The following is a 72,089-nucleotide window of genomic DNA, read 5'->3' on the forward strand; positions in this document are numbered from 1 at the left end:
GACCTCGTCCCCTACAAATTTAATTCTTAATATGATCCCTATTATATGATGCTTTGAACAATTTGTCAGAACATTGTCAAGTACCAGAATAAAAAGCCTGAGCACACTGCAATGGAGCCTAACCCAGTTCGCTTTGTTTTATCGCAGAGAGAAAGACAACAATAAGCAACCTCTTGAGGAATAATTACCCCCTTAGCAACTCCGCTTCCCCGCACCCATGTCCAATCCCCCGCAGGCCCGTAGCCGCCCCCCCCCAACCCCGGGCCAAACCTTATTGAATCACAGCTGAAATTGACAGTGGAAGACAGTTGAATGGGAAGTCACTGCTGAATTGTTGAATTCACTAACTAATTGAAAACAATAAATGGATTTGTAGTGTACACTGGAATGTCTTTCTGCAGAAGACGAGGCGCTGCGGGGAATTTCATCCATAACATGGTGAAAACTCCCTGCAGTTTGACTCATGCTGACCTAGACTGTGACATTAAGCACTTCTCTGTCAACATCATATAGTACATACAAGGTGAAAATGAAAATGAAAATGATCTGTTTGTGCAGTAAATTTGTATACCACTTCAGAATTGGCCTATTATTAATACCGGTATTAGTGAAGTAAAATCCTGTGATTTCCAATAACAATCACTTGGTCAATATTTAAATGTCACATTTTTCCATTTTCACTTTAAACATCACTTTCACTCTGCTTCTCATTGCCTGAGAATGAGAGAATAAGGAAAAGATGTATACAACTCCTGATAGTCCTCCTAGTAGCAGATTGGCACATACTGGCCCAACTAGTAATGAAGCCAGCATTACTAATACTAACAGTATAACGAACATCGAGAAAGCATCTTTTTAATCTCATAGATCTGCAGCTGTAACGAAAAAACAAACAGACAGCAGCTTGGATACACTTTCTTTATTTCTGTTAGTAGGGTTTTACCGGCACAACAACTATTATGGAGCTATAAATCATCATCAGAATAAACACCTTGACAGGATTGTTAACCAATACCTACAAAGGCTGCCAATGTGTCACAATAAAATGTAGTGTCAATAAAGAGTTGCATTCAAAAGCACCTTGATTACAATTGCTTCTTTGTGATTGTAATTAGGAGATGTCAAATGATAAAGTTAAATTTCCAATGACCCAAGTAACCCTTCAATGGAATCTTGATCATGTATGTGTTCATTTTACACAATAGGAAACTTTTGTGCTCTTCACAAGATACAGTACACTTTTGTATATGACTGTACTGGTGTAAGCGCTGCCTTCAGTCTGTAAAAATAGAACTAAAAATGAAAAATAACATTTGATTATTTTCCATTTACTGTTCCAGCGCTTGTTGATACTGTATCCAGAATAACACAGTATATGTCACAACTGCAGTGTATGAGCAACAGTGTGAATAAACAGTGAATATCAAAAGCAGATGTATGTACAGGAAAATATTAATCCAGGTTCAATTTAGAAAAAGTCAAACAATGTGTAGATCCATTGTGGTAACTACGGTGAACGTGCATTCGTGGAGTTGACTTTCCTACCGAGCGCCTCTCCAGACGGGGTTGACTGATGTGTTCCATAATGTCTGAGCAGCAGAATACACTCCACTGTCCCGCTGAGTTTATGTCACAGCTTCTCCAAGTCCAAGCTGCTGGCGCTGGATCCTGAGAGTGAGATTGTCAGTGATGGAGCTCAAGCTGTTCGCAGCCATGCCAGGAGCAAACATCTGCTGCAGGGGATGCTGGTCCACAGTCCAAACCAGGATTTAGTATGATCCTAGAAACATAATACAGAAACTAATTATTGACTGAGGCCAAAAACCACTTGAAGCCTGAACATTGACACGTTTCTCATACCCATACTAAAGAAAATTAGAGGTTTTAATCTTTTATCGCAACATTTCCTTTTAAAGGTTACAAGTAAGTGTTTAGTGAAATTACTTAAAACAACCAGAGATTCATAAAACACCCAGAATTGATCAACACAAAGTTCATCTCCGCTGATGCCTTTAGCAGATTTGGCTGCTTTCACAAACTTTCCACACAAAAAGGGCTTGAGGAGTCAAACTGGCATAAAGATGTTGCAGATGAACCAACCAGAGCCTCATGCACACAGCTGAAATTATCACATTATGAGTGGTGGCAAAATCTAGGCCGAGTGTTTTGCTTCCAGTAGTGTGGATACGAACCACTGAGCCTCCTCACGGTGCAGCTGGAACTAGCTATTTTTCAGTCTAATACCAGACTAAAGATGCCAAACCTAGTAATGCTTCAGGCCCCAAAAAATTCCTGATTTGAAAGAAATGTCTGATTTCAATGATTAAAGAAATAAAAATATCACTTTAATTGAGAATATGAGTGTGTGGACAGTTGAGGAAGGAGATGAGAACATTGTTTTATATCTGAAACAACAGTTGGATGAATATGTTGCACATCTGCTTTTTTCCCTAACAACTTCAGAGCCCTCTGAGGTGAGGTAATGCAGGTAGGTGGTTTTTTGACAATCTGTGCTCTGCTTTACCTGTGCTTGTGCATACAACCTCTCATAAAATGACATTACGTTGTCTGCCCCCACGCAACATCCACTAAGCCAATGTGGCGGGACCGGCCCTGCCTGTTCTTTGCCCGGGGAAGGAACAACATGTCAGAGGATAAGTAGTCATCCATCAGTATTTCTAATCTTCTTTCTGCCTGTCTGCACCTCTGAGCTGGTTTACCTGCGAGAAGTCACGTTCCACCAGCGTACAGGATGTGGCCTCACACGGTACTCTTTCTTCATCTTCACCTCCTACATCATCATCTCGTCTCCAGCTTGCTTACTATTGCTTTATTGTTAACACTTCACAGCTTCACCACTCAACAATCATCCTTTCACTTGATTTTCTCTATCGCTCCTTTTGCCCTCTATTCTGGTTTTTCCCTTCCCACGTTTCTCTCCTATGCCTCACCTTGGAGCAGAGCCAGTAGAGCAGCATCAGCATACAGAACCAGGTCCCAACCTGCCTCTGAGTCTCAGCCTGCCCGTGTACGCCTATCTATGCCTCGGGCCTGCGACTGAGGCTGGCCCCTATCACACTCCCTCATCAGCACATCTACAGTACCTGTCTGCTGGCACACTGCCATCCACACACACACAGTTCCCCTTCATTTACCCAGAGAACCTGGTAGAAGGAGAGAATCAAAAGATAATGTGAGCCTAAAATCTAGAGAAAAAGACTACTCATGTTGGGGTCAAGCATGTTTGACCTCCATTGAGAACACCCACAGCTACCCTGAGAGGCGCACGTATACAGTACCACTCATTCAGCCTGCTGGCTGCCCCGCACAAGCCCATCAACAGGTTTCTTTGAAGGCCACCGACTCTGTGGTGGGCCATCAAAGCATATCTTCATTCAATTCCACTGAAAGGATCTGAGGCTCCTGAGAGACGCCGTGTTTGAAGTGATATCTCTGTGCCACTGCATTCTTTACTCTGCTGTCATGACTTCAGTTACACAATAAAAAAAAAAGCAAGAACATTGGCATAAAGTCAGTGCCACCACCCTGATTGTGTCTCACATGTATGTGAACTACTGCTATTCTGTTTGATTAGTGGATGTACCATACTCTGGTTGTTTATAGCAACTGTCAGTTCATAATACGGCTGCACTGTGTGTGATCACATATTCCACTGAATGAAGATCAAACAAACATCAACAAAAAAGACAGAGTCATCTCTACCTGTTGAATCTCATGAGATCATGTTTCCATTACTCAGCCTCTTCTGGGTGCTCACCTGAGATCATCTGAAAAAGATAAAGGATGGGGGGGAAATTAAATGATTCAAAGAGGAGCTCATTCAAGAGTAAACGTACAAGTCGACAAAAACTGAGGAATCAGATGTAATTTAGTCCAGCTCTGTCCAGACTTGCATTATTGCATATAAATATTACATACAAATATTGATTTTTCTACAGTACAATGAGAGAGCAATCAGTTCCTTCCTCTGTTTTCACAGGTTTGATGAGGTTACAGTGCGGTGATTTCCAACCTTGGAGTCGCAAAATAAATTTGAGGAATCATGACATGATTAACAGGATAGGAAAATGAAAAAAAGAAAAATGCTAGACAAAATTGCATCAATTTTTTCTGACATTCTTCTAATTCCACTGGATAATTTTACCTCTCCGTGCCTCTAAACATTAGTCAAATAAAACAGCAGGAAAATCATTCATATGCAATGCATATGCAACCAGTGATGATGGGCCACATGTACACAGTTCTTCAGTTCATTGGGACATAATTCAAGAAGGCTACTGGTATAGGACCAGCTGTTGGCATGTAGACATACTTTAGGTTCTAAGGCAAAATTAAATTTTTTTTAGATCAAAAATTATAATTATTTTTTAAACTCTTGGTCAACCAAACCTGGTTTTATAATGACCATATGACTCAAGACCTTCTCCAGTATCTTCCAGAACATTTAAAAAGCCAAACCTGGAGTAGAGACATAGATCACCCCCGCTCTGTTTTATGTAAATATAAGGTTTCAGTGGAGCTCTGCAGTAGCTGGCAGTTCAGGAGAAGGGAGGCAGTCAAATTGGCTTTCCATTGTATATTTTAAATTACGTGTTATTCTGGTTTTATTATATAAGGTTAACAGGTTCAGGTAGATATTGGATCAAGAAACGTCTCTTGATCACAGGTTTCTTCACACAGGCGTGTTTACGACCAAAGTTGTGCTCTCTGGACCGATGAGAGCTCTGGTCCCTCTTCATCCATTCACAGGACAAAGGTGCTCTCTGCTTCTGAGTTTCACCGTCCCAGACCTGTTACCTTGGCAACAAATGCACTGTTTCCGAGTGACACAAAGCCTGAACTTAAGAACCTCCTTTCAGGTTGAAGGCTCCAAGAGTTGAGGGGAAAACAGCAATAACAGGACGGCGGGGAGAGAAACTGAATACCCGCAAATTGCTTCCCAGAGTTTCTGGAGGACATGGTAAAATGATTCTTTCTTTCCTCTCCCTTCTAAAATACCTTTCCCTGGCACCAGGCACCATAGGTAGTTGTGTGCTGGTCCCATTTCTTTTATATCCCTTCTTAAATTTCAGATTTTTTTCTAGCTATCATACTGAGCTAAGTGAGTTATCATGTAGACCAGCAGGCTGGAGCAGCATGTGACTAGGCTAAACCTGCAGATGAGGTAATGTTCAGAGGGTTGGCGAGCCAGGAGAAGGGTTGGTCAGGTCTTGATTAGCTTGGGGGTAGGGGCTCTCTCTATTGGACACCTCTTTGTGTGGTGAGATTACTACCTTATGAAATACTGCCCCTGCTGACACGCCTGATGGGATCAGAGCTTCCTGCCTGCTGCATTGCGTTGCTTATGAGCTCTCCACATACTGGAGAGAAACACACACACAAAACCAAACACACACATTATAACCCTTTCAAACATGGCATGAACACTGGCAGATCATACACACAACTTGCAAGTTCCGTGCATGCTTATGTGTATAACAAGCATGCACATGGACACATCAACAAGCAGACACATGGCTGCAAACGTCACCTCCTAGGGCCTCCTCTCTTCCACTTGTGTATGTGATGACCACAACTGATGACCCCCAGATGGAAAACAACCTGCATTTATTAACGAGGCCAGATGACACACAAACACACGCTCACTTGCTTTTACTGTGGTCGTCTCCTCCGGCCACTCTCCAATGAAAATCACATGATGGACCACATCCAGCAGAGAATCTCCACCCCGAAAAAAACATCAACAAACAATGTTAAAAAAAACAGAGAGGATTCCGAGGCAAAGCTTTCAGGGGATTTGATCCGAGCAGTGCTCTAAAGAGGGCTGAGGCTATAGGATGATTTCAATTATTTGATATAATTTCTGATGGTCCATTAGTTCAAAATAAAGCTCTGATTATAAGGGATGTGTAAACAGAAAGTTGCAAACAAAACCTGCATCAGAGTCTAAAGCAGAGCAGTGCTTTTTTCCAGTTGTGTAATCGACTGTTAATTAGCAGTGGTCTTACTTTCATGTAACCTTTTCCCAAATAAATCTCGTCTAAAACCAAGAACAACTAAATAAATGCAGCATTCTGGTTTGTTCAACCGCATAGCAAACTTCCAACACCTTACTATTTCTACTGTTTAGGAGTCTGCATTAACAAACGCTCATATTTCTGCAGTGCACTTTGTGAAAGCAAATATATACTCGTAGGTGTATACACACACTCCTGCAAGCACACATGCATGCATCCACCCACACACACCAGTTAGGGACACTGGCACAACCTTGCGCCAGTGGTCCTTTAAACCAGTCATGTGAAACGACCCGTTTCATTTTTGCAAATCAGATTACATCTCCGAGTTGAGGTGTGCAAGTACACACACACACACTTTAAAGCTCAGGTCCCCCCCACACACACACACATACACACACACACACAGCTTAATCAGATTTTGTCCCACAAACCTTCTCGTCTTTGTGAATGTGCGCAAACTTCGAGTATCAGCCAGGCCCGGAAATACTGGCTCAAAATGCACATATACATTTAGAGGATAGAGTCAATGTACAGCTTGTATGGAATGTAGACTAAAAAAAAAAGAGTGTAGCTAAGGCCACAGATTCGCTCAAATAAGAACAAAACAAAACAATTTCTTTGTCAAGGAAAATCATAGAGAGCTGTGATAAGCCTCCTTTCAGCAGTGCTCAACTGCTGTTTGGCAGCTCTGCTGTGGAATGAGCACATGTGGAAACATGTTTATAGTGTGTTTGGCAGGAATGCAAATGATAGATGATTCGCAAATGATTCAAGTTCTATTCAGCTTACCAAGCACTGATGTGTTAAAGCAGGCAATTCACACTAGTTTCTTCTGCTTAAATTAGTGTCAAATTTCACTTACACACACACACACACACACACACATATATATATATATATATATACACATATATATATATATATATATATATATATATATATATATATATATACATATATATATATTTGTAATTATTCCATTCAGTGATTGCAGAAGAATAAGTACACGAATGGGTGCATAAACCCAGTAAGAATGATACAACATGGTGAGCATGCAAATATTTTCATAGTGTTTGCTTCTACAGTGCTGAACACTTTTGACGTCTCTGCACATTTCAGTTTTAGTGATCGGATATGCAACTATCGAGTTTTTTGCTTCGAGTCTTTCAATCCAAGTCACAATGTAAAAGAAGCTGGTTTGCTGGCTGCTGCAGGACTGGTCGGCTTAATTAAACCCAGACAGTTGGAGGAAGTACAAGTCTCTGTCCCTACAGGATCTACATTAAGTCTCCACTCTGCTAATCAGAAAGCCCTTCAACTATATCAGCATGTCCCTCTGGCCCAACTGACAACCAAAACTAATTTGTCTTTGCAACTTTTTAAGGAAACTAGAATTGCTTCTCTATTAAGCCTGGAAAATCAATCACTGCTGTTTCGATGTTCATCATAATAAGCAAAATCCTAAATAGATCAGCTGTGTAGCTCATTGTCTGTGCTCCTTTTGCCCTTGGTGCCATGGAGGTCAGAGGGTGGGAAGTTGTGGGTGGCAGGAAGCTGGAACAGTTGTGCCTACAATGAGGTGTCAGGACTCTGTCAGTCAGTCCAACTCAAGTTCAACTCAAGCTGGTTGATTCTCTCTTCACAGTGACATCTGAGAAGACCAGCGATGGAGACCGGCAGCGAGGGGAATGGAGGAGCAGGGGGGCCGCTCCCTGGGTTCGATTGCACTGGATGCTCAGATAAGACGACAGGAAAGGGCAGATGGGGCAGGGCAACAGGGGAAACTGGCTGGGGCTACTGTTACCTCAGGAAGAGCTCACTCATCCCTCAGATCACCTGCCACACCTGTGGAGGCCAGAATCTGATTCAGTCACGCAGTGCCACCAGCCAGGAGTTGGGAATTGGTCACCAGAGCCTCAGGAAATTGATACGGTAACTTCTAGAGCCGCTGTGTACAAGTAAATATTGTACTGACCAGATGTGTATTATTCTTATTTGTACGTCCATGTTTGTATGTTCTGGGTCAGATTTTGTGACAGTATAGCGATTTAATGCAACACTGGCAGCTGCAAGGTAAAATCCTATTTCTATGTATAGCTGCAGTGCCATGTGACAACAGCAATAACAAGACAAGCAGGTTTCAAGTCTTTGCAGGTTGATTTCAAACCTTAATAAAATTAGTTTGTAAATGAAATATCATATGGTTAGTCAGACAAAATGTGGGCTCTAGTAATATTGATAAATGTCATTATGTTTGACATGCTAAATAAGCGATCAATCATAAAAAAACAAAAGAAAACTGCTGCAGTAAGTAACCGGATATGGAAATGCTGTGATGTAACTCGAGAGACATATGGTCAGTCCTACAGCACACATTCCTAACAAAAACACACACAACACACACACACACACACACACACACACACACACACACACACACACACACACACCGGTAAAATAAACCACAATGTATCTTCATCTGGAGTGCATTTCCTGTCCTCTTGGTTGGCACATGTGGTATGGTTGCTGTTTGTAGCTCCCTCTCTGCACAGAAACAACTGTTTTACCACTAGAAACAAAACAGAACTGTAGGGACAAGGACCACAACCGTAGACTTCTGTTCTGGGTGTTGAAAATTTGAAGCAAATAGATGCACTCCCCACATCTGGAAAAATCCTACATGGTGTATTATGTTGACTTAGGGTATCGTTTTGACAAGCACAGTTCCCAGTTTTGCTTAATTCTCTCACCAAGAAGCAGAGGCGCAATCATCGGTATCATTCACTGACCTAAAAGTCACTTTTGGAAAGGAAAATTAAGAGAATAATAAATTTACACCAAGCAGCTCTTTAATAAGACAAATTAGACAGCTCAAAAATGTGTGTGTCAAATTTTACAAGGTGAGAAGTGAGGAGACATTTCTTCAGCAGCATCAGTGGTGATGAAACAAACAAAAACGTCACCAAATGATCTTCTATCACCTTTTTAAACCTGTGGAGGTACTAACCAGGAGGGGTCACAGGAGCTGTGAAATGTTAGTTTTAGAATGAAAGTAAACAGCCTCTCCCATGGTGGGCCTGTACCCTACACAGAGTAAGCACATGTTTCCCATTGTGGTTAAAAGGGAAGGGGATTAAAGTGTAGTGCAGCCGGAGCCACAGCCATACACCCCATGGTGGGATCACAGTACTCTCAGGTCTTTCAGTACTGCTGATGCAGCCCAGTTGGAAGTGGTTGGTGTGTAGGGAGAAGCTATGGCCAGATCTATCAGACGGACTAGTCAAGGTCCTCTAGAGCCCAAATATGAGGCCTTTCTTTGGGGCTGAGGAGGCAGGCATGTTACCATGTTGACAGAACTGCCTTACTGAGGCTGGCAGACACTCACACAAACACAGGCTCGGTAAGGATTATGAAGAGGTGTTGAAACCGAGCGGATTTTGCTTTTCAGGGGCCCAATACTGTCCCTATGAAAAAGAGATCACGTTCAAAACTCATATTATAAACAGAAACAAAAAGAGATTTAGACTGAAAACTAAAGCAGAAAAAAAAAATCTGTTTAATTGGTTTTGGCTGCCAAATGTGAGGTTTTCACCCCAGGGCCTCAGGGTCAAATAGGCCACATTTAGGTACCACAGGGGACAGTTAAAGCAGGAGACTGTGACTGTGCAGCCAATTAAAGGACACTTTAAAAAGGCCAATAGTGCAAGGGACATTGAGGAAGATATGCATAGTGGAGCATAACTGCACTTACCAAAAACTGCCAATTAACCAACACCCCATGAAGCTCAGCTGTGACTGCTTCAGCTGGACAGTTTCCATCTGCAGTGAGCAAAAACACCTTCTGTGCAGGGTAACAAAGGATGTAGAGGGAGGGTCACACCCTGTTTGAGGGTTTACTGAGCTTGATTCAATTCAAAAATTGGACCCAAGTCATTAAAGGACTTGACTGCTCTAAACCCTCACTGCCTAAATACTTGCTTTGAGACTTAAAAGCCAAAACATTCAATCTCAAGTTTTGACCTGATAAAAACTATTGGCCCTCTAGAAATGACTTGTTCTCAGCATTGTAAAACTATCACCATGGGTTGGAAATAAAATTGTTCAAATGCTGCACCTTTACAAATTGGTTATTGTGACTTGCCCTGGATGTGCCATACATGACTTGAAACTTATGTCAACTTTGCCCTAAATCATATCTTGTACACTTTGCTTCATCTGTGGGATGGGATTCTCACCCAGACAAGTTTAAGTCAAGTATTCAAAAAATTCTTAACCTCTTAGCCTCAAAGCCCACACACATAAAGATGGATAATTCGATGTCTATGTCATGAATGTGTATAGTCTTCCATGTATGTTTGTGGGAGGAATTGAGGAGCAGGGATTTTTTTGCAGGGCCTAAAGTTTTGTGCAAATTTGCAGGACTTTCTCACCCACAAAAACATTGTGGGAGAAAGAGTACGGCATGTAAATGTACTTGCTTGTGTTTTGAAAGTCGAAACAGATTTATGTAGTGTTAGGGATCAGCTCTTTAAAAGGTCACACTGAACAAGTTAGGTCTGCTCAGTAAACCCTGTTCCCTTTCTGATCCAGGTGACTCTCGGCCAATAGTTTCACAACACACGTAACACGTAAGCACCACTCTGACCACTTTCTCCTCCTTTATGACATCAGTAATTTCCGATTTCCAATGACGCCCCGCTGACATTCAGCAATTTTGATTAATTGGTTCCTATAGGGCTCTTTGTGTGTTTCAGTTTGAGAAAAATAAATGTCAAAACACTTTCTGGAGCCCTGATTTGGTAGATCCGAAAGCGCCTTCATCCACAAGTATGGCCACAGAGCAAGATGCCCTGGCATGGGATAAAATATCAGCCACAGTAACAGAGTTTTCCTATTGACACTGATCACAACTTTACATGGGATGGAGTTAGAGGGGATATCTGTCAAACTCCCTTGATTACAAACATCTTTCAGCGACACATGTGAAATGGCACACACACTCAAACACACATTCATGCATCTATGCACAGGCCTAGAAGCACGCCATTGCATGCACATGTGTGCGTACATGTTGTCCATGCACACATAGAAAAAATGCGCAAAACTCCTCATGTAAATGCCAGTGATGGCAAGAGTGGAAAAAGGTGGGATGAGGAACACATCAAGGCTAATCCGGCCAGGGATTAGGAGCTGCAAATATCACCAATGATAAACAAATGACTAACATTCCCAGTCTGTGTGGTTACAAGCCCCAGGGCTCCAGCTAGAACCCAGCAGGGTCTGGATCCAATCCATGCTGTTCATCAGCGCGAGTAGAAGCGGCCACTTGTGAAACCTCCATGACAAACACTCGGTGGACAAACCCAGAATGACGAACAGAGGAGTCCAACCAACCACTCCTCACACTTTGATTTACAGCTCAGACCTCAGAGTCCTCAGCTTGATATTCAGACCAAAATGGCCATTTTGTTACCACTACATTATTCACTATGACATTGCCTTCTTGTTAGCCATATTCTGTGGGGTGACTATTTAATTTTGCTGGTTCCAATCTCCAGTGACTGACACATATACAGCTACTCCTAGCGAAATTTCCAGTCAACACTGACGCTGAGTTAGCCAGCTTACAGTTAGCATAAATCAAGCAAGTTTGATGACATTATGTTACAGATCACATGTTGGGTTATGCAGAGGAAATGTGCTGGTTAAACAAGTGTCTTGTTTTAGGACAGATGCATAATAAAATCAAAGTTGTAGCCCTAGATTTATCTGTTTGCCTCAATATGTTTCAATTTGACAAAACTTGCTAATATTATCAACTTACGTTACAAAGCCGGGAAACAGATGACCAACACCAGACTTTTTTGTATCACCCAATAACATTTGATACGTGAGTGCCTGGACTCGTGCTACAAAGTCCTCGTGCTCAAGGGCAGAAGGAGTCAACACGAGAAAGAAAGCAGAGCAGTACACCTGTTTAGCATTATTGACAAAATATTGATTGATTGTCTAGGCGTCACCATGGATATTATTGCAGAGGAAAGATGGAGAGATAAAGTAATGGGCCATAAATTCCTTTAAGTAGTAACAGGGTTGGTTAATTAGCAGTGTGTGATGAAACTGAGATCAAAGGTAAAGCAGTGAAAGCAGGTTGTAATTTGGTCTGTGCAGTTTTCTGCTACCAGGAAATAGTGCCCAAGAGGAGAAAGGGCTTCCATTGGAAATGCAGACACAGCACATTTCCCTCCCTCACTTCTACTAGCTCTTTTGTCTTATGTGACATCAGATGAGATGCTCCAGTAAGTCCTAACTTGGGTGGATGTTTGAAGGCTTTATTCTCACTGTGTGTGTGTGTGTGTGTGTGTGTGTGTGTGTGTGTGCGTGTGTGCGTGCGTGCGTGCGTGCGTGCGTGCGTGTGTGCGTGCGTGCGTGTGTGTGTTTATGTGTGTGTGTGTGTGTGTGTTTATGTGGGTGTGCTGAGAAGTCGAAGTATGTCTTCCCTTTGCTCTAATCCACCTATTTTGTTTCGGTCCACTGTTCAGATTCAAGGTGGAAAAGTGCCGAGACCGCAACGTTTTGCCTTCTCAGTCAGTCTGGCCCACAATGCTTTACCTGCTGAGCCCAGAGATTCACCAAGCCTGAAGGACTCTGTTGCTTTAACCCTGTCCCCAAACACGTCCCTGGCCTGCACAAAAGCCATCTGGGGTGCGGCTGAGAGCTTTAGCAACAAAATAACTCTTTCAATCTGCACTCTGCATGGTTCTGACTGCAGGGCGCTGAGGTCGCCAATACCAAGAATCTCACTGGACCTCCTCCCCCTTCTGCTCCACCCGTCTAATCCTGGCCTACATGACTGACTCCAAGTGAAAGCCCCACACGCCAGAGGTGGGAGCCAAAAGCACTGTGAGATTCAAAAAAGACCACCTGCTCATCAAACTAAATTGCACTCACGGAAGGCAATGGGGAACAGAGAGAATGAAAAGGAGGGGAGCAAAAGAAAAAAATAAGTATGAATAAAAAGAAAGACAAGTCACTGCTCTCCCTCTGTGATCTTGGCAGACAAAAGAACAAATTGCATTTCTGCGTCATGGCACCGAGGGTCAAAATCGGCATACAGTCCCTCTCAGTACTGTTTGTGTGCGAGCATGTTGATAACGTTTCCATCAGTTCCCACAAGAGAGCCAGAAAGGTGCACAGGCCTACCTTTCAGCCTTTCATCTTGGCTTCTTTTGTATTCTGCTACACTCTGTTGTCTCTCTCCTCTATTGGGTGGAATTGACTGTTATTATTCCAAACAGCATTATCTTTATTAATGCCACAGGTCTTAGGACTGTGCACTCCCTGGGAGTCGGGTCTGGACAGAGCTGCAACCATTCTCCCTAGATAAAAGCTCTGAGGAGAGCTGTATGCAAGCCAGACAGCGCGGGCAGGCCTTCATCCTCCCTCCTCATTCTCAGAGAGAGGTATAGGCCCTACAAAGACTAAGATATGGCTTTAATCTTAGCACTTTCAGTCCAACAGAAACATTTTAACTGAGAGCAGCTCTCTAGGATGCTATCAGAAGTCACTTTGGGTTGTTAGCCACCAGTCACAACAAAGAAATTGTATTATTAGTAGCTACATTTCAATAATATCTGAAAATTGCAAAAATAAAAAATATCCATGTTGAAAAAGTTTTGAAAACATGGATATTAAGGGAAAGGCTTTGGAGTCACAAACTGTTCAGGATATAAGTCATGAAACTTTATCTTCTGGTGCTACGGTTTATGAGTGTGCCCTCCATTTCTACTGTGGCATATATTATTGGTGGCTCGTATGTACTTGGAGCTGAGGCCGTTTCCAGAAGTCAGCCATGCATGACGAGTTATTTTAAAGGTGGTGTGGAGAGCTGACGTGTGGCCAGGCCAGGCCAGGGCAGCAGCTTGGGTCTCAGCTTTGTGCCTCAAGCCCCTCGCTCCAGTGGTCACACAGCATCAGCTCCCGGCCCGAGCCCGGACACTGATTCATGGGACAGGGGGATTACTATCAAACCAGCCGTGAGGACCACCCAGATAGTGGCATAGTACGACAGCCGCACAAACACACACAGGCACACATGCACGCAAATTCAAATATACTTATTCACACAAGCACTTACATGCACCTTTTTAAACAGATATCCACAGAAATCCACATACTTAAACAAATAGTGATTGAAACAAAAATTTAAGATGTTAAATATTAAAACTTTCTGGAATTAAACAAGCGTAAAAAGCTGCACATGCCATTTGTAATGACTCTCTTAACCACTCAAGTGCAGTGGGAGGGATTAATTTGCTGAGGCTTCCTCATTACCGCAAAGCAAGGGAGCCAACTTTGCTCATCAGCATTCATATGTATCTACAGGATGTGCCTAGTTAGAAGTAATTCCTCTCAATCACGTCATACCATTTCTTTTCTTTTTCTCACTTCAGTTTGCATAATGCATTATTTAAGAGTGACGACTTGTGTAATTTTCTATCCCAACTGACCCAGGTCCAAAACAAGAACGTTCCATGTAGTTACAGATGTGGAGCAGAAGCCAGCCTCAAACTCTGGCTTTCATCAAAACTTTTGACATTCAACTTGATCATGATGTTTAATAATTCACTTTCCACGTTTGCTCGATGCAGGTCTGGACTTCTCTCATTTTCATTCCGAATGCATTTACCATACTTAATACTTTTCCACCAAGTCACATTTTCATCCAAGAACATGTGCAAATACACTGAGCAAAAGAAGGAAAGAAATACACATATTTCTCACTTGCCAGGGCACAGCACAACTCAACCTCAAAGCACCAGTTGGATGAGCTGAACAATAAGAGTCAATGACAAATCGGACATGGTGCATTCCTTGGGCAAACACTCACCTCATAAAGGGAGACGGGGAGGCAAACACTCACCTGCCCTAAGCTAATAACTAGTGTGGAGGCAAACACACAAATACACTCATACATGTACACACTTGAGCTTGTCGATATGTTGAGACAATGATGGGAATTAAACTGCTCAAAACTGTGCAGCATAAAGATATGACAGATTTAATCTCAGAGAGCCACAAGGAGCATTTTACACAACAAAATCACCATACCAGAGGAATGCAGGAGATGTGGGTCTCTTTGTGCTGTTATACTGTGCTATGTGAAGCATGGAAATAGACTGGTACACAACTAGTATGTAAATGTTAGACCCGCTCTGTTTAGGGTTTATCTTAATCATTGCACTGCAGAAATAAACAGAAATTGAATTATTTTAACTAAGGCCATCACAATGGCTGCAGGAGGAGGATTTAAGGGGCTTACACATAATGTAATGTATAATAAGTTGCAAATTATAAACCACGTCTGTGCGTAGCCTTTCTTAAAACATTTGCGTTTGTGTATTTCTGATTGTGTGTTTAAAAATGTTAAATGTAAAAGCTTTATTTGTGACAGGAAAGCTTAGACATTAAAGGGGTGAGAGAGGGGGAATGACATGCAGCAAAGGGCCGCAGGTCGAAACTTAACCCGCGGCCGCTGCGTCGAGGACTGAGCCTCTGTACATGGGCGCATGCTCTACTAGATGAGCTACCCAGGCAATTCACTTTCCTACCAAACAAATCACACACATTTTCCCCCTAAAGCCTTCTTTCCCAGCAGAGCAGAGCAAAGCTCCACTGACAGCACCACAGACTTCACTTCAGCAGACTTCACTCAGTGGGATGCACCCTGAACACTTCCTGACCATGTGACTCCCCCCAGCTGCCTTATGATTGGACTCTCAGAGGCGCCGAGGATGAAGAGAAGAGGGGGGCGGTGGTGGCAACGAAGCTGGCTGGCAGCGGACACGAGAGAAAACAAATTCCTGCCCCATTGCCATGGAGATGAGTCAACAGCAGGTCGGGGGGAGGGGGGAAGGGGGGGCAGAGAGTGCGGTGGTTGTGGGGCACAGGCTGACCTGCTGTAGTTAACAATTCATCCCCGTATCCGGCTCCCAAATGATTGGGCAAACACGGAGTGCTGCGGAGTCAAAAGGGCCCCAAGGGGCTGAGAGAGGGGCATCACCCTGGGGTGACAAGCTGACAGGCACACACTGGTTGGTAGAGGGTGGACCAGCTGAATGGGGAGTAAGGGATAGGGGGCACCAGTGGGGAGGGGGGGGGGGCTGATGGAATGTGGGAGAGGGGCTAAGTACATTGAGTACCACAGGCTACAGCACAGTCACAAAACAGTATTGATGGCTGCGGCTTTAAAAAGCAGTGTAATTAAATAAGTTGTGTTAAAAGCCCATTTTGAGGAGAACAATGTCTTCAGTAAACCACAACAAATATCACCCAGTAAATTATGTCTAAATTCTTCATGTTAAGCTAAATAATTAACATTTGGCTGCCAGTTGTGCCAACAGTTAAAGTAGGAGTTGCGTCAGTTTTATAAGCCTAAACCACAGTAACACTAAAAGTCTCTGCATACGTCCGCTTTGCTACAGTTAGTGAAAACGTTCAGCCCATCTGGGTGAACCACAAGAGCTGCAAAGCAAAACACTACTGGACAAAAAAGCTTGTAGATAAGGATATAACATCACCTTATGACAACTAAGCTTGTATAGAAGAAGCTTATACAGCAGATATTTACAGGAGAGAGAACACTGAGACTATTTTTGGTCTTTAGAAAGATATATACTCACCAGAAGATCCATGGGAAGCAATTAAAGGTTGACATCTCATTCCAAGAATTTGGATTCCTTCACTGTGAAGAAAAAAAATCAAAAGAGGACAAACGTCACTTCACACACCAACTACAGTGTAGTATTCCATTTTTTATATCTGTTTAACTCTTCACTCCCCTTTGGTTCAGCTAGGTTCATTTAGGTAGAACATTGTTAGAGCATGTAATATGAGGTATGAATGGAAAATGGTTCAAAGCCTCAACCCACAGGACCAGGTTCCAAAACACTGACCACTTTACAGTGGAGCAGAACGCCGCTTGACAATAATGGGTCAGGGACAGAAATAACAGAGGGGCGATGGGTGGATCTCATCAATGTCACATCATACAGAAAAAGACCCGCAAAGGCTTCAATACTGTACTTATGATAGGCTGGACTTTATGTAGCGTAAGGTTTTGTCTCAGTCAGCAGAAGCCATCAGATGTAACTTTATGCAGTGTCACGGCTTGGTTTGCTCCCCAGAATGTCAAACCAAATCCCATCATCCAATTGGCCATCTTTGAAGGGTTGAAATGCCACCATTACAACAGAGCTTTCAGTGGGCAGCGGTGTCAGGAGGGTGTGTTAGCAGAGAGGACACGTTACTGGTTCTCCACTGCTACTCACGTCAGAGCAGTGTTTTCATAAACACTGCTGAAGCATGTCCTTCCTTTAGTGGGAATTAGGATCCTCTCTATAGTAATCCACCCAACAAATCTTATAAATGAAAAACAGGACTGCATCATTTATAGAGTGTCTGCCGGAGAAAGAGAGGAGAGAAAGGAACAAAAACAAGGGGAAAAAGTAAGATTATGATAAAAATAGCAGATGTTGAGAGTCATTTCTCGAAAGGTGTGTCATTCAGGGAGTTTGGGACGAACTTTTGGCCGCGGCTGAACTCTAAATTTAGCATATTTGCTAAAATAAAAAGTGAGTTCAGTCGCTGGCACTGGAACTTTCTCCTCCCTGTTTATGACCTCAGTGGTGCAGCCGGCGTCACTCATGACGAAATACAAACCATATAAAACAACAAAAAAAGACCTCCTCAAATACTCTGAGTACATAAGGAAACAACCACAATTTAATGTTCCCTGTAAATGATCTTAATATGGCAATCCAAGTCAAGATCAACAGAAAAATATGGTTTTGCACATTCTAAGTTTAGAACAGAGTTTGAGCATGAATTACCTTTTACATAACAACTTTTAACAGAACACAGTCTCTAGTTTGATATTCAGAAATTGAGAAGTTCCTTAAGAGTCTATACACTTGGCTGTAAAGGGAAAAAAGGATGTATGACACATGTAGAAAGCTACTGTGTTTGTTTACTGTATCCAACATGCTGGGGATGAGCCTGTGTGTGGCAGGCTGGGGAGGATGCCCCTGGGCCAGGCTGAGGAGTAAGTGAAGCAGAAGTCCCATCTAAGCTCTAAAGCATGCGTGTATCAGGCCTGTAACTAAAACACAAGCATAAACACAGGCGATGTTAAGGATTACACCCTGCAATACCGCCGCAGGAAACCACAGACAGCACAGGTGTAAACATCGCCACGGACACATTTTTCCTCATCTCCGTACTGCCAGTGGAGGTCTGACTGACAGCTCATCATATACCCTTGTTGGCTGTGTGAAACTTGTGTAAACATCTGCAGGCATCTGTGTGTGTGTGTGTGTGTGTGTGTGTGTGTGTGTGTGTGTGTGTGTGTGTGTGAGAGAGCCACAGGTGAGGCACACACAAAGGATTACAATGGCCTAATGTCATGTCAACGAAGCCTTGCAGCACAATACCACACACTCAAAGATAGTATAATCTTTCCTTCGAGAAAACTTTTTATAAATTAGATTTCATATTATTTGTCTCACTTTCCTTTGAGAGTTGAATCTGATATGCCACATCAATTATAAAACATATTTGCAAGAAATCAAAGAGCTACATAGAAATAGGATTAGTTTTAGATTAGATAGTTTTTTTCTTTTAGACATTGTTTCCTAGAGAGTAAAAGTAATATGTTTTAGTGAGAGCAGCAGGGTTGAATGGGAGGAAAGCACATTTCCTCAGTAAACAGCACCCTCTAGAGCAACACCCTACAGTACATTCAATGCTGCACCTCACTCGCATTGTTGCTGCCTGTCTCTTCATAATAGCAGGAAATTATGCTCATTTGGCAGATTCATCAGTAACAATTACTTTAAAAATGCCAAAAAAACTGCCTGTCAATTGTAAAAATGATAAAATTAGACAAGCTCACATGCTTATTGTTATTTTTTTTCTGTAAAAGATACCAAATAAGCAGGTTGTCTTGTTCTCCGGCTTATTTCTGAGCCACATATGTACAATTACAGAGTTGAGGTGAAAGCACTCATTTTCCCAGTGTGAGTTGATAATGAGGCAGGCCATTATTAAGATGTTTGCTTTAATCGTGTGCAGGGTTATTAGGGGCGGTTTACAGTACACAAGAGAGATTAACGTAGGCCACGCATGACGGAAAGAGCTGAGAAGGCCAACGATAAGCCAGCTACCCACAACTGTGAAGCAGGCTGAGAAATATGAGCGCACAGTAGGACATGAAACTCAGCAAGACAAAACTCTCCCTTTCTTTCTCTCTCTGTCTCATTCGCCTCAAATCATGTTACACAACCACAAAGGAATGCCTCGTATATCGGAGACAGATTTAAAACAAGCGGAAAGGAAAAGAACAGTAAAGAGAGGATCGCAGAGGGATCTATAGAAGCAGTAGGTGTTGTTTGGTTCCTTTCTGTTTGTATAAAAGGACAACATGGCAGGGAGCTTGGCAGTACTGTAAAGGCACACTGCAATGACACACAAGTCCAGACATATAGTCACCCAACTACTTCACACATGCTTACATAAACTAAATCAGCTCGAGACACACAGTTGTTTGCACCAACTAGGGAGCACTACATGTTTTCCATGCCATTAATAAAAATAGACATTGTACTGTTTCAATACATTTTGTTGGAATTTAGGGAGCACTTGAAAATCCATAATTTTATGAGCTTTTAAATTTTCCCACAGAATTTCCACCCTTTTTTCCATGCATTTGATCCATACACATGGAAGTAGCACTCAATTAGCACGGCACACGGAGCCTGAAATGTGGCACTCCTATGCTACTTAAACATGACATACAGCACCCGCCTACCAAGTTTATGAGACCCATGTTGCATTAAAAACAATACTATTACAATATATGTAGACAATAGAAAGTGATCAATTAAATAAAATTAAGAGATTTGAGTTTTTGAATATTTTGAAAAACATATGTAAACTGAGGTCAAAACTGAGCTGAACTGTGTCGGTAACATCAGGTGGATCCACACTGTTGTATTAGTTATCCTCCAAAGCTAAAGCACTTTGTTAGGAAAACAAAAGTTGGATTTGGTTCTTGTCAACACTATCCGTCTGTGTTGCTTTATTTTCAGTTGCACAACTAATAAACCACAAAAACCTGTGATTGAAATGAAGATTTCACACATCCTTTTGCACAGCACTGTTTGACTGCATTAGTAAAAGGTGTGTGTGTGTGTGTGTGTGTGTGTGTGTGTGTGTGTGTGTGTGTGTGTGTGTGTGTGCATGTCTATTTGTGTATCAAGTTAGCAGAAGGTCAGACTGGTGAAGTATTAGAGCAGTGTTTGCTCTCTTCCATGTACTCTTGGGGACCAGCCTGTTTGCGAGTTTGAACAGTGACGTGTGAAACCCGTAAAAACAGGACATAGTGCCGCTCTGTTTGCTTAAGAACACCCAAAGAATGGACTGCCATTACAAAACAAATCCCTCAGCCTACATTCCTCCTGTCCATCAAACCTTACCTGTTGAACAAGCTATGACACAGAGCGGAAAAGGGTAGTTACAAGAAGATCTACTTCCTGGTGAGATGACTTGCAATTTGTTCAAAAGTTGTCAGCTCTCTGACCTTCATAAGGGAAGAGGCATGCATCCACAAGTTTGCATGAGCACAATTCCTTTTTCCCTCTATTCTCTGAGTATTAATATGTGCACACTAATACGTGTTTTTTAAGCATTCATTAATCAACAAAAACAATGACGGTAAATTATGTAAGTATTAATATTTACATTTTTATTTCATTTTATATATATATATATATATATTGCTGGAGAGAATTTACTTTAAAGCTATAGTGCGTAGTTTCTGCCGCCCGCATGAGGAATTCTAAGTAATGACAGCAAAACTGTCGGCGCATCCACATGATACAAGCATGTATCCCCCCCCCACACACACACACACACACACACACACACAAACACTCCCCCCTCCTCCACGCAGTTGCTTATAGCCAAGGAGGACGCGGAGGATTAAAAAAACATGACGGACTCTTCAGAAGAGGTAATTATCTTCACTCGAGCTTCTGCACGGGAAAGTCACCTGACGACACAATCTTCTGAACGTAGCCATACTGAGAAATACAGAGAGAGTTGTGTGGAGTTGATAGTCTTAATTAGCTTTGTAGCAACTCATTTGGAAATGGCTTGAATGTGACAGACGTTCATTAATGTCAAAAAGTTATGGACTAAAGCTTTAATCTTATGAGTGGCTGTTGCATCATGGTTATTATACAATTATATTACATAGTTGAGCCAATAAAGCCTCAGCATTACAGTTGGACTTAATTACACATTTGTGCAAAATATTTTCATAATGATCTTGCAACATTGTAAATCCCTTCTTGACAGCACCGTATGACAATTTGTCAGTGAAACAATATAACAGTTTGAAAACAGCAGTTAAGAAATGTATGCTACTTTAGTCATTAGTTTAACTACACTGACAGCAGAGTCGACTAAATCAAACTTTGTATGTGCTGCTGTTGGTTGAAAGTTGCATTTGAACTATATTTTGGGTTACACTTTACTTGAAGGTATCTATATAAGAGTGACATGACACTGTCATGAACGTGTCATAAACATTATAAACAAGTCATAAACGTTTATGACATGACGCTTCTTTTAGTATTTGGTTTTTGTCATGACAAGTTATGGTTAGGGTTAAGGTTCATGTGTCATGACTGTGTCATGACAGTGTCATGTGTTCATGACAGTGTCATGTCACTCTTATGTAGATGCCTTCAAGTAAAGTGTTACCATATTTTGTTCATGCTAGAGAGGCTGTCTGAATCCTGTCCAAACCAGATCAATAGGCCTGCAGACAAGTCAGGACCACCTGAAAAGCTCAAACTGCTTGCAATAATTAAAACTAAAATAATAAATCAATATAAATATAAACAGTATCTATTTTGATAATGAATTAACTGTTTAAGTCACCTTCCAAAAACAATGCACAATATTCACTAATTACAGCTTCTAAAATACGGTGTTTTTTTCTCCATCCATCCATCCATCTTCATCCGCTTATCCGGGGTCGGGTCGCGGGGGTAGCAGCTCCAGCAGGGGACCCCAAACTTCCCTTTCCCGGGCCACATTAACCAGCTCCGACTGGGGGATCCCGAGGCATTCCCAGGCCAGGTCAGAGATATAATCCCTCCACCTAGTCCTGGGTCTCCCCCGAGGCCTCCTCCCAGCTGGACGTGCCTGGGAACACCTCCCTAGGGAGGCGCCCAGGGGGCATCCTTACCAGATGCCCGAACCACCTCAACTGGCTCCTTTCGACGCAAAGGAGCAGCGGCTCTACTCCGAGCTCCTCACGGATAACTGAGCTTCTCACCCTATCTCTAAGGGAGACGCCAGCTACCCTCCTGAGGAAACCCATTTTGGCCGCTTGTACCCTTTTTTCTCAGTTTTATATAATTGTACAATTAATAACTTTTTTGGACTGATAATCAGATGAGATTGGCATTTTACACTATGTACTGACATATCAACACTAAATAGAAACAATAATCAACAGATTAGGGCAGTAACTAGTGATTCTTTTCATAATTGTTTTAACTACTGATTTTCTTCTTCTTTTGATTAATTGATTAATCATTTGGTCTAGAAAACTGTGAAAATGTCACAATTTCCTAGAGTCCAAGGTGACTTCTTCAAATGTTTTCTTTTGCCAGGCCTGCAGTCCAAAACCCCAAACACTATTTCATTTACTATAATGTAAGATCAGGAAAAGCAGGAAATGCTCACATTTGAGAAGCTGGAACCATTAAATGTTTGCTTAAAAATTTACTTGAACAATTAATCGATTAGTAAAACAGCTGCCAACGACTTGATCATTAACTACTTATTTCAGTCCTGATTTCTACTTTTGATGCACACTGTCATGACAATCACAACGCTGCATGGTGTCATGATAGATGTTTTCCCCCCTAAATTGTATCTTACATTTTGAAACACCAAAGGCAACAAACAGTTTAATAACGATGGTTTTTTCGCAGCCTTCTGTCCAGCATCTGTTATATGAAACATTGTAATAATGTTTTCAGCAGAGATGCCCAACTTGTTCTTATGTAACATGTGATACAGCCCATGAAAACAAACTGATGGATCCGATAGTAAAGCTGGGCAAAGACACTGTGTGGAAATCCATCAACTGGAACATATGAAAAGGGAGAGAGGCACCACAAGATTCCAGCCCCCTCCCTGCCATCATCCTCGTATCAGAGGAGCCATTGGGAGAACTCGATGTGATTTGTATGTGTGTTTTTGAAGAGGGGTGCTCATAAACAGCCATGAAAGGGGCCCCTCTATTCAGCTCGCCAGCAAAGATGCGCTTCATTGGGCTGGCCTTTTGTTTTCCCCTGTTCACAAAACCTTAAGCATAGAAAAAAAGGGGTTGCTTCTCTCGATGTGTGCAGGCACAAATGATGCCATTAGATTGGTGCCCGCTTTGGGTGAAAAAGGCTTCAGTAGCGCTTGAAGTGATTTAAAAGATGCAGGAGAGAGCTGCCTGCAAATCCTGTTTGGAAATAACACTAGAGGAGAATAGGGAGGCAAAATGCCAAGCTAGTGATCATTCTATAGTATGCAAAATTGCTCTCAACTCCATGAGTGCCTTGAATGTTAAAACAAAAGATGCGGAACATTCCTTTGTCACGTGATGAGGGTCAATGTGTTGCGGTGGTGAGTGGGGTCAGGAAGTTCACCAAACTTCCCACGCTGCCTTATTCCATAAGATCACGGTTGAAGCCTGAAACACTCTTTAATTTTGGCAGGGGAAATTTTGTTTCCAAAAAGTGCCAGCGTCCAAGTGCCAACACAGGGATGAGCCATCAGGTAAGAAAAGAAATACTACAAACTACAGGACTTCCTCAGCAGCATGTCAAGGCAAAAACACCGATTACACACCCAGGATGATAGAAATAAAATATATAATATAAAAAAGAAAAAAATATGTGTGTTTCAGATGAAATTTCATAAAAAATTGGGTCAGGTATGTTAGTGATGTCACAGTGATACAATGACTAAACAGTGGAGGTATGTCATTGACTGATACTGTAACACTACAATGCAAAAAAGACAAAACCTGTGCACCTTTCTACTCGAGCAGTTTAGAACTATTCCAGTCAAGCAAGCAGGTGATAATGTGACAATGACAGTGTGTCAGCCAATGGCATTGTAGGGGCATGTCATCATGTTGCCTGCTCGGCGACAGAAACCTAATAGGCATGAGAACCTTGCAGTGTCAACAAAAGGGACAGTGCCAAACAAAACCACTTGTTGTGAGTGAGAGGGCTTAAACAGGCTAGGTCCGGTTCTACTCTGCACAGCATTCAGTTAAATTATGTCTCCTTGACATCTCAGCTATCAAGGAGAACATTTCATGTTTGTTTTTCTTTTGAAAATGAAGGCGCTATTTTGGGCAGCCTTCCATGCCTACTCTCAGATGACCTTTTCAGTGTTTGAATTCTTTGGAGGATGTATTAGTTTATACAGTTTATAATTTCATTTGTTGTTGGTGTCCTTTGACACACTGACAAGACCATAATAACCTTTAATAATAACTCTTAGAACCCATAAGGACTAAGCAGGTAGATAAAAGGTACAGTATGCATGAATGACTATTATTATATTATTATTATATTATTGACAACTCTGTGGTAGTCCCCACCCAGACTGCCAGAAACCTGTGTGTGATACTTGACGACCAGCTCTCCTTCACTGCCAAGATTGCTGCAACTACCCGATCTTGTAGATACATGCTACCTAACATCAGAAGGAAGGCGGCTCAGGTTCTGGTTCAGGCTCTAGTCATCTCACGTTTAGACTACTGCAACTCCCTCCTGGCTGGCCTGCCTGCATGTGCCATCCGGCCCCTGCAGCTCATTCAGAACGCAGCAGCTCGACTTGTCTTCAACCTCCCCAAGTTCTCTCACACTACACCGCTCCTCTGCTCTCTTCACTGGTTACCAATTGCTGCCCGCATCTGCTTCAAGACACTAGTACTTGCATACAGGGCCACAAACGGATCAGCCCCAGCTTACATCCAGGATATGGTCAAACCCTATACCCCAACCTGCCCACTCCGCTCTGCATCAGCCAACCTGCTTGCTGCCCCCTCACAGCGAGGGACAACTAATCACTCAACGAAATCCCGACTGTTTGCTGTCCTGGCTCCTAAATGGTGGAATGAGCTCCCTATTGACATCAGGACGGCCGAAAGCCTATGAATCTCCCGCCGAAGGCTAAAAACACATCTCTTCCGACTGCACAAAAAAAAAAGAAGTAATTATTAGTGGTCATTGACATGTAATTAGTCCTATAATCACTTGAGGTTTTACCTGTGCAGGTTGTCCTCATTCCACAGGGTCTGAAAAAAAACATCATGTTCATCATTAACTTTTCTTACAAAGGGCTTCCTGTACCAACACTTGGTAGTCTTATATAAAAAAAGTACCAAACTAGGTTGAGTAGGTAAATAAAGTTCTAAATTAGAAATTTCTAATCGGTAAAAACATAGTCTATTATTTCTACACACCAGGTGAGCTAACAGTGAGTTGTTGAAAGAAATTCAGTTACTAAAACATCAAACTGATGGGTTTTCCCCCCACATTATTTATCAGATGTCTGGCCTGCCAAACCATATCACCTTTGATTGCACATGACAGGGTAGTCAAATGCCCTAAATACCTCACTTATCAGTGCTCGTTATTAACTCAGTTCGAGAACTTTGAGATAAAGTTTCTGCTGTAAACTACAGTCACAACTGGGACATATGGACAGTAACTTTATGTGGACACACTGTTTTCTTCAAATCTACAGTATCTGCTTTTTCTCAAGGTTTGAGTTCCACTCAGGAAAGGATACAGAATGAACCAACTTTTCAATTCCACTACAAGTAACAAACACATGCTGAACCCTGCAAGGAAGCTTAAAAATTGAGCAGAAATGCTGTGAGGATAAAAATGTAACATGATACCACTACACAGTTGCTCCTTTAGAGAATTATGTTTCCCCACATATACTGGTATGTAATATACAATAAAATGAAAAACACAATTAACTACTTAAAATCTACATTTCTGAGAACAAAATGATATTTTATTCTTCTGGAATGCAACCACACCTGACAGATAACAGTAGTCAGGCTACATTTACATTGCTACATTTTGGTTTTTAAGCAGAGTTTTTAGCCAAAAGCGATCTCCGTGCACAAACAAGTGTTTTTAGCTCCAGTAGAAGAACTAGTCTTCATTTAAACATATCTCATTAACATTCTCGTATCCTTGGCATCCGCGTTCCGGGGACAGGAACAGGAGGCAGCATGTATACTCCGCCCGTTGCTGATAGTTGCCATGGTAACGTTAGTAGCTTAGTCTCAGACATCATGACCCAATCAGGTGGCGAAACATTGGCGTCAGTGTTGGTCTTCAGTCTCCGTTTGCAGCCTTTGAGACTGCAACACAACCCCGGAGATTCCAAACCAAAACAGGGTCAGGGTCATTTTCAAATATTTTAAAAACACGCCTACGTTCATTTTAATTCCAACATTACTTATGACATCCAACATGTTTTTTATACCATCTAAGTACGTCTTACATCCTGGGTTTCAATTCAGGACCACAGTTGTCGATTTAAGAGAGACGGTAATGTTACGTAACACATTCCTTAAGAGGACACATTTACATGGAGTGCATTCAAATCATAACTGATGCAAGCCATTATGTGTTTTCATCGTCTTAATGCTTCCATGAAGAAGCAGGGTCTCTAAAGTGTCAATATAATGGAGTAGAACCAAGAGGCCATGACATCATGTCAGTGGAAGTCAGGGATTAAAGTGAAAAAAAAACTTTTTTTCAGGCCAAGTCATAAGCTGTTCACATCTACCTATACAGACAGCACCCCTTTTCGATCGTGCCCTATCGGTTTTTAATGTACAACAAGATGCAAACCGCAAAGTAAAGGGAGTATTGTGAGTGTTCTCTTTTCCTGATGAACAAAACAATATTTCAATACCATCCCATGATTAACCATTGCTGTCATTGCAATCATATTGTAGAAAGGCTTTACCTTACACTCTATTTAATTACTTCAGGACAAAAGTGTTTAAAGGGAGATTTTTTTTTTATTATTGTTAATATGCAATGAAACATAACTTTTCAGTGAAAGCTGGGATGATGTGTGCTGAAGAGCACGAAACCATCTCCATTTATTTTTCACTGTTTTATCTAACTCGTCTCTCTAGACACGTCTGTGCCTTCCGTTAGCAGCAACGCATCCATGACGGCTAGTGGCCTTGCCAAATAGTGGTTACCATTAGACGCACACAATTAATGACGCTAATATGCGAGTACACTGGTTCTGGGTTTTGTGCTATAAATTAATAATATTTTATAGCAAAGTTATAAGTTGACTATTTTTAATTGCATGATTATTTTATGTCAGTCATAACCTACTGTCGTTAAAAGTGAAACCAAAATAGGCTATAAGGCTGTCTGTGCATCATAGCACAAACACGATTGACCCTCTTACACAACAGTTCGCGATAATGACAAATAGTCTATTGCATGATTGTATTATTATTATTATTATTATTATTATTATTATTATTATTATTATTTTATGTTAACACGCTCAGTCAAAACCTTCCGTCGCGAATTGTGAAAGATTGTGGACATGGGGGACAGGATAATAAATTGCATTCGGTACTAGGGGTGTGCAAAAAAATTTGAATTCTAATCGAGATTCAAGCTCTACCGATTCAAAATCGATCCATAGAATTCAAAAAATTGATTCATATTGTTTTTTTCCGTTTTGACACTATTGTCCTGAAATGACATTACCTCGCCATTCCCATAGATTGTGCTGCGTTGAATTCACACTGACGCCTGGGCTCTCTTGTCATAATCAGAAGAAGGATGAGTGCAGCGGAAGTAGTTCAGTCGGCGCAAACAATGGCAAACCTCACAGAAAGAATTTTTCAACCTGCTCCATCCTCATTGAAGGCGAGAGCTTGGACAACCACAAACTTGAGAACTCACATGGTACGGCATCACCTGGAGATTAACATTAAAAACGAGGACAAACAGCAACCTAAATTACCGTGCCAGTCAACCAACGCACTCTTTCAATGCTCTAAACTCCCACCATTGCGTCAGAGAGAGTGTTCTCAACTGCCGGAGACATCGTAACTGCACAGCGGAGCATGCTCACTCCAAAACACGTAGACCAGCTTCTGTTTCTGCAAAATAATGTACAGATTCCAGCCAGTGGTGGACTATGAACTGGTTACACACACACACACACACACACACACACACACACACACACACACACACACACACACCTAAATGTGTATCCATTATGTGATTCTGACACAAAGTTCTGTTGAATGGACTGTAGTTGCTACAGTTCTAAAAAGAAAGGGCCTAATTTTAGGAAGTTCTGTTTAGAAATGTGCCCAGTCAAGTTCACATTTCAACAGTCAACCTGGTAGCTGAAGTACTCCTTAAACCACATTTAACAGTATTTTTTGTTTGATCTGAGTACAGCGTTTTAAAGCTAAATGTAAAAGCTCTTTTTTTTTACAGTTTTAAACTTGAATTAAATCTTTTTGAAAGCTGGCCAAAGTTTGGCACTTTTGCATTTTTTAGTTGCAAAAGTTTTTATTTTTGTATGAAGACATATACAGTAATATCAAACTACATTAAATTTGTTGTGTTTATTTTCTTTTAAATTGTATGTCTACTGCAATCACATGGGAAAAGTAACTACATTTACATACTGTGATTCGTTTTTTGAATCGAGAATCGTTTTTGAATCGAAAATCAATATTGAATCAAATCGTGAGCCTAAAAATCGGAATTGAATTGTGACATTTTCTGAATCGTACATCCCTATTTGGTACGGTGCATCGCTTCACAAAACGTTAGCTGCATTGCTTAAAAACTAACAATAATAGGCTGCATCGGGTGGCACCCAAATGAATGACCTCCCTTGACAAGAGTTCACGATAGTAAGAAATTGTATACATTAATGCACGGAAAGAACCTAGCCTACACTTATTATCCCCCTCGCACATAGAGCTCACAATCGATCATACCCCAAAAAGTTCAACAGACTGGCCTACCTTATCAGCTGTCTCGATTGTGTCACTATAATACAAAAACTTTTAGACCGTTCTTTAGTCCTCCAGACGCGTGTTTTTTAAGCAAACGGGCTAATGAGACAAGCGTGTAGCTAGGTTACAGCATAAACAAAGCGAAACTCATGGCTGACGCATCTTCTTGAGCTCTCACTGATTGAGACACAGGAAGTTCTCAAAAACACTATTAGGTCTGTAAACATTAAACATCACAGCATTCACATTCATTCAACGGACCTAATATTTGTAGTTGCCTTACAAAAAGAAAAAGAAAAAGTGATACAGCAGTATCTCATTGCATCTGCATCGATCTCAGATATGGCATTTCTAAAATCAAATTGAACTTTAATCCCTGGTGGAAGTCTTTACCAGGATGCTTGATATTGGTCCTGTGGGCTCCTGCTGATAAGACTGAGGAGTAGGTCATTATGAGACCCTCAGTGAACTGCTTGCTGGCTAACAATGCTGCTTCAGTCCCAGCTATCGGACCATCTCACCACAGACCACATGTGGGCCAGCCGGACACAGGTAATCAGGGCTGTCAGAATGGGACCAGCTCCTCTTGCAGAAACCATAAACTGCCATATCCACCCTATGAAACTATTTCTACTGAACAAACAAGACAGAAACTTGCACATAAACACATTTTATGAGATTCATAAGAGCGGGTAGAATTAATTTCTTATGGTAGCTGGGCATTTTTGCAAGGACTCTCTTTGTGCTTTGTGTCAAGCAAACATTTCCCACTTCTCCTCTCTTAAGTGAACCTCCTTGCACAAGCATCGCCACAGACTCTCGGTCAAACTGGTTGGTGGCGAAATCACTGTAAATTGTGATGCCCATTGTCATGGATACACACAGGTGTTGCTTATGAGCCAACGCAGAAGAATCAGAAAGCCAAGGCGCTCACTAATCCTCCTTCATACCAAAGTGTGTCAATAATCAGGAATGCACTGTCTAAACTAAACCATTGTTCATCTGCCAAAAGAAATCACAAATATAAGCACTGACACAGCCTCTGGGCACTGCAGTCTCTGGGACTGGAAAAGAAATGAACTGAAGAGAAACAACAAGAGTCAGAGATGGAAGAGGGAAGCTTTGATAACTCTCCAGACAGCCTAATACTGCCTAAATCATAAAGCTTTCTTCTACAGTGCATGGGGGGGGATGTATAGTGTTGTACTGTTGGGGATTGACTAAAGCTGAGTAGTAGCTTTTTTATACAGTAAGACAAAGTTAGATCTCCTAAGAAGACCAGCTGCTGTCAACAGTTGGAAGGCTTTGAACTAGCACTAAGCTCTGAGACAGCAGGAAATATCCTCTTCACTTCTTTGAACTCAATCCCATTAGAGTTCAATTCAGAACATAAAATGTAAAAGATCTCACAGGTATTTATACAGACGTACCTCACAATAGCGTCTGATCTTTGTGGACAAAAGCTACCAGAACTAGCGGTTTCTTACTGATCATATGTCATGGAGTAAATGAGTATTACTTTGCTCCTGAGCATAGTATGTTGCACGTTGCCATGTTCAGATTGACTGGGAACTGTCTAAAAGTAATTTGTCTCCTGTGTCATTACTCATTACTCTTATACCTCTTACTTTTGAGAGGTTCAAATGGTCTCTGACATGTTAATGAGTTATCTTGACACGAAGTGGCACCAATTCAACCGTCTTACACAAAACCACAGCTCATACTTTAAGTTCAGACATGCAGACATGAGTAGCTCTGAGTCCATCCTATGTTAGACAAGACAATAGTTTGCCTGTTGTCTCCCCTCCTCTGTGTGTGTGTGTGTGTGTGTGTGTGTGTGTGTGTGTGTGTGTGTGTGTGTGTGTGTGTGTGTGTGTGTTTTCAAATGTTGCGGTAGCACAAAAGAGAGAAGCGCAGAACCAGGCAAACGGATGCGGCCAGAGTGGTGAGACCATTGTGGAAGGCACTGAAAAGGTCCTCCTGAGAGCTTTATTGTGTGGGACGGCTCACCGCAGCAAGTACTATTTCCCCGAGATGCAAGGCCTCGCTGCTAGCCACAACAATGAGCATCTTTGTCGAGCAAATCTATTATCTTTGCACATTACTGTAAATGCCAGGAGTGGGTAGTGTGTTGAACATCCCATTTAATGAGCTCCAGGTATGTGCTTGTCATAAAACAAGAAACTAATTTAAACAGCCGCAAAGTTGAGCTCATGCGCCTTCGGTGTCTAAGAGCATGTAAGTGCTGATCTGAAAACTGCTTCGACAGAAAGTCATTTTAGAAGTCTTAACGCAAAATCTGTTCAGTTATCTCAAATATCTCTCAAAACACCTTGGGATATGAAACAGAATGCTTTGGAGACAAATGTAAATGTAAAACTGTTTATCTTAGGGTGCAATCAAATCACAATCATTGCAATCACACTGTTTTTCTTTGGCCCAAACCAAATGTTTACTTTGCAGCATATTCTTCTTTTTTTGTTTGGGTTCACAATTACAAGTGAAGCAGGGCTTGAAACCAAATGTTATGTGGATGCACAAGCTACTTGTTTATTGGACAGAATTTTGGTAGCCTTTCTGGTAGTTTAGAGACTTTAATTATGGACTTGCCTGGGTTCCTTGTGGTCTTGAAACCAAGTTAAACAACAAAAAAGCTCCTCAACTTAATGTTTTTGGTTTGTTTTCTGCAGTTTCTGCAGTGTGTTTTAAGTGTCAATATGTCTATACACACCACAATCAAGACATAGGCACACTTTTTCAGGAGGTCTTTGTGCATAAATAAAGATGATGGATTCCTTTTCATCTGCACAAACAAAACAAAGATGTAAATGCTCCAGAGACTGATAGAATCCTCCATACTTGGTGTAAATGCAGCCTAAAGAGCTAAAAACACAGATCATCTTGTTAAGTCAACAGGTCAAAGGCAATCAGACAGGCAGACTCACTTGACCAGCTCTGCCAGATTACAGCTCAACCTGAACTTGACCCCTCAGTCACCTGATTTAAGAGCCTGCATTTTAAACGGAGCTGGTTGGTTGAGGATCATCTGACCCCAGACTTGTAGAACTTGGCCCTCCTCACTTGGCAAGTGCTTACTAGTCCTGATGTCATGCGTCCAATTGCTCATGCTGCGTGGGATGCAAAGTCTGATATAAGGTACATTGTTGACTGTGCGTGGGTTGGGGGGGTGTGTGTGTATGTCATCAGGAGCCAAGCTAACACTTGCCTGCAGCAACACACACACTCATGTCTTCACCTGCCACAACCTATCATTACCGCTGTCACGTAGCCCCCTCCGCAGCAGGCCTCACAAGCCTCGACAACCACCGGCACACACACCTGGAGGGCCAAACACTTAGTTCCCAGCCCTGTGCTTCATAAACACAGCCTTTTAAAACACACACACACGCGCGCACACACACACACCTATTCATATCCTGCAGCCTCAGCCTACCTTGCCCCTCCCATTCGCTGTAAAGTATGTCTAACTTTTCTATCTCCCTTACCGCAAATGCTTTAGTGCTATTTAATGTATTTCCTTTGTTATCATTTTCCACCCCAGTGAAACAGCACACAAACTGCAGAGCGAGGTTGGCAGCTGCTTCCAGGCTGCTCCTGTGACTAGACAAACAACAGGCCGCAGTATGTATTCAAGAGCAAACGCAGTACGGAGAAATGGATTCTGAGAAGTTGAATGGTTCAATTCAACAATAAGGAAATGTTAACTTTCTAATCCAGTTTTAGGCTGAGCAGATTATGATTCTATGAGCCTGATATTTAACCACCATGTCTTCCCCCTTGCATGTTTCTTCATCTAGGTTTGCTTGAGCCAGGGCAACTTGAGAGTACATGGTTGAAAGGACACACAAGACCACTGAGTAAACATGTGGCTGACGTTGCACACCTGAGCCCAGTCCGCCTGCCACACATGCGTGACCTTTACAAAAGCTGTCTCTGTGACAAATCAGACACAAGAAAAACTTTGGATGATCCCAGCCTGCCGGTTTAGGGCTCCTCAGTACGAACAGCAATTGAGTCAGAATCAATCGAGGGAATAATGGGAAACCACTGGAACGTGCTACCCCAACAGAAGCCTTTGAAAAAGACAAGAATCACTGTGGTGTTTGCCCTTCTTTTGTCATGTCACAAGGTTGTCTTGCCTTTGCTTGCTCTGCATCATGTTCTATTCAGAGAGGGCTTAGTGTGTAGCAGGTTACTCTGTTAGGTGTGTGAAACCTGAAACCCACAGGCTTTAGAGGCAAACTGTGCAAACGGAGAATCCTGAAAAACAGCATGTCACACCTTACAGGCTTCAATTCCCAGAAACTAAAAGCAGATTATCTAAAATACCAGAAGGACCTTGAACGTGAAAGATTTTTCTTGAAAATGAGTAATTGCAGTATGCTGTGCAATGACATGTGTATGTATAAAATATGAAGGAGTAGTTTGCAGAGCATGTAGAGAAGAAAAAAAGAGAACTAACACCCTCTTCAGTAGAAATGTAATTCTGCTTTTCTAATGGATCTGGCATGATTTCTCTCTCTCTCTTAAATTATAGTTTAGTCTTAAAGGGGAACTTTACCAATTGTACACATCAAAGTCTGTTTAAAGGTCTTGAGGAGTGCATATGTTGTAAAAAAAAAAAAAAGTTGTATAATGCCTTTTGTATCTTCAGAGGGAGCCGCACATGAATTGCATCCGGTGATGTCAATTGAGGCAATGTCAGTTAGGGCTGAAGACATTTGAAAATGATGCTCCTTATCTCTCCATGAGGCTAGTGGCTCCACATAGCACTAGCAACATAACACATCCGAATATCCAAGCGCATTGTCAACAGTTCAGTTGCATTGTGGGTTATGTTGGCACTGGGTTTTGGAAGTAGAATGTGAGAAATAAAAAAGTAATCTTTGGTTCTGCTGCATCAACTTTGATTCCCTTTTGTTTAAACTGTCCATTGTGATTCTGACATTATATTGTGGAGTGCAATGCTAAATTGGTACTCTTTTAAAACAATAGTGCCTGTAGGTACATTGACACAGTCATCCATACTGGCCATTAAAAGATGCATGTGCCATGTTAGGATTACTTCATTTTGTCTACCTTTTTTTCTGTGCCTACAATTGTGTGTGCGTATGTTGCCTATGTGCCTTTATGTGCTGTGTGTTATGAATGACCTCATCAAACCCTAGAATATACAGCAGAGGGGCCTGGGAAACATCAGGTTCAAGCTATGCCACCAAGCCCCGACGATGTCTCCCCGCTTCATTTACATACAACAATATACAGGTCCACAGCCCACTCCCAAACACACATACACAAACCATTCACGGCATGCTAAACTCAATCTCACTCAGAGCGCATTTGCGCACGAGTGTGTGCATGTGCGCGTTTGTTTGTAAGTGGGCTGAAGAAAGGGCAAGGTTCCCGAAAAACATGTCATCTTTATTCAGTATGGTGAACAGAGTGTTTAAGATGCAAATAGTGGGATGGTACAATGGTTGTGTTGCTCAAAATCAGTTAAGTTGGTGTAAACGTATTCCTTCACGTCTCTGCTGTTCAAGGCACAGTATGTGATTGCTGTGAGAAATATGCAGAGTTGTCTCCAGTGAGAGAACTTGGGGAAAGATCCAGCCTTAGGGTGTGTGTGTGTGTGTGTGTGTGTGTGTGTGTGTGTGTGTGTGTGTGTGTGTGTGTGTACATGCAGAGGGCTTAGGCATGATCAAACAAAGCACATCCAGGTACAGTATGCCATCTGTACTTACCCCCAGCCCCCCAAAAATGTACTCTCCCCCGCCTTCTCCATCTCCACACAGAGTCTTTGCGGTATATGGAGTGTCAGAATGAAAGAGGCCTTGTCTAAGAGGCTAATCCTTGAGCGATTAGTCAACGCATCTCAATTAAAAGCTGGCAATGCTGCCACGCCCCCATCCCTCAACCCCCCCCAGTGGAAATGGCAGGCCACAGGTGTCCATACAATGTGTGTCATTAAAAAAAAATGGGTGGCGGGAGGTGGGTTGAGGGTGACTTTTACATTAAGGCAGAGGAGAGGAACAAGGCAGGAGCAGGGCCTGAACAATCCTTCACAAAAGGCTGGATGCAGGAATGCCAACACAGCAGCATGTTTTAGCTTTTTTTTTATTCTATAATGCATGCACACTCTCTCCCATGCAGGGGTTAAATAAGCTTTTTCTTTCTTAAAAATGTACAAACCAAGAAAGTCAGTAAGAGACAGAAAGAAGAGGCACATATATTTTGACAGATTATCCCCTCATCAGTCGGTGTTTTCTGTAAACAGCCGTTTTGCAGTGGAAGGATTGAGAGCAGAGACAGGTATTTCACCAAATCAGCCTTATACACCCTGGCTTTCTATCAACATAAAAACATCTTAGGGATATTCCCATGCCAGAAGATTCCATGACTACAATATCCTGACTTTGATGACACTGTACAAAATCAGATATACATTAACTTTATATCAAAATCCACAGAGGGAACTCCAGTGCACAAATGGTCACCAACTGACCTAGATACAGTGTGTGTGTTGACACAGGAGACTGACGCTAAGTTTTTGAGGCGTTTTTATATTGTATTCCTTACAATACAAGTTAATCAGGCAAGTCTGTATCACATAAGTGCGTATTAAGAGTGAGGAGTGATATGTTTTAAAGGGGAGGCAAGAGCTAAAGACCCTTTTTTCAACATGAAAGAGAAATGTAGAGGCATCATAAAAGCCTCTTTCATGAAAAAATAAATACATTATAAAATCCCGCCGGCTTAAAACTAGTCACAAATAATGATCAGTTATGTAATTACTGTGTAACTACGTAACTATCAGTGGCCTAATTCCTCCATTGTCATTGTGAGTTAAAGCCATTTTCTTAATCTGCTCTTAGTTAACCCGTGGCAGCTTGAGTATCAGGAAATGACCTTTGGCCCTGGGGACAGACTACTGTACTTCCCCAATCACATCCATCGTGTGCCTAACCTTGAATGAAAGCTCCAAGCGGGAGGGAGGGGTGTGTCTTTGGAGACCGGACACAGAGAGGAATCGCTTACCACTTTCCCCAAGAGAACGCAACGGAGTTACACAGAGGGGGGATTCAAAACACAATGGCAGGAGGGAGGGGCTGAATGTTTCCTAAGCTCACATGTTGTTAAGAAGACCACAGCACTTGCCAACCAGCCAGCCAGGCCGGCTGTATGCAAAGGTCCACAGGGTGAGAACACACATGGTTTGAGTTTGGCTCTGTGTAGGACCGGGAGGAAAGAAGGGGCCTGGTAAGAGGAACCCTCCAATTCTCACTTCCTGCTCCTGCTGGAAACGTGATCTGTGTGCCCATCGTCCCCATCAACACAGAGCACAGTGTTCACCTGACCGCCAAGGGGATGGCATGTTCATCCACAGGGTACCCCATCACACCGAATCAGCCTGTCAGCACCCTGAAACCTAGGGTGGTGTTTCTCTAATGAGCTGTGAGCTGGGGGGGCAAAGACAGTCCCATTCAATCATGCTGTCAATCCTCCTGTGCCACAACAGCAGCTTCTGTGACATTTTACAGGAAGCATTTTTTTTTCAAACAAAAGGGCTTAATAAATAAATGGCATCTGTCTAAGTTGAATACCTGTAGGCAGTGTTAGTAGAAGTATTAATTTACCAGCAACAAACAATATCTTAAGTGCCATGAGTAGAGCACTAAACTGGTTTTCAACAACATACAGTAGATAGATATTCACAGTTGATAATGAGAGTAGAAAGAGACAATATACATGGGTGAAGCATGGGAAGAGGCCATAAATATAGGCTTGTGCAACGGTCTTAATTACCTTTACTACCTGAAAGCCATATCAATATCACTTAAGGAAAGAACTCCAGCTGACCTTGCTGTCCCTCCTTAAAGGCATAATATGACTCACTCAACTCAGGATACCACAGGTTACATTTGGTCAGGTAAACACACCACGTGTGCACCAATCACCTACAATTGAACTAATAACTAAAAACCAGAGAGATGAAAAAGATGGTATATACGCAGAGGTGTCAAAAGTATTCACATTCATTACTCAGGTAGAAGTATAGACACTAGGGTTTAAAAAGACTTCTGTAGAAGTTGAAGTATCAACTCAAGCTTTTTACTCAAGTAAAAGTGTAAGTATGTACGTAGTGTACTGGTTTCAAAACTACTTAAAGTATAAAAGTAATGTAAGGGGAAAAAAATAATATCAATATGCTTTTTCAAATTAGATGGTGAGTTTTGGAAACAATTAGCTCGTGGTACTTGGGTGTGCAGAGCTTGCAGCGCATTCGAAAGGAGTTGTTTTTGCATCCAACCATTTTGAAAAATTCTTCCAGGTACGGCCAGGGATGTAGAAGGGTTGGCTGGTCTTCCTGGCTACCAACCTCCTCGCTGGTGCTTGGTTGGGACATTTCGCTCGAGTTGTCTTCAGTCTCTGCCACGGACATCTTCGTACTAGTACTAGGCTACATACGTCTGCTATTTCCTTGCTGGAGTGTGACGTGATTTGTGTCATGTGCAGGTGTGATGGATCGCGTACAAACCAATAGGGTGTCGGAATGGTATATGTTTATACTTCTCATCCAACCAAAAATCAAATTCACTCTATCCGGATGGCGCAATTTATCAGGATAGATTTTTGTTTAGTTTTTTAGTGTTTTTTTGAACGATGACAAGCCGGAATGAAAACAAGCCGAACTGAAATAGGAGTAACAAGGCTATTTTTTAAATGTAAGGAGTAGAAAGTACAGATAATTGCGTGAAAATAGAAGTAAAAAGTCTGCTGTAAAATAATTACTCCAGTAAAGTATAGATACCCAAAATTTCTACTTAAGTAAGGCAACAAAGTATTTGTACTTTGTTACTTGACACCTCTGTATATATATATATATATGATGGCTACTCCGGACAATTTTGCAGGAACTTTTGGGTAGTAACAAAAGTTGCGTTGGGCAAAGTGTGTGCTGTTGTGTGTCCATGTGTGCTGTGTGTGTTGCCAAGGCCCTAGCTCCATTGTTTATGCTCTGCTGTGTCTGGGTCAGCAGGGCTCTTGACTGAATTCTTGCCCCAGCATGCAGAAAGTTTTAACAGTGTTGTTGCAGGAGGAGGAATGATTACGTTATAAAAATACACCACACCATATGTCCTAGTGAGAGCCCAAACCACACGATGACATACAGTAGAATCCAACAGGCCTTTAACCCTGCCTCTGCACCTCACAAGCTGACACAGCCTCACCGCGGCTCTGGAGCGATCCACTCACCTGAAGTTATTTTCAGAAAAAGAACAGGATGGAGTAACTTCCAAGATAGCAAATGCTTATTCAGCAAGTCCCTAGTTGATGGAAAAATGGGACCGAAAGACATCACAAGGGAGAATGTGTGCTTTAGAAAGCCTTCGGTTAGCTTAACGTCTGGTTTTCAATCATCCTCTGTCGTGACCCCAGAGTTGGCAAGTTTAAAGTCCAAACAAACACATTAGCAGCTGATTTTAATGATGTCCACACTCCCTCCATTTCTCCTTCTGTTTTTTTGAAGATGTGCCAGTCAGTGAAATTAGCTGGTGTGGTGTGTTTGGTTAGGGTGAAAACATGCTCCTTGGTCTTGATGACACTATTCAGCTACAGAGTGAGGCACTGTGGGAAAAGTGCCGGCAGAGAAGAGTAAATGCAAATGTGGCTTTGGCAGCAAAGGTCATCAGTATGCTACCTAACACATACACAAACACGGCACAACCAACTTAGAGATGGCTACACAGCTTTTGCATACAAAGTTGCCCCTTCTGTGTGAACCGTCCCACACAAGTTCATCCTGGTTAGTCGGTTACCTCGATCCGAACCTCGCCCTCTTTCTCCCCGTCTCCATTTCACTCTCTCTGTACTCTCCTTGTGTCTCATAACAAGACGGAGCATGCTCACTGTAAACCTCTTGGGGGGTGAAAGGGATTGGGAGATTAAATTTATTTTGAATTCCTTCCCCTTAATGTGGCAATTACCCCCCCCTCACCTCTTCTCTCCTCTCCCAGCAGCACAGCCCAGAGTCTGTTCCAAAGCACATCTCATTTATGTTTTGTACACAGAAAGCATTTCTTTCAACCCCAGCCGAATCTCAAACTTCCCAGCAGAAATGGCCTGCCACTCATTCAATTTAAGGTGGATTTAATGTACCTGTACTGCTGAAAAAGTTTGTACTGACTAAGAAAGCATTTCTCAGTTTGAGAAGGATAAGAAAAGATCCAACTGAAATCATCAAAAAGTCCTTCAAGCCATACGAGGATATATTCCTACACTCTTAAATGATCCATTGGAGCGTTATTATTATATATAATTAGCGCCCCTAGTGGTGGCAGGAAATAACCCACAGAAGCCTTTTCCGTCCTCAAATCTAAACCAGAGAACATAGTGGTCACAGTTTTAAACACGTCGTTAACATTGTCATATGGTCGCAGTATGGTTATGTTCAGGCACCAAAACTATTTATTTGGGTCAAAATCAAATGTTACTTCACTTCCAGTTATACACGTGATTTAGAACCTGACGTAGCTCTGTTTGTTCTGTTAAGTTACAAAAACGGACCGTTTACTTTTAATTCAAATGGTACGCAAACCCAAGTCTCCTGGGTGAAAGTCCTGTGTTTGTTTGACCCATCCGCCACCCAAACTTACCTCCTAACGCAGAATTTGGCGGCTTCATACTTTTCACCTTATTTTCTGCTTCGTGCCTGTAAAAATGACTACGGCCACCAGAAGGCGTCGCCACTATAAACTTAAATATGAGTCGTAATAGACCTCAACAGTCCCGTCCACAGCCGACTCCGCAAGTAAAAATCCCATTGATTTTCTCCATAAGGATTTACAATATCAGTCATAATGTCTAAACCATCCGAGGTAGACTGACCCCGAGCTACGTGGTTTTGAAACGAAGGTTTCTGCTTCTGTAGAAGCTAGAAGTCCGTATGAAATCAACCTTGTTTTAAGAAAAACATGTTTTATCCGCGATTTAATGGAGAAAAACACTTCCGGAGAAAGCCGGAAAGCTCTATTGCTGCTTGTACAAACAACTTATATGGGCGTTTTTTGGGGAGGACAGTTTCAAAATCATCCCTAGTTTTCACTTATAAATGTTAGCTAAAACACACAGAACTAACTTCAGCTTTAAAATGGCTTTACAGGTCACAGAAATGCATTTGAAATGTAATTCTAAATGTGATATAATTAAATCCTTGTTTGTTGCAAATTGATTTCTTGACTTCAGAGCAAAGCACCTATTATATCTTTCTAAAATGACATGTATACAGGTCTATTTATTTCTTGAACTTGTAGTTTAGTGCTGCAAAAAAGAAATCAGTGCTTCAACTAGTTAAACTAGTCATGTGAAATGTGTTTTCCTTAATGAGACAAAAGTAGATGGCTAAAAGCTTTAAAACCATAATTCTATGGATCTTAATCACACATTTTTTGCTGCGTCATAAGCCAGGTCATTTGTGTCTAAGCTTAGTAAGCAGATCAGAAACTGTGTGTGTGTGTGTGTGTGTGTGTGTGTGTGTGTGTTTGTGCGTGTTTGGTGTGCAAGATGCTGCTGTGCCAAGTTTTTCTCCATCCAAGACAAAGGTCAGAAATGGTACAGTTACAAAAGTGTCTGATTGTGACGTCCGGAATCCCTGATCCAAACCACTTGTGTAACAAAACCAGCCGGCGAAGTGAGATTTCTCGACTCAATTTTTGTGCCACTTTTAAACGGTCTGTGTCTAACTTCTCAGAGGCGACACAGACTCTTCTTTGGTAAAGGAATCCTACCAAAAGGCTCCATTTCCCTCTTTTCTTCATTTGGAGGGCCCACAACCCCCCTTTTCACTGCATTTTCACACATTCAATGCATCCAAACTGGTCTCATTTTCTATCAACTAAGCTTCTTAATTGACCGTTCTATGCAGGGAGGGATTAGCTGATAAGAGGGGGTAAAGAAAGAGAGGGAAACCAAAACAAAAAGATACAAAAAGAGGAAGGAAACGGTCAGTTGGTGGGGGGGTTGTCATCTGTTCTGTGATAAAAAAAAATACAAAAACATCTTCAGATGTGTGGGGAGACGGAGGAAAGACTTTGTGAGGCATCCAACAAAAACGTGTGCTATCAGGCACTTCGGAGGCACCCTCTCTCCAGGAGAGAACAGAGGAAGGCCCCTGCAGTGAGGACTCAGTATTTCCTCCCCCAGTAGCTACAGTTAAGACACTCTGAGGACCAAAAAGTTTCCACAGGCATGCCTTCGATGTTCTCTCACTATGTTTTGGCCCATATCTCTCCTGCTCTCGGTTTCTTTATGTTACTTCACACAGCTGCCCAGGGCCCACTCATGTACTAAATATTCTGTTGTCACGTCATGCTGCAATGTTCTAATCTGTTATTTCCATTGTTTGCCTAGTTGCCAGCATATTCTATGATTTTCAGTACAAACAAGGAAAGTTGGGTTGTAAAAAAAGATTCCATGCTGTTGTGAAAACTCTAAACTCTTTAGAACAAAGCTGTAGAATGACTGAGTACAACAGGGACTGATATAGTCTATAACCTGTGAGCGCACACACACACACACACACACACACACACACACACACACACACACACACACACAGACGTAGGTGGAGTCTGAGTATCAAACCAACACAGGCCTTAACAATGGTGCTAGATTTATAGGTGTGGTGCCTTGTGTTCTATATCTAATTACAGATTTTTACAGTGATAGCATGTCAAGTGAAATGCAATACAAGAGTTTTAGAACCATTGCTTTGGCCTAGACATGGCAGCCCACGAAGACCTACCTTTTAATTTCACCATATAGGGTTTCAGCGAAAAGGGCTGATATGCTTCCTCCTCAAGGGTGCAAAGGTAATGTCACTGGCAGAAAAGCATTTTTTTTTGTTCTTCCCTCAATCTGCCTCTCATTTTCAGGCTTATCACTCCATTCTGTCTAAGCTCACTCTCTTCTCCCGGTTCTCTCTTTTTCTTCCCCTTTCTCTGAAACGTGTACTTTAATCTTGTATTTGACAAACAAAGGTGCCATGAAGTGGTAAGCCTTCTAACAATACTTCATTAGGTTTAAACAAGTAGAAATGGCCAAGTCTGACTCCAGGGAAATTCCAGCTGTGGATGACAGGGGCTACGGGGTAACGGGAGGGGTATGTTGGGGGTGAAGCAGTGCGGGAGGATGAAAGTCAAGCTCCATCTCTTTTTGACGGATTGGTACAGACACAGGGAAACTTTACACGCTGTTTATTTGACCATGCTTTCCGTATGCATGTATCATATTAAAAACCACAAGTGTCGGGAGAGGAGTCAGAAGAAAGGGCTCTTTCCTTCCCTCAACAATACCGAGCTGTTTGGGCTGATTTATGCAGCACAAAGGTCTCAGCGAGGGGAGAGAAACACACACTTTCATGTGTCACTCACGAACACTCTCTAATGCCACTGATGATCTGCAGAAACACATCGAAGCTGTCATGTACACAGAAACACACATGGACCTATGCGTGTGCACACACACACACTTAAAGGACATCTGTCAGTTGTCGCTACAATCTTCATTGTAGTATTGTTCATCTGACACCTGGCGATGAGCAAACAATTATAAAGCCATCAAGCAAGCAAATCCTGGTGGTGTTGAAATCATGATAAAAAGACCATGAGTTAAAACTGGTGGCAGATTTGACATTGTAAACTAGAAGGACTGCATATCTTCTAAAACACAAATGTATTACAATGTAAGCTTATTTAAAAGACGTATGCATTTTACTCTTGGACAGAGTAAATGTAGCACAATTAGAGTTCTTAGAAACAGAATTTTTTTTTATATTTGTTAGCAGTATTAAACATCATAATACATAAATCTGTTTCATCTGAGGAGTGTTCCCTCACATTTGCAAAGCAGATGTCTTGATTTAAGCATACCAAGAAAATCAAAGTCACTCCCCACCAACAAGACGAGGGACATCAACATGCACACAGACATTTATGTTCGTAAAAACAGCAATGTGTTCAACATTAAAACTGTTTTGTTTTCTAATAACCACATAGTATCTCGACGATTCGACACATAGGACATCAGATGATTAGTGAAGAAAAGCGAAGACCACCCGTGTTTGCTCATATAAAAACTGTGGCTCCCGTGTCCAATCACGTATCATAGATCAGACTGTTTACGAGACAACCTGTAAAGTCCAGAGGCAAAGGCTCAGCCACATGTTTTACTGCTCTGTTTGAATAATCAGGTATAAGTCAAACAAACAGCTACAGAAGGGATGTTTAGCAAGGAGCTCAGGATCCAACTTGGGGTAATAAGTGTTCATTAGTTTTAATAGCCTGGCTCCTGGATCAGATGAAATGAAGACCAGGAGACCACATCCAGCTAATGTAAATAAACCAAAAATCTCCTCCACTGTCTGTCATGACAAATTTTCTTCTGACTTTCTTTACAGATAGCGTTAAAGTAAAGCAGAAACTGGAGGATATTGCCCTCCTTACCAAAAGGTACAGTTTGTATTCTGGAGCAATTACTAATAAAAAGATGTTTACAAAACTAATGAATTCACTGTAGGTACAGAATAAATAACTATAAAACTACAGCAACTCTAAAAGCACACTTTGATCTGTATCTTTTTATTTTTATTTCTCTGGACTCTTTTGTTTTCAAATGCTATGCTAAGACTGCCAAGTGTTAAAACTAAAATGTGCGGTAGTCAAGTCAAGGATTGTTTAGTAAAAGTAAAAAACAAAATATATATATATATATGTATATATCTCCAATGACCCAGTGGTTATGTTTTAAGCCTATGTTAGTCCATTAAGCAGATGCTGGTGTTTGGTGGCACATCTTGATTCCACCTGAGTCCGGAGAGAGGCGGTGTAGCAGGCCCAGTGGTCCAGATGCCCCCCCCCTCCAAAATCCAACACAGGCCTGAACATAAACATGGCTTGGGTCTGGTTGAGGAGAGGGAGTCCCCGTTTATTTATGGACATGTCTGGGTCTGGGACACAATTATAGAAAGATAGATAGATGAGGTGAGAGACAAAGGAAAAGGGCAGTAGGGTTGGGCGTCCAGACTTACACATGTGGATGGCTTCCAGTATGGTCAGACAGTTGTGTTATCTGGCCCACCTTCACAGTAGTAGCTGAACATTAGTGTGTGAGAGTGTGTGCCAGGTAAATGTCCCTATGTCCACATACTCTTTCTTATCTACAGATTTAGTCCAATGTACAAACTATAAAGTCAACTATATTTTTAAAGTGGAGGGGGAAAAGAAACAACTCGCTAATTTGAGGAACTAATTGATCTCCCTGTGACGTCAAACGCGCCACAAACAAGCCCATGAAGCCAGAGGTACTGGCTGCAGGGCGGCAAAAGTAGAGTAAGGGTGTGAGGCCGGGGAATTCAAAGAATTTTCCCGTGTGCTTACCGGTAAAAACCAAGCCCACTGTAGGTTTATGAAAGTATGGCAGAGCGAGGACCTTTTCATCTTTGCTGCACACTCCCCAACAATATCGGCTGAATCTAGATTTTTACAGCTTAATAGCCTGGCTACAGAAACCCAGACATCATAAGGTGTTTTTATGGCTCTTGAACTGTAGTTCCTTTATGACTGGGCCAAATGTCATTGCTTCACTGTACAGCACAGGGGCAGGTAGTTCTACGGAAGAGGAGCGGGACATTTATTTCATTTTCATAATCACTTTAGGATCCCTGACTGAGAAACTGTGGTCGGTGTGAGGAAGCCTTGATTAGTAGACCATTGGCTCTGGCACACACATACACACACAGTTTGCACTCAAAGACCGCAGCTGAAACTACACTACATTTCCTCATAAACCCCAGCGTTTTCTGTTGCCTTTCACAAAACAACCATCCAATGTGAAAACTATTGAACCAACCCTCATGGGAGCCTCTGCAAATCTAAGATGTTTGTTTGTGAGGAAAGACAAATCAGTGTGACTTATTTCTCAATTCTAACTTTTTTGTTGATGTTACGGTAAGCACAATGTTGTACAAAGTAAGATAAGGTACATATACTATAGCTGCTACAAAAGTTGCGTTTACACTTTTTATTGGTGACATTAACAGTCATCAAGGTCACTGTGATAAGCATCTGAGTCACTGCAGCATCAATAGCATCAACACAACTATGCATAGGCAATAAAACTCAGCATGTACACACACACACACACACACACACTAAAGTATAAACATTACACAAGCACACTAAACATATGAGCAGCTTCAGCTAATTAGGAACACGCTGCCTTTTAATGCCTGTTTATATCTGACTCTTAAATGAATGCTGCCCCTGGAGCTCCTTCCAAAACAGCTCAGTCGAACAGCAATTTAGAGGCGAGGGAAGAAGGTGATAGGGAAGGTGGGATGAAAAATACAGTAGGAAGGGGACTGGCAAATCATTTTGCCCTGCAGTGCCCAACAGTAAAGATTTCACAAAAACAAGGAAAGAATTGTTGAATAAAAGCAGTTTAGCCCGTGGATGATGTTTATATTATTTTAGCAAACCTGGTCATTAGATGATTAAAAAATCTACGCCAAGACCTTTTGAGTAAGCAAGACATTTGAGGCATAAAGATAATCAAAAGTTTCTATTTCTTTGATCTTCGTGATTCAGCGAATGGGTGAATGCGAGCTAGGGAAAAGGATCTTTAAAACCTTTCGATCAGTAACATGTGGGGCTTTATTGGTGTGCTGCTGCCATTCTTGCTGCCTTGGCGGGCATGAAGGACACAGAGACCCAGGGGGCAGAGGGACTGGCCATCGCTTGCTCACATCATTAAAGTCGATAAGCTGGCAGCTGGCAGGGGGGAAACCTGCCACCAGTAACCACCAGGTCCCTGACCACTTCACTCACATTTTCCAAAACCTTTTCTCAATCTGCTCTCCGCCTCTTCTCCCCAGTTCGACTGGACTAGGCCCCTTTTAGAGCACAGGCCAGTTGGTCTGATGAGTGGCGCCGTACTTCTGGAAGGGGTGGAAAAGTCCAACCTCACCTGAGGGATCTTTGCCCTGTCCTCAAGGCCACCAGGCTCTCCATCAAGCCTCTGAGTAACAGTAAACATGTGAGACCAGCTACTTCCACACACCTCCCTGCCTTTACAGGCCACACAGTACACATAACACACCATTAATACAGTTTATCCAGATTTTTAGAAATGTCACAGTAGTAATTATATTTGTAGGTGGATTACCCATTTTAATATGCACAGATTTTTGGGACACAGGGTTTGGATTTCAAGTTTCAGGATGTATGGACTTGGATTGTATGGATCAAGTGAGAAGGTGGCGTAAGCATATGTGTGTGAGAGAGTTTGTGAGAGGGAGAGACAGATGTCTGGAAGATGCTAGGTTGGCAACGTTTACAGTGAAGGAGTGGAGGCTTTGTAAACGGACGAAGGAACACACACAAACATACGTACCCACCCCACACAAACTCCCCTCCTTACACCAAACTGAAACCCAAGCTTACAACAGCCGCGCACCGCTGCTAATGTCCTCCTTGTGTATATAAATTGGTATTTGTGCGTGTGTGCACATGTGTCTATGTGTCTACTCCAGCTACACTACAAGTTGAGCAGACTCCCTCTCTACAGCTGTCCATGCCCCAAAGCACGTGCACCCCATTTAGGTCGCTGCTGATTGAGAGCTGCAGTACCGACTGGGGGGCTAGCAGCATAAGGGGAACACGTAGTTATTCATTTTCATTGCACTAGGGTTTCCCCTGGTTTCTAATTGAGGTATTGCCAATGTTACCCACGGATGCTCAGTGTTACAGTTGAGGTTACCCAGCGGAAGGGTGAAACAGTGTTGAGCAAAGAGATGTGGGGGTGCTACGTACGGTAGGAAGGCCTGTAAAGAAGCTGCTGCCACTAACTACACCCCATTAACGTCAACCACAGGGAGCAACGACACAGAACCGTAAGAAATAGTAATAGAGAAAGGCTCACCATGTAATGCTTTATTGTACTGCTGCAAAAATGTGGTTAATACAACAGCCAGCATATGCATTCTGAGGTTTTGAAATGTGAAAAATGCCGCTAATGAACAAATGTTTTCCTAAAGCCTTGCTTGCCTGCAAAGTACAGAAAGCCAGAGTCCAGAGTTGATGATTAACTTTAACAGTAGACAGAGGGTTACCTGAGCTATCGACTAGACAGATAAACACTCAGACTTCCTCCTCTGTATTTATCTACCTAAGCTCCACCTCGCTCTACCCGCTCTGCAATGCCTACACATATTGTCTGCAATAAACAACAACTTGGGAAAAAACATGGACCTCTTCCCTAAAGGCAGTGAGCTTCCACAGTACCTGCTTTGGATACGTCTGGTCAGGTTCTCAGCTCGGCCAGCCCACGGCAGTTGTTATCAAAAGCTGCTGAAGGATTTAGATGATCGAATATTATGAAGAGATGAGTAATGTTAGAGCTTAGAAGAGATGGAGAAGATAAGCAGCTGGAAGCAGTGTTGCAACCATTGACTTCTGTTGTAGGTTAGAAATCGATTGAAATGTGATTGACACTCTGAAAATGAAGGAGATTTGACGCAGATGCTAATGTCAACAAGCTCTCCACAAAGGCAAGATTGCACTTTCACTGAGAATAAATACAAAAGAAATGGAGAAAAAAAACAGCAGCAATAGTAAATAATGACCAACAGCTCTGATAAGCTCACAGTTTGGAATTGGATTTTGCTAAGAAAGGAAGGTAGATAAGAGGAATCCGGAACAACTGCACACAGCATATGAAATCTCACAAAAGGTTATGCAGAAGGCTGTGTATGTGTGTGCACAACTTCTTAGCACAGGTCTTCAAGGTGGCTAAAGTCCCCTTAGTGACAAACCCAAAAGGAGAAATCTGATTAGCTGTAGATTATGGACAAGTTGACATACACTTGTACCAGTGCGAGAGGCATGGCTGTGTGTGTAAAGTGCACACACACTGTACTGATATACCAATGCACTATAGCTTAAGATGCCTTAGTGCACATGTGCACACATGAATTGCTTATGGATACATTAAACTATTAATATCAAACACGTTGCTGGTGCACACAGTTGCACAACAAACAGATTCACATATTTCACAACGTCTTCCCATGACACTCTTTCCCCATTACCAGAACCTGAATAACTTCATAAATCTGAAATCTGATTCAGTCAACAATGTAGTGCACACACACTGACAGGAAACGGAAGACCGGGCCTTCTAAAATGAGCAAAACAGAGCTCTAAAAAGAAACTGTGATATTCAATATTCAACAAGAAAATTCATTCAAAAGAGCTGAATCCAGAACAGGTTAAAGTGTCACATGTCGACAGCGGATATGAGAAGTTGAATTTGCAGTGGTCTAGCTCAACACATTTTTTTAAGTTGTATGAGTTCAGTGCATGAAACAATAAACAACAATAATTACGACTACTACTTAGGCCTGTACACAATGTGCCCAACATATACCTGTAACAGTACTACAGTATGACACACATACAGGACACCTGTGGGAACTAAACGGTGTGGCATTATACTTGCGCTATTACTGTCACCCAATCATAAGCTGCCGCACCTGTTCCTTGACCATGTTGCCTGTATTTTTTTTTCTTTCGTTCATTCTCTGTGTTCTGTAATGTCGGAAGTTCACAGAGGAGTGAAGCCAACAAAGAGCTAAAGGACTTGCCAAGTTTCTGTATCATGATTCAAACAGCCAGACTGGTTTCTGATGGGTGTTTGCTGTTTTCACATTGTCATTCAGTTTTTCTGTTGTTTCTTACTGAACACTACCACTTACACACTACTACTTACACTACCATACATTTAGAATTGTATCCCCAAGAAATGATTCTAAAATATCTTACTTTGAACAAGAAGTGCTGCACAACAGTTGACTCTGCTAGTTCAACAGCATTTCAACTGGTAAGGCCAGAAAAAGGGTTAGGAGCCACAGATGTACAAAGTGAACAGTTGGCTTTATTGAAGTTCATTCAGGGTTTATTAGTGTCGGTACACACAGAGGCACACGGCCACTTTGATCTTCAAAGGGAGATGAGTTCGAATGAGGGGCAATAAGAAGATAATAATGCCAATCTACATCCATTACTCCATAGATCACAGGGTTACCCAACATTCAAAGTAGCTTTTACTTTTCAAAGGGCGAACGGTATTCTATGTTACCACATTGCCATCTAGTGCTTAAACTTGGGACAAACCTTTAGTCCACTAGAGAGACTTACAGACATGTGCTTCAGAGACTACAGACATGTGCTGTGTGTACTACATTATACCTGTGATCCAGCTTTATTTTACTCACTAATTTAAAAATCAAACATATTGAAAAATATGTCTTAAGCAAATATGTGTGAAGCAGCTTTTAGCAATGCAACCAATATTTTTCTTGTACTAGATTCTACAAATTTCTGTCACTTATGGATTTTAAACAGTAACAAGTTAAATGGACAAATGCAAATTAAAGAATTTGTAAATATCATTACTGTGGATATCTAAAAAAACACAAGTAAAAAACTGCTCATTGTACTGCAGTGTAGAGGACATCGTCTACGAATCCATAGCCTTATGCAAGAGCGACACCTTGTGGGTAATGTAGTATGTAGGCAACTATAGTGCAGTAATATTGTACACACCAAGAAAAGAATGAAGCTCTGTTGTTATATGCATTCAAGCCGAGAGCAGAAAAAAGCAGGCAGATAAAGTCAGCGTAGTACATGAAAATGGTTTGAACTCAAGATACACAATACAGAGCTCTAACTTTGTACCCACTGTGATGTGAAATAGAAAATACATGTATTTAATGCCACATATTTTTTATTATAACATACTATTATGATATCCAGACCCCAATATTGTATTGAACTGTACAGTATGTTACAGTAAGTAAGTAGGTTAGTAAGTAAGAAAGTAAGTAAGAAAGCAGTGTAGTCTTCCAATGTGTTTCCAGACAACTCTTGTGTCGTATTTCTGACCTCTAGTGGTGTTTGAAGAAAGTGACATATAAGAGGCATGAAACAACTTGGCTGTGTTGTCCTTTACATTTTGTTTGTGTGTGGAAAACGTCACTAAAGGCATTTTGAAAAGTTAACATAAAAACATTCACATAAAACCATAGTGAAGTCATCATAATCTCTATCTATCTGAACATTTTACAGATAGACACATTGTATTACCGTTTCTTTTTTTAACTAATGACTTTTTATTAAGCTGTTTTAACCCTCTGCTTATGTTTTAGTCAAGCTGCTTACTTTCCATTTTCAGTATAATTGGAAACGCATTCAATACATTTATCAGCCTGATACATTTTTTTCCTCCCTCGGTTCCATTGAACATGCAGAGAAACAAAAGCCTTATTAAGTTTCCAACCTGTTTAAATAACATTTTGAATAGATTGAATCGGTTTTTGAAGTATGTTTTTGTAAGACTTTGCTTTTTTTTTTTCAGAATGAAATTTGTACTTCATATTTCGAGATTGATTTGTGAATTTTGGATGCACAGCTGATACAGAAGTTACTGTCAAGTGACCTACAAAATGTGTAACTGAGAAGTGTGCATTGTTTCAGGTTGTACAGGTTGCAGATACATGCTGTAGAGTAGTATTCTGATTTATCTTATAGTTGGTGTTACAAATAGTGTTAGGACAGGGTTTATATAGACATGGCAACAACAGGTAAATTATATTATCTAATGCAAATGCAACTGACACACTGAAATATAAGTGTGGTCTGTGATTGATTAAATCGGCATCTTTTCAATAAACAATGATTAGATTTCTTTTTTTTATTTCTTGCTAGTCATTTTTAAACCATTAAGACATATTGTGCTGATAGTGGACGATATTGTATTTTATATATTGCATCACTGGGAGAGTATAATGTAAATTGAGTTTAAAAGAGGGATTTTGATTGTATTCTGAGTAACTACAGTATAAGCTATTATTTAATGCCAATGCAGAACTTTTATTTTCTATATTTCTATGGATGATGACATTTGAGCATAAGTGACATTGTTAACAGTTAGTTTTGTAAACACAAACACCTTACTGGAAAGAAAAAACGTTTGTAGCCTTTTTTTATTTATTTTTACGTTTATTTACGTATTTTTAAAAATGTATTGTTGTCATTTTTAGTCGTTGATTTTGTTGTTATAATTTCTTTGTTTTTTTTCAATTTTTGCTATGTGGAGCACTTTGGGCTGTATGTTTGTATTAAAGGTGCTGATATAAATAAAGTTGAGGTGAGTTGGGTTAACTAAGTATTTCAAATAGCACCACAGATCTTTAGTGGCCAACAGAGGAAATACAGCCCAGTGAACTATTATTCTGTTACAGTGTACATTATCCACAAGGGCGCAGCAGAGTCTAACAAATGCACAAAGGCAACTCCAAAATTCAACCTGAGTCTGCACTACAACATAGCCACTGTTTCTCAATGAAAGATTTTACAGAGACAAAATATTCCTCCTCAACGTCAATTTTTGTCATAAAACCCATCAACTCATCATAAACTCTAAATCCTCTTGAGGAGCATTTATGTCCCTTTTCCACAGCCTGTTGAATGAGTGATGCCCTGTGATGACAGCCAGAGGTCTGGACGGGCTGCAGTCCTTTTAGCTGTCATTAGAGCACTTTGGCTCTGGCTTATCTGTGCCTCTGGTCAGAGACACCGACAGCCACTTCCACAGCATGTATGTCAGAAGCTCAGGGCTCACTGTGGTAGCTTGGCCACATAGCATACAGGCCGACTACTGGGAGAGCCTTAAACACAGGAGCATCGGCCTCGCTGTCACCCAGTCTACAGCTTTAATGTGACATGATCATTTGTGTGCACCTTCTAAATGTCAGGACACTTAATCCAACATAATTGCACCCTTTAAACAAAGCATTAAAAAATAGGCACGCACTGAATGCTGTCAGCCAGCATCACATGGATCTCCCACACAAGCGCAGGATTTAACGCAAGCATACACACTCGTCTGAGGAGCCTGGTGGTCTGCTGTGTCTCGGAGAGGTCACACAGGAAATTTCACGCTCCTCTTCACACTGAAAATGTCTCCTTTATCCTCCCCACTGTGAACTAAAGAAAAAGGAGGAGTGAAAGACTGGATAGAATGAAAAAAAAGAACCCAAATCCTGAATGAGGATGGTTTACTTGTGTAGGTGTGACTCCTTGAAACGCAGTGACGTTGCCGTGGCGACCCACACCCAGCAAAGTAAAGGCACGAATATGGTCACAGGTTCAGTGGAATGTGACATTTGTGAAAAGGGAACACAAAGGGAGGAATTCTCCCTCCAAAACGAGAGGACGGATAGAGAACAAGACAGTTTGAGAGAAAACAGGAGAAGGAATGTCTGGTATTTAAAACATCACAAAACCAAGATCATTTTGATTTGTTTTGCGTGCAAGGTAGGTCAAGAAGACACCTGAAGGTCCACCACCATACACCTGGGGGCTTCATAGGGACACGCATACAAAAAAAAAACATACAATGGGGAAGAATTTCAATAATTTAATCAAATTGTGCATGTGAAGTCAACCCTGTGCTCGATTCTACACTGCAAAACCTCTCACTGGTATAATAGCCAGCAGGCATTCCATTGCAAAAGAGTTTCAGCCTGTTCTGAGCATCTCTTATTCACTACTCTTCTGCAGATGCATAGTGTCCTTGTAGGTAGGTAGTTGGGGCATGCAGCCTTCCTGTGGCTGAGTGGAGTTTGAATGGAGTGCTGTGCGTCCGGGCCAACAGACATGCCCCTGTGCTGCACTGTGTCTTCGCTGTTTGCTTTGTGCATGTCGAGGGGCATCAAAGAGCCTGTCCTCCACCCATCTTCCTTTCACCATGCTGTGCTCTCCATATCTCCAATGCTCTCTTTCTTCTACATGCATGTCAGTGTGGTTGTACTTACACAGGATGTCAAGGACAGAAGGGATAGCAGGATTTAAATAAACGAAAAGTCAAAGGAAGCGTGCCAGATTTTATCACCCAATAGGGAATGGTAGGCCATACGGCAGAGAGTTAAGTTAAAAGGTCTAAACACCAGGTGCAGAGGGAGGTTTATCAAAGAGGACAAGCTTTAAGTGTCACACCCAGAGGCATCATTTTGAAGAATCCCCCACTCATGTTCACCACTTCCTCTAAAGAACCCTGCCACGCTCTCACTCAAGCACACACTGTCAGTCTCTCTCAGCCTCCCACTTCCTTTTAACTCCCAAAGCAGGATAACACCCTCCTTTACACACACACATACATGCCACCCTCTGTGCATGGTGTGGTTTCCCTGTAGGAAATCAGCAATCTGCTGCCATTACCCACCAGCATTTACTCCTCCTCTCTCCTCCATTCTATTTCTTCCCATGTTTATACAAAGCATCTCTCCCTCCCATGAACATAATTAGAAAGAGAAAACAATTGTTGGTAGGCCAGTAGGAAGAAAGCACCACACAGACTGTGGCAACAGGCCAGAGGAAAACACAAAATAGCTAATTAATCTGAATGGGTGGTTTGGTGTCATAGTATCACAGCCATGTGAGGTACAGTACATGTCTATAGCTTTGTGTAGCACAATAGACATGCTACTACTTTGTGTTTTACTGAAGGCACTTGTTCTATGATGGGAGTAGGAGACACCTCTGTTTGTTATTTTCAAAGTACAAGGTCATAAAGTGTGCATCCTCAAAGCTAGCATTCACAGCACTGCATTTCATCTGTAAAATGTCAAATTCTGAGGAGATGGATTGGCTACTCACAAAATGACGTGTTATGATATAGCTTTTGTGTCAGGTAACTTATTAATTTGCCCACATTTTTTACACACGCTCCTTTAGAATATATCACAATTCTCAAATGGAGGGAAAGCGCAGAGAAAAAAAAATACTTTACATAGTGTTCCCAGTTTTTCAAATCCTCACACACTCTCTCACACACTCTCACACACACACACACACACACACACACACACACACACACACACACACACACACACACACAGATAAACACATAGGCACAAACACATACACCTCGAAACAAAGGTGCCATTTTACTCAGGAAGGGTCAGCAGTTCTCTCCATCAGACATGGGCTTGTTCTTGGTCAGAGGCTGCTGCCCAATCTCAGGCCACCCTCCCTTGGCTCCATCGGCCCCCTGTTGGCCCCCACCACCCTGGAGACAAGCTCCCCATTGTTCCTGCACTACTAATAAATGACAGTTCTTCTGTTCACACAAACTTTAGAGCCCATTCTAAACACACACACACACACACACACACACACACACACACACACACACACACACACAAAACTGAGTGTAAATGGTGGCTATATGAAAGGATACACAACAGCTTTTTTACAACCTGATATTTCTCATGGCGCTCATTAAAGGTTATCTGACACTAATGATGGAAGGATATTTTCCTGCAATTTGAGCCTTGTGCGCCGCAGACCTGGTGAGGTAATGCTGAGGGCACATTTTTCTATAAAAACAGGTTGTAAGTAATGCATAATAAATGTTTCTATTGCTTTCCATTTCCCTTCAGCAGTAGTTAAAGGTCATGACATCGAGACACGGTTCACCAGGAGGTCACACTGCTCAGTCGGTGTTGTCACCTGTGTGCAATGTCTCTCACACACACATACACACACACACACACACACACCAGATACTGAGCTCGATCAAGGCCAAGGATCCAAGGTGAGCTTTGAGTTTGGACATGATAAATCACCAGTCAACTTAAGCTCATAAACACACCATTAACACACTCAACCACAGCAACTTGATCTGTTTACGTTAACCGCAGTACATGTCCATCAATGGGGCCGGCCAGCTCCAGCGTTGTCTCAATGCTTTATCAGGTCCTTTTCCAGCACTTTGGGCTTGCTTCCATACATACTAGGTATTTAACTTCAAGGAGCAGACTATAGAGTTCAATCACTGCATAACACCACTAGTGTGGAAGGAGTGTGTCTGTTTAGTCTGAAGTGTGTGTGTTAACTGATTCGTCGAGGTAATAGTTTAAGGTAATGGAAAATTGTGCTAATCATCTAACAACTTGTGGATAAGCTGCCAAACTGAAGGTGTGAGTAGCTCTGATATTAACACATTATGTTTTAATCTAAGTATAAAACAGATGGCTAGCAGCTGAATTTGAACTTAAAGAATTGCAAGTGATGAGGAAGTTCCTCGGAAATGTTGAGTGGAGTAAATACAGGGTTGTTAAGTGACTCTGACCCTGGTGTGTATATGGCTCTCTACTGCGGTTCACCACAAGCATATCATATGACAGCTCAGCCAGCACACTCAGCCCTGTGAGAAAGCAAATTCCTGCTTTGCTATTCTCAGCTACGGACCAAGACATAAACAAATGTATCGCCAAAGAAAGTACATCTATTGAAATATTCTGGCTGCTTTGATGTCTAACAGTCTAAGAGAGAGAAGCAGGTCAATGAGAGTGGGCGTGCAGGGGTGTATCTATGTTTGTACGGTGCTAACACAGCACAGGGGTGATGTTGGCGGCGTGCAGGACAGATGCTGGGCAAGCAAGGTCACATCAACAGACATGTTCCCGCTCCGCTGTTCAAACCACAAAAGGAGGAGGAGGAAGAAGAGGCAGAAGTTGTGAGGAGTAAAAAAAAAGCCCCAGTGTTTAGTCAAGGCCTGCTCACTGACACAAAGTCTGTCTTTGTCTGCCTCCCAGGGTGCCAGATAAAGGAATTCTTGTGTGTCGGGGGCTCTGACCGAGTTTATTTGACACTTCAGCTCCTTTTGTGAAGCAAGTGTCCCACCGTCAATGCTGGCCATGAGAGTCACTTGGCATTAGACAGAGGGTCCCTCTTCAGTGGAGAAAGGGGGTCTTGTTTGGAGAAGATTTTTAATGGAGGGGGTGTGTGGGGGGTGCTGAGTTAGAGGGGAGGGGTGTTCGGCCTGTGCTCTGCGCTGTATACAGACATATAGTGGGGCTCTGTCCCTTGCCCCAACAATAGATCCTTCATTGCTAAGGAAGTGGACGGTATTGAGGAGTGAGAGCTGAAGGGTGAAGAACGAGGAAGGTGGAAGCTTCATCAGAAAATGTGCATGAACACACATCTACTATGAATGCAATGCAATTATGTCACTGTATGCTCATTAAAGATGGAAATGGCGACAGAGCAGGTTTAAACACTTCTCTCATATGATCCTGACTGATATATGGTTCACCATTGAGTGTGATCACATGCACCTGCAGGTTCTATTCAGATTAAGCATCTACACATCATCCAAATCGTTCTGTGTATTAACCATAGACATGCCATGTGTCACGTATAGCAGCAGCTTGCACTACTGACAGCCACTTCACATGGCAGGCTGTCAGTGTGGGCAAAGTCCTGCAGACATATTTACTCTCACCTGAATAGAGTCACTGTGGGAGAGGTGGGTGGACTGCACTTGCTTTCTATGGTCCCTGTATCCACACTGTTCATTTACTTTGCTGCGCCTGGTCTTTCACAACTTATGACAGGTCGTGGCTCTATGAATGTTCTGTGGTCACCTGGCACTGCAGGTGTACATTATGACAACTTCGAGGCGAGGACAGGTTATAAAAAGGTGTCAGTTTGAAAATGGGGGATTCACGTAGTGGATCTGAAATATAACTAAATCAATTCGAGTCAGTTTTGAGGCTGAGAGATGCGCGCGTAATGAACCCAGAGAATAACGGAGAAGTGTTCTCACACTGAACAGGTGAACCTAAATATGTGGAGTAGTTCAGGGGTTTGACAATGCGTTTTATATCAAACACGCCCCCAGGAGTTGGATTGTTAATTGTATTTTGGTAGTGAAGATGTCGGCCAAATGGGTGTGTAGGGAGATAACGACAGAACCTTTGGTCAAAACAGCCATTGTTGTTGAACGTTTTTGTTTCGTTTGTGAAATAATATCGAGTGACATTAAGTTATTTCTAATTGAGATCCCCTTTCGAACACCCTGCACTGACTATGCGGCACGTTTTTTACAACTCAAAAAAGAAGAAATGACAACAGGAGTTTCCGACAGAAATTGAGTCACCTCATGGCATTTCACTGACAGAAAGGTAGAAGTCGTAGTTCATTCTTATTTCTCACATACCTGCTGGGGAGATGCGTTCTGTCATTATCCAAACTCCTGGACATCTGCTGAGCATCGCTTTTAAAATATATTCCAGGATATTCCTTTCCTTGTGCCAAAATCCACCGCAACAAATATCGATTTCCAAAATCATATCATGGTATTGGCCAACTATGACACTGGTCACACGCGTATAGTATCCCAAGAGACTCGTCTGTCCGACAGTCTGCTTGTCCAGCAGAAGGACTTTGGCAGCAGGAGAAATGGACACCACTCATCCCGTGTAAAAGACAGTATTTCCTCATATCCTACAGGACTACACACAGCTGGAGTGTTGAATCCATCAGCTGTTGCCATCATTAAGTTTCACCAATAATAATAATAACAATAATAATAACTCCTCCACGTGTGTCAGTAGTGTAATGAAGAGAATGTAATCCTCTTTATGTGTCCAAAGAATCCTTGCGTAAAGTGATAGCTGCTTTGGTAAATCACGCAAGTCGATCAGTGTGATTATTTCCAATAAGTAATAGAATAAGCTGGTTCCTCCTTGTGGTCCAGTGAAGTGATGATCTCTACTGGAACTCCAACAAGCGTCTCTGTAGCTAATACGATGCGCTCCCGTGAAGAGCCTGAGCCGCACTGAGCCATAGTTGAAGCAGAGTAGCGCAGCACATGCTGCCCTCAGCCAACGTAAGCGCGCAAGGCATGATGGTACGTGGAGTCTATTGTTGTTGTTGCTAAATATTTGAGAACAGGAGCATGATACCAGAGTAAAACCATTGAAAATAGCAAAATAGAAAATAAAAACACTGAACATTGTATGAAATAACTTTATAACTTAACATATAGTGGCAGTAATGTATAATTGAAAGTACTGTATAAATAAGTTTTGCTTACATTGGAGGGGGAAACATGTTTGCCTGTTAACTTACATTACATCAACCCTGTTAATATAAAAAAGTTCTACTGGCAATAGCCTGTTAATCATCTGAGTTTTAATCAGGATTTAAATTATTGTTGTTATTATTATTATTATTATTATTATTATTATATATATATATATATATATATATATATATATATATATATATATAGTATATATATATATATATATATATATATATATATATATATATATATATATATAATAGCCAAGTAAGTTATGTCACAAATATAGGCTGTTACAATTTGGTTGCAATCATCAGCTGTCAATTTGATCGCAGGTTTGCGTGTGAGCCCTGTGTGAGCACTGTGAGTGAGTAATAATGATCTTCTGTAGCTGTGCAGAGATACAAGGATGTCGGTACCTTGAATCACCGTCCCATGAATGAATCTCTTGTCTTTCTTACCTCACTTTCATGTCTTAACCACCTCCAGGCTTGCTTGTATTGCTGGGATCATAGCTACCCTTAAACCTGAAAACAAGGACTGGATTCCTGGGAACGGAGTACTGCCTTCAAAGACTAAACTTAGAACAGAACTTACAGTATACTTTATATATAAGAAAGTCAAGTTAAATTAAAGTGTTACTCATTAAATTGAGATAAGAGCAAAAAACTCAATGTGATATTTGCCATCATTTATGGGTTTGTCATGTGTTAGACTGTAAAGAGAAATGTTTGAGAAAAGAATATGGATTATGTATGTGATTTTAAATTCCACTATGATAAAACATTGTGAACCTACTGTATACGATTTTGGGAATTATGGCATTCACTTTGATATAGTATGGCTGAAAGTGATCAAAATAGGACATAATATATATGTGGATAACGTGGGTAAACTTTGACTTGAACAAATTATCCTCATCTGGGAAATCTGTCATATTTCCCCACGGAAAACTTACAACAAACTACATTTCATTATTCATATAATTTACATGTCTGTAGGACTTTAGATCTTTTGGATTTTTGCTATTAAAAATATTATGTGTAATACAAAGAATAGAGTGGAAGTGGCTTTACTCTCACCACTGATACTTATCTCCAATCACAAGACACAGTGTGCAACACACACTAAGCAGGTGAAGCTCCACTCCACCTTTTCCTTTGCTCCCCATTTGGCTGTGCTCCAGTACAATCCTTGAGTACCTGAATTGCACGCGATTCTGTCAATTGCAGGTACTTCATGGCTTTCTTGTGTGCCGGGGTTGAAAAGTTTCTGGAGGTTTGCGCACACAGCATTGCGTGACTAGAGCTGGGGATGGAAACACAAAGACATTGTTTTCAGTGATCAAACCCCCTTTATAGTAACTCAACAGCATTCCTGTCTCGCATTCCTAAGCCACCGCTGCTGTGTGAAGGTTTTTTTTTTCTTCCTTTTGAGAAAAAAGAAAGAAAGGAAGGTTACACATTTTTATCTGGTTCACCGTGTTGACCTCGCTTCTTGCTCAAAAGCCACTCTGCACCCTTAGCTTATTAATCATTAATCAAGGCTGAATTAAAGTATTAGTAGAGGCAATTATCTTGGAGAGGTAATTAAGAGGTAATGATCTCTTATCTAAAATGATGTGATAAATGTAACAACAATAGAGCTGGCAGTTCCTCCTGCTTTCCTGCTCTGCAATCACTCTGCCTCACAACAGAGCCAAATGAAATGAAAATGCATTATTTATCAATGTGTGTACCTGCATAATGCGTGTGTGTCTGCAGGCCTGTATGTACGTGTGCTTGTGCATCCTCCCTCTTCCACGTCTCTACTCACGCCAGTGTGTGTTCGTAGGTATGTGCTAATGTGCACACAAATGTTTTCCAGATTGGTGTGACAAGGATAATCATATCCAGAGAGCACAAAACCATTCTGAACGCTGCTCACACATATGGGAGGAACAGGAGGAATGCATCAGAGATTCAGGGGAAACCAGGCTGACTGAGTGAAGTGAAGATTCAGATATTTTTAAGCAGCATTAACAATTTTCTTAGCGGAGTACACATCGAGATGCACAACTCCTAACGTGTGTGATGCAGGGATATCAAAATGAATATGTGGAAATCGACTATATCCAAAGAGCCCATACAAGCGGCACAGTGATCACCTGGTGGTGGTGAAACAAATCTAATATTTACCTGAAGCAATGACCTCTACGACTTGTGCTTTCAACATACAAAACATAGAGAGGACAATGGAGTCAGTCATATCTCCAGTGTGTGCTCTGAGAGTGATTAAGAATAGAGGACATTTATTACTGGCCTGTCTCAGACAGAGAGGGGCTTCAGAGCAGAGCTCTTGTGTTGGACTGTTTGGATGTCCTATCCCCCTGTATCTCTTTGACTACCTCCAACACAAGGCTCTATTCAACCAGACTGGGAACAAATGTTTCCTTATGTAGCTCTGAGTGCCCAAGCTCTAACGACAGGATAGAGAGCAAGAGCCTATGAGACCGAAAGACAGAGAAGGTTACAATAATGCAGGCCTACCCATCGCTATTTAACTACTCAGTCCATCTTATAGTATGATGTGAGCTGTGTTAGGTGGTGGGGGTGGGGGGAGTCCTGGAAACCAAGGGATAAATGAGAAATGACAAGTATTTCCCAATAACAGCATGCCCTTTCACTGGCATGGCCACCACCACAGGCTCACTAACCTGCCACTGTTGGTTTCCCCTCCTTATTTTCCCACTCTCCCACTTTTCATGGGTGTTATTATTTCTACATCCGCCAGGGAATTAATTCAGTAAATATCAGCCAGGAAACCTGAGGTTGGATTCCATGTTGGCAGCTCATGTAATTCCATGTTTGGCCAATATGCTGACTTCCGTCAGGTTTTTGACCTATCTGTGGGAACGGGCAAAGTGAAGCAAAATAGCGGTCATGGCAAGGTTTCACAGTGATGTGGGTGAAGATTACTCATGTGAAAAAATTGCTAAAAAAATGGCTTGTGCCTGCTCTACATAATAAGACATAATGTGGCGTGTACCTCTTTTCTATAGAATCACCCAGGATAAAGAGCTAATCCTCTTGTGCTATGAGACTGATATGGTTGGAATAATTCCAGCACCCCAGGGAGTCAGATCTGTGGATGGAGGCTCTTTCAAAGGAAACCATGTAAACAATGACACCCTTTCCCCCCTCCCAAACCTACTATGTTATTCTTAACATTCAATTGTAATGTTAGATTTTGGTAAAAAAAAATCACTTTCTTTATTCTGAGAGCTCATCAGCTCCCTTTACCCCTTGCTGTTTTTAGGTCTTCTCCCTCTCGCCCTGCATTAAGCTGTCAAACTGTAACAGGGGTTCTAATGTTTACTCAAACATGTTTTCCCACTTAAGGAAAAAATTAAATGAACTTTTGGCCTGGATTGGCTTTGTGCAGTGACACTGACATGTGCATGACTCATTCCTCCTTCCTTCCTAACACACACTCTTACACTGGGCAAAGATGGAATTTCTTTGGACAAACACACCCTTCTGGAGCCTTACCATAGTGTGACCATGAGACTTTTTCAACCCGCAGGTGCCTCAGTTTATTGGGTTTCTGTGTCAAAGAGCACACATTGTTAACATCAAATGTAAATAACTGCTTATCAACAGAATTACAAGTGAACCAGAGAGTGTGCACTTGGAATGCATATGTTGTCTATGTACATTTCTGTAATTTATTTATTAGATAATGTGTTTTAAGGCACATAAATCTTGGCTTTTAACCAAACCAAAAGGGCACATATTAAGGTGGGTTTACGGTTAAAATTTGAATTAAGAAAAGTTGAATGTTAAGGGTTAAAATAAGGGTATAAAGTAAATAAATAGTTGGTATATGCTAGCTTTTGTCATTAGTCTCTGTGTGTGTGTGTGTGTGTGTGTGTGTGTGTGTGTGTGTGTGTGTGTGTGTGTGTGTGATTTCAGTGGCAGGCTGTGTGTAGGCAGCTGGGAGTGTGGCAGGGCTATGCGTGACTAGGAGAAATACACCTGTCTCTGTGTTCAGGTACGGAGGGGGAGCCGGCACGCAGGGGCCTGCCAGCCGAACAATGCTCCCTATTATACCTGCGCTCTGACTGCAGACACTCACAGGAGGAAGCCCTGAGCTATGTGTGTATCTCTCTCTCTCTCTCTCTCTCTCTCTCTCTCTCTCTCTCTCTCTCTCTCTCCCTGATCACACAATCACACAACATACAGAGTCAAATTATTTATAGTACACATATTGTGCCGACTGCAGGCGCCCCAGGCTAAACCCCCAAAACTCTGCCTTTTACACGCAAGCTGCCAATCAGAGCTGTGACTGACATATTTGACTTCCAATCAAGGAGTGGAGACACAGTACTGGCAAAAGGACAAAGGTTGTGTGTGGTTACATGCATAAGTAAGTGTCTTGAAACATTTTGCATGCACGTCATTATTTGGTTGCAACTTCAATGCAACGTATATTTCCTCATTAAATGAATGTTAAAACAAATGCTAAAAAGTAAAAATAGTCTTATCATGATGAATAATATTACTCTACAGCTATACACACTTACACAGAGATAACTAAGAGGTGTTACTGTAAAGGTCTATAATAATAGAGAGCTTTCAATATAAACCCATGTTGTGACTCTTGTTAAGTAATCTATTATCAGTCTTAAACCAGCCCAGGTTTTTTGAGGCTTTTTGTTCTCAGTACAGATCAGGCAACCTTGAGATGGAGAGCCAAGATACTGTAGATGTAGAGACAGCAGGAGACAGACAGTCAGACAGAGACCTTGAAAGAAAGCAAGTGAGGGGCCGCCTGTCTGTAAATCACTGGGTCTCTCTCTGCTTTCCACAACAAAGGCTGACTCTCATTTTGTCTTGATTTGTTGGCCAATTATGATGTAAAATGAACAGCGCAACCGCAGAGTGGGTTGGGGATGAGAGGGAATGCTGAACATCTGCTTTCAGAAGTTTTGGTTCTGGGTTGAGCTTGACACAAGTACCCCCTTCTGTCAAACAGAAACTCCAGCTGTTCTACAGATGGGGTCGGTCATTTGGTCCTGTTTGGTGTACAATGTGTGGCTACAAAAGAGCCCAAGCCTCTTTGATCCAATTATCTGGAAGTCACAAAAGCTTTCTAAACCTCTTTAATGGGGTTTCACACGGATAGCTGCAGTGTGAGTGCCAACGTTTAGTGTGTGTGTGTGTGTGTAATACCAGTGGTATCATACGTGAATAAGTGTCTGTGTGTGTACTCATTGACTAACGCAATACAGTCTTCATAAAAGGTAGTATTGTTAAGTTGCGTGCGAAGCTCATGCTTAAGGCTTTGGGTCCCCGCCCACCCCTGTAAACCACGACCTTTTTTTCCCTTCTACACCTTCCCCTTTCTTTTTGTTACAGGTAAACATTGATGTCCGCACGCAATCCCCAGAGAGTCTCCTCCCCTTGTTCTCTCCTCGGCTCCCTGGCTTCCACTCAGCGTTACTCACATTCACCACACACCTCTCTCTCAAGCATATACACACACAGACACGCTACCCTTCCCTCTCCATTCTTATGACATTCCTCTTCTCACTGACTCAGCACCTGTTTCCTTTAGAGGTTACTACATTTTTCTCTCTGTTACTGAGAAACAGATATACGTTTTGATTGACTGGAAACACTTGTCCACTATCAGACTTTACTACCCACTTCCAGTTGTGCTTTTTCCTGTCTTTGTGAACTTAAAAACACTGAGTCTGTGTTGCACCTAGTTTGTCCTGCAAAACCCTGGATATCTGTGTAATTGTGAAAATAAATGACATTATTTTGTCATGATGTACAAAACCAAGGTGACCGAAACCTCAACCTTACCAGGACCAAAATAATGTGATTTAAACCGGACGTCCGGCATCACTGACCCCAGAACTGACCTGTCGGCATCAGAGCTCCTGAGGAACTGAAAGGACTGACAAGTATACAGATAGAACATGGTATATATATATAAAGTCCACTTCACACTTTTTCTAAGCTTTTGATTACATCTAACATCCTCATCTGCTCCAATAAACCTTAACAAAACAGGTTACACAATGTTTGTATAAGTATGAATCCTAATTTATGGCCACAGGGATATGTTGGCTTTATTCAGCTTTTTTATTGATTCATATCATACAACAATAAGAGCATGCTTCAATCACTTCTGATACCTTCAGATGCATGTGTTGTTTCTACATGGTTTTGGTTACTATGTAGTAGGTTAATATGTGTGAATAACATCCTGCATTTTTTTTTGGTGGGTGTGAATGATTGTGATCTAACAGATGTTGAACACTGAGGAAAGGTAATAAAACAAGCCCAAATCTGGTCTGAGAACTGCAGCTCTGTTACCAATGCCAATCTTAGTCACGCACATCCCTCAAGCTGCACTCCGGCACTAACTGTGAGACTGAGGGAAGGTCTGACTGGTTCTGACACATCTGGGCGATCATCATGTCAAAGCAGAGAAAAACATAACCCTCTCTGCCAATGTTACCAGCAGAACATATGACTTCAATCAGCCTCTAATGAATGTATGGGCAGAGAAGGCTCTTTTTAGCTTGTTAGCAATATCAAGCGTGCACACACACACACACACACACACACACACACACACACACGGATGCATGTCTGCACAAATACACACATGCTGCCTATTGACAAACCCATAGATGATGGTTAGGTTATTGCAAGGGGATTTCAGACAAAAACATATTGCTTTGTATAGAATTCATTAAAATTTAGTCACATATAAGCATAGATTTAGAAGATTACTTTCTAAGCTTGAAGTACAGCTGAGTCCTTCCTGTTCTCTTTATTTGAAAAAGTCAGACTGTCAGAGAGGAGAAAAGTCCCATGCAGGCATAAAAGTAATTATTTCAATCCCTATATTGTTGTGTCTCCTATGATAATTGTGGCCGCTGTTCTCTTTCATCAGGGGCTTTCGGCTCTCTCCAACCAGCCCAATTAGCAGCCCTGCTGAGGTAGAGTGTATTATGCAAATACAAACAGTTACTGTACCAGCATGGGCAGCCCCCATGGGTAAGGCTATGTTAAATGAATATTAGATTAGTTGTGCCTACAACAAGTTACCTATTGTTGTGCTCGCCTTCTGCTGCTCTGGAAAAGCCATTCAAACAAGATAATCTGTCTGCGTCTCGTCATTGCAGCGCACTGTTTCCACCGTGCGTGGATGAAACGCTGAGACAAAGGGGCTGTTTGATTGGGAATATGAAGCAATTGGTGTGGGAGTATACAGGGATACTTCTTACAGTCTCCACTGTTTGTCATTGGACCCCTTGATGCAGGCACAAACACTCTGATCCAAATACAGTAACTCTGTTTCACCCATTTCTTTATAATCCCCCACGTTCTGTAATTTCAATTTTGCCACATTTTTGTAAGCTTTCAACTCAATCTTGCTGTGTCCTGTCTGTGTCTATTGTTTCGTGCAGTTAATCGCTGTCGCTCTACTCTCATTGGGAACAATTGCTTTTGTCCATTTGAAGCCAATGGATGTCCTGGATGTAAGGTGTGACAGTTGGGTCAAGGCTGTGAAAGAGCTGTATTGTCCTTCCTCACAGTTTAAGGTGTGCTTGGACACAAACCAACAACGTGGCAATGTAACGATGAAATACATTCTCTCTGTAAATTTGAACCACATGGCTGCTAAAGGAACCATTGTTCCTTTTTATTACCTGCATTAAGTTGTTAACAAACATTTCAGAATGTATCCATAAAATACAGTAATGCAGATAATGCTTTTTGGAAGTTTGAAGGCTGACACAATGTCACATAATGTTGGGTTATGTCTTGATGCTTTACCATAGAGCCATGCAAATCACCACACCTCATATGTTATTTGTAACATTTTTACATTGTAGCCGTTGTGTTTTTTTAGAAGCGGACAGATTGCGGGTTTGCTCCAAAACTCTTACACAATAGTGTTGTTTCGACAACTGTAAGCACAAAAAAAAAAAAATGTCATCCAAACACGCAGGCAGAGACAGACAAGTTTGGGATGTGTTGTAGTAGCCTAGCGTGTGTGTTGTAGTACACAGCGTGTGTGTCACTTTCTCTCTGGTCATGCCAGGCAGCTGTTTGTAAACAGTACACCCCACACCACAGCCATCTAATGACAGGGTTGAGCTGGAATACAATGGTGGCTTGCTGGCACACTCTAGCAGAGAAAAGAACAGCACTGACAAAGCAGCTTTGAAATGAATACAAGAGGTTCATCAGCAACAAAAGCATAAAAATTATAGCTGTCTTTTTTATCTTTAATGTATTCCGTCTATTTGCATATTGGTGAAAGATCATGGACCTACACACATGCCACTCAGTTCTTCAGGGAGGTCAGAACACTGCCAGTGGAACAGTGTAATATTGATTTACTAAAAACAAAAAAATCTTTGAATGCATTCAATACCAGTGATTACAATAAACCTCCTCTATATGTATTGCACATTGAATATGTTTATAGTAGTTCTTACAGCTGAGCCGTAAAATCCAAGAACTCAGTGACATTTCTGGAGCAACAAGTGAGTCATGATCATCAATAAAAAATACTAATATATGTCACTAAGACACAGCGTTCAATCACAGCAGCCATTGTTTAGCCTCACATCTGAGCTGATTTACCACTATCACAAATCCGAAAGCTGTTTCACACATCCACCAGGCCCAAGTGTTGGTATTTGGTTTGCAGTTTGTTTGTATGCAAGACAGTTCGTACTGTCATTCATCACTTGTTGTATGCCTCAAATGCTAACAGCAGTTATTACTGCACGGCTGTGCGACATCTGAATGCAGGATTGCCCTCTCTGTCTTCCTGCTGTGAAGGAACACCCACAGGTAACACATACAACAACATACAACAACCACTTCAAAAGGAACAATAAAGAAATTCTCTGACTGGCAAATCCAGTATAATTAGCCTTAACTCTGACACTCTCAGTCATTATTACCCTTTTAGTTACATGGCAACACAGTCATGTCACACTTCACAAAATGTTGTTTGTACCAGGGAGCAGTTTAAAAGAAATGGTCAGGAAATGGTGTTTAATTTGTGAATGCCATGACATGGAGGCTCAGCGTATGAAGTCACTTTAGCCTCCCTTTGATGTGTGAGAATGGTATGCTGAGGTCCAACTTCGCTGACTCACTCAACTAGGAGCTAGCGTGACAGCCAAGGCAGGTTAATGTGTTTCCCCCTCCAGACAAACACAATGAAATATGACTGACTGACTGTTGCCTTACGGCTGAGGACATGAAGCGCGGAGAAAAGAGGGGGTTTTATTGGCGAGTTCTTTGCTTAAAAAAGTTGTAATTGCATGGTGCTTATCTCGTCTTTGTATTTAGAAGTCAGAGCAATTACTGTGATATACCACACTTATTGTATGCACATCAATGCACACATTAGGAAAGGATCATTACAATCCCATTTGAATCCACAAGTGAATGTAAATCCATCCTGCCCCTAGGCAAATAGAGTGAGCTTTGTTTAAAATACCTGTAAGTGTCTTGACATTTATGCAACCATTAAATCTAAATGATGAGTATTCAGCTCCTCAACGGACACAATGAAAGTTCTTTCAAATACAGAGCATACAGATTTCAGCTGACGGGCACAAGGATCAAAGATGATTGATTGTAAAAACAATAATAAAACAGTATATGACATGTCTGACTCTTAAGACAAACAGCAGTTGTCTAAATCAACCCTAGCACTGACGTGGATCTGTGTATACACACAGCTCTAAGCTGTTCACTTTAAAGTCTCTCAGATGGCTGTCAAAGCTATGGAAAGTAACACACCTTAAGAGAAGTATTGCCTCAAGCCTACAGCAGTGCCAAAAGTGTTGCCCTTTCAGCCAGTATTTTATCTATGAATTATTTAAGATACATGTACAGCTTAAACACATCCGTAATCCTTACAAGTGACTTTGCAACATATATCCCATCATCTGCAATACACCCACTGTGTTGTACACCCACGCAGTTTGAGCAAAAGCAAACCCATAAAGAGTGGAAAGCTTTTCAGAACCATATCAGCTTTATAATCACTTTGTTTATTTAGTTAGAGGTGTAAACCGTGCATAGTTCCTGTGGTTGAATCACTGAGGAGGTGGGGAACTCTTGGGGAAAGCATGGTGGTCCGGCTAGATTGATGTAAAGGAGCTATAAAGGATCTGCGGGCAAAGGGAAGTGGGTAAGTTAAGTAGTATGTGGTGGTGGTTTGTAGAGGTGGGATGAGGTGTTCTAAAGGGGCAAAGTATTTGTGTGTTTTGGAGTGGTTGATGGGGGCTGAATGGGACACTTGTTGCTAAAAGGACATTTTGCAATCACTGTGGCCCTTTCTTTTTTGTCGAGCAGATGACAGCATCTCTTCTCACAGGAATGGAGAAACCAGGGGGACTCGGTTTAGAAAAAGGCTTGTGATAAGATATCAAAGAAAGATTCAGCCCATTCATAAGAAAAAGTTAGCCCCAACCCTAAAGACAACATAATCCAGGGGTGTCGGACTGGGGGGGTAAAGGGGAGTGAATACCCAGGGCCCTTATGTGATGAGGGCCCAAAAAGATACTAGAATGAATAGCCCATAGAGAATTACTTTCTACAGGGCCCAGAATTTTGTGCTACGCCCCTGACATACTCATAGTGGAGCACACACAAAAGGTGTTGCTATACAGCTGAATGTCCACTCTCTTTCTCATCTCTTTCCATTGACTGACATTTATTGCACCAACAATAAGACTGTTAACCTCCCAGTAGCTCTTTAAGATGGCAAAGGATATGCCTTTTTATTAGGGGCAACTGTTGAAATGACTACCCATTCTTCTCCCCAGCGCTGCAATGTGTGATTTCTGTCTGCAACACAAAGTCCAGAGTCTGCTGCCAACACACTGAGGATGACACAGAGAATTGGTTCACCTACTGAACACCAGTCAGAGCTGATTGCTGGGACAGCACGACAGTCAGGTGAAACTACCATTTTTCTGGGTCAAAGGGTCATCCAGGTGACTGACAAATGCAGAATAACAAGTAAGCACATTGATTTTGAATATAAATGTGAACAATAAACATATCAAATATATAACACAACTAAATAAACTTTTTTATAAACCGCAAAAAAAAGAAGGTCTATGGCTATTGATTAAAATTTATTGTGTGTTAACATTATGTCCTGGGAAAGAATGTCATGTATTTTTGCTGTAGGTGTTCCTTTTTGTAAACAGTAGTATTATGCCACATACATAGGTGTGTATGATTTGATAATATCACCCTCAAATGTCAACAGCGGTTGACTGACTCATGTACTTGCAGTAACTATAAACACTTCTGTCTCTCCCAGAAGCTGCTGCAGGTGCTGTTAAGGCTGCAGGTAATCATGAGTGAAATGGAACAAGACACTGATGATTGTATCAGTATGCTAAAATACAGAACCCAAAATATTAATTTTAGAGGATTCGGAAAAGGAAATGCACGCACCAAAATCCCCTTGACTTTATGCTGCATGCATCCAAGCAATACCTGATGTGTGAGTGTTTTAAGAGGAAAGACAGAGTCAGTGTGAGAAGGCAAAAAAAGAGATTCCATATGTGCCAACCTGCATGCCTGCGTGTGCATCTAAATGTATGGATATTAGCCGAGGTGTGATTTGCGAAGCTGCATCCAGAGTCATTCTATTGTTGTGTGGAGCAGCGTGGCCCCGAGGGCTGCTCTACACGTTAGCTACGTGGTGCTCTGGAAACAAGAAAAGCAGCTCTGTTTTTGGATGGCTGTCTTGGCTTTGTATGAGTGCTTGCTGGCACGCAGTCAAGATCCTGCCCCCAGAGAGGGAAGATTAATGACAGCTAGTCACGGAAAGGCTTTACAGCAGCATAGAGCAAAAGAGAGGGATAGAGTGGGAGATAGAGAGCAGGGAGGGAGGGGAGAAAACAAAGGTGAAGAGCTGCTGTGTTGAAGTGGGAGTAGGTATGAGTAAAAGGTATGTGACAGTGTTGGTGTCATCAAAAAGAGCCAGATTAAACAGATTAATTTAATCCTCATAAACATTCATAATAGTTGTAAAAAGAGTGAATACAATGACTGGATGCATTCTTCCTTCAATTTCATCACACTTATCCAGATAATGTCCACATAATAGCTCTGACTGCCACTTAACTCACAAAACCTCACCCTTCTCCTCTACCTGTGATTGTGCTCTGTATGCTCAACACCTCTGCCAAATCCTGGGGAGGGTAAGAGATGGCTAATTACACAGGTTTTGTTATGGTCTAGACATTACACCAATCCCCTGTCCTGCGATGACACCTAAACAGACAGTTGTGTGAATCCTCATCTAGCACATTGTTTTCCCTCACCAAGTGTGACATATCGTACTTGGAGTTCCTTGTATGCACTACCAAGGGCGGCAATTTCATGGAACGTCAAACCTTTTTTTAGCTATGATCATTTGCAAGCTTTGCAAGTGTTTTATCATGTGGAGCAATGTTTCTTCAGCAGGAGAATGGGGAGGGAGAAATCAAGCAAAGAGAAAAAAGAAAAGCTTGAGCAACAGTTGCTCCTAAAGGTAAGTAACCTGGACCGTGGATAGCATACAATGACTGAGCCAAGAGTTGAGGAGAGTGCGGTGCCACAAGACCTAGGTCATGGTGAACTCACTCTCCTCATCTCCTCTTTCATTCCCTGACCACACAGCTGATGACCTCACTCATTTTGGAGTCCCTAACAAACTTCAGTCTTTGTATCACAGACAAAAAATGACCCTGATGGGAGCAAAGATTCCTCAAATTGAAGAAAAGGACGAAAGCATGTGTGTCTGCTTTTCCAAGCCGTTTACTTCATTCTGGAGACATGCTGGATTCCTACATCATAATGCATGTTCCATTTCATATAGTGCCAGGCACTATATAACAAAGTTATTCTATTAAACCATTTTCATCCGGAGAATATCCCTCTGAGCAAAGAAAATTACTTCACAAGACAAGGAGTATCTAACTAGGGGCTGTATTCAGCTCACACTTTCTGGGAATAACATTCTTTAAGGACACAATTTACTTCCACTGCCAACACTCAGCGGCAATGCAGGGAGTGATGAACTGCAGTTTTGAGGTTGCGGTAAATGTGGCGGACTTAACAGCAATCATTGTTGGCTTACTTAAATATTTAATAAATAAAATAAATAACTTTAATAGCAAGTGTTTTAGTCACCTAACCTTAAAGGAATACTTCACTGATTAGCATTAAGCTTTGTATCAGTAGAATCCCGGTAGTATTTTTGAATGACCATGCTTCCCTTCCTCATGTCCCCCTGAGACGATAGAACTCTGTATTGTGCGTCTTGAAAAAAGCCTCTGATGACGCAAAAATCATCATTTAGCGTCATCGGAGGCATTTTTGGCCCGAGGCTATGGACTACAGCCATAGTACAGCCAGCTAGTTCCGCATGTTTTCAACCCGCTCATAAGGGGTGGGACCTCACTCCCAGAATTTCAAAATAGTGTCAGCCATGTTGAAGCTAAGCTAACAGGCTATTGCTCTGTGGAGAAAGCTGAGTAATTAATTCATACTTTAGTAGGCTAACCACGATGGTGGAAGGTAGTTTTGAAGATGATATGGCCGGAGGGGATTTTGAAGATCTGGTGCGCGAATCCGATGCTCGTGGCTACCTGTACGAGCCGCAGTACAGCGAGGAACAGTTGCGGATGATGAAGGAACAAGAGGCAGACGGAGCTGCTGCTGCATTAGAATGTAAAATGTTTGTTTGGCAAAGACTTTTTCAGCAGCAACCTTGCAATTATGTGCATTCAAACTACCGTGCAT

At 41.7% G+C, this 72,089-nt stretch overlaps 1 long non-coding RNA gene across 1 annotated transcript; it reads right to left on the reverse strand.

Annotated features, from left to right (window-relative positions):
* Nucleotides 1-904: 904 nt before the first annotated feature.
* On the reverse strand, nt 905-58,009 carry LOC144530418 (uncharacterized). Its single transcript, XR_013503108.1, has 4 exons — nt 57,376-58,009; nt 16,724-16,785; nt 3,724-3,788; nt 905-1,780 (listed from the first exon to the last, which is right to left on the reverse strand). It is a non-coding gene; the product is annotated as an uncharacterized LOC144530418 (long non-coding RNA).
* Between the last annotated feature and the right edge of the window lie 14,080 nt (nt 58,010-72,089).

Source organism: Sander vitreus, chromosome 15, assembly GCF_031162955.1.
Source record: "Sander vitreus isolate 19-12246 chromosome 15, sanVit1, whole genome shotgun sequence".
Taxonomy (NCBI): Eukaryota; Metazoa; Chordata; class Actinopteri; order Perciformes; family Percidae; genus Sander; species Sander vitreus.